At 37.4% G+C, this 72,089-nt stretch overlaps 1 protein-coding gene across 2 annotated transcripts; it reads right to left on the bottom strand.

Annotated features, from left to right (window-relative positions):
* Positions 1-50,288: 50,288 nt before the first annotated feature.
* LOC149230330 (protein DETOXIFICATION 40-like) lies at positions 50,289-71,603 on the bottom strand. 2 transcript variants are annotated; one of them, XM_089376041.1, is made up of 2 exons: positions 71,084-71,603; positions 50,289-50,602 (listed from the first exon to the last, which is right to left on the bottom strand). In XM_089376041.1, the coding sequence occupies exons 1-2, from the start codon at positions 71,399-71,401 to the stop codon at positions 50,552-50,554; spliced, it is 369 nt and encodes a 122-aa protein (XP_089232167.1). In that variant the 5' UTR covers positions 71,402-71,603; the 3' UTR covers positions 50,289-50,551. The 2 variants fall into 2 exon arrangements, with proteins under 2 accessions (XP_089232167.1, XP_089232168.1); XM_089376042.1 differs by lacking the exon at positions 50,289-50,602 and adding an exon at positions 52,965-53,175.
* Between the last annotated feature and the right edge of the window lie 486 nt (positions 71,604-72,089).

Below are 72,089 nucleotides of genomic sequence, written 5' to 3'. Positions count from 1 at the left end.
AAAGCAGGTTATCAATGTACAGAGAGCGTTAGTGTGGATTCTAGGTCTGCAATTGTGGTCATTCTTTCAGTCATCTTGTCTTTCTCCTCTGAGTTGATTAGGAGGTCAATTTATCCTATAACACCCCTTTCACCCTTGGTGAAGATAGCATTTACCTGTGATCTGATGAAGGAAACAAGACCCCTTCCACCCCAGGTGGAGATAGTGCTTGTTTTGCAGCTGCAAATAGCCTCCTTGTCCCATTTTCATAAGTGACATATACTGGCACCTCTGTAGCTTGAGCTATAGCTTGAGTCTCATGAACCTCTGGTTGATTTGAAGGCCCTCCTTCCTCTTGAAAAACTGATGGGGTCACTTGAAGGCTTTTGAAAACCTCATGTGAAATGTATCCCATGAAACATTCAACAAACTCAACTAATGCAAAACAAAAATCTTGGTCAATGAGAAATGATAAATGTTGTTGAACTGTTGATGAAGAGGTTTTCTTTGCACCAATGTAGCCATTTTCTCAATGTTTCTGCATATGAAATAGGGGAGGTTCATCATCCTCACTCTAGTGAAATGCATCAATAATCTAATATGATAAGTGTACAAGCGATAAAATCTTCCTTCACAGCTGAAGTATTTGATAATGAGCTTCATGAGTGGAGCATAAGTGTCCTGTAGGTATCTAAAAGGAAAGACCCTACTGATTTGCTTTTGATAACTAGCCTTGATATAAGGCTCATAATGCTCTTTACTCACATGCTGTCCTTTGTTCCACTATTCACCTACATTCGGAATCCCTATTGCTTCAGCTATAGTTTCAGGTGTTAAAGTGAAGGAAACACCTGCTAAGTTCACCTAGCCATTTTGAAGGTGAAGGAAAAATAATCTGGCAAGTTCATGGTGGTATTTCACCCTCTCCACCATCTCACAAAACTGGTAGCAACACTGATGATGGAAACATGTTACTGCAAGGGGATAAGCCAATAACTCTGTAAGTGTAGTGGGCTCCTCCTGGATGTGTTTTCCTCCCTTATGTGGATTTCTTGGTGCATGAATCTCTTGGGAGGAATCACTCACAGTTTCCTAATCCCTTTCATAAGCTGAATTTATTTCCATGTTTGCCATTGTATGGTGCAAAATGATGAGTATGAAGAGATTTTATTTCAAGAGTAGGTGATTGCTATTTTCTTCTTTGGGATTTGATGAATGGGAATGATGAGTGGAAGGTTTGGATGTTGACTGTAGGGTTATTATGGAGTGATAGGTTTTAGGGAATGAGGATTAGGGTTTGGGGAATAGTGGGAATCAGGTGTTAAGGTTTGGGAAAAAGGGAGTGTGATGAGTGTGAATGAGAGAGGCAAAGGGGAAGAAAAAGTAAGGAAATGTAGTGAAGGGAAAATTATGCAAAGGAGTGGACCAATAGCGAGAATGAAAAAAAACTGCAAACCCTAGCCAATTTTGCAATGTGACTGTGCAACAAATTAGGGTTTGAGTTTTCACCTATTCAAACACTATCAATGATGACCAAATCTCTTTCAATGGCAAAATGGGGGGTTTTACTTACTTGAGGAATGACATTTGCAAGATTTTGGAGCTTGAGCAAGTTGATTGGATGAAATTTTGGCTTGGCAGACTGGTGTGCCGCACCAACACCTAGGTGCACTATGCCAGTTCAAGTTCCTTTGTAAATTCTGCGCTCGGTGCGCTGCGCCGAGCAGATGCGCTGCGCCAAGACAAAACGTGAAAATTACTGCAAGTTTCCTCTATTCGCCTCAAAATGCGATATTCACCTTGTTATTTCTTACTTTGAGTACAAATGAAGTCTTTAACACCTATGACCACTTTATATACCTTGGCTTTTAATTTTTCATTTGAAAAAACCCATTTTTCTAAAGTTCCTTTTCTCTTTATTCTTTAAAAACTTTGTTTTGCAATTTGGCTCTCTTTTTTTTATTTGATGGACTAATGCTTGGAATTTATTGTCTCTTTTGTAGGATCTGGAGTGGAGGAGTTTGGCAAGGTGACCCAGGGCTGCATTTATGAACTTACTACATATAGGAAAATTAAAATTACATGAAATTTTTTACATAGAACATAAAAACTCTGTTTTTCCTCAAAATAGGGTTTTGAGGAAAAAATCAATTACTGAGTATATCATTACTGAAATTTTGATGCTGAGACCTTATTAGACCTCCTCATGTGCCCGCTAACCATTATTGAGCTTTTACAAGACTATGATGACAAACCCTAGACCTAATGAGACCTAAAACACTAAAAATGGCTTTTGCAAATGTAATGACAAAATATGACTGTAAATGACCTGAACTTGTAAAAATAGGCTAGCAGGTAAAGACCATGAGGTAAATTTGATAATGAGGCACTACCATCAGATGATCCATGATCCTAATGGAATGCAGCTGATTGGATGAGACACCTAAAATGCATGCAAAAAGAGAATTTTGATCACTGATGGGGGGATGAAGATACCGACACTAACAACATAACTGAATGATATCATGATTAGCAATTTTTGAGTTGAAATCTGAATTATCATTTTCAAGAATTCTCAATTGTTTCTGTTCTATTTTCATGAATATGTAGAACTGAAAATTCATCTATAACTCGTAGAAAAGATTTTAATTGTTCATCATATTAAAATATCTGCCAGTATTTTAGGTTATCTGGGATGGATGGCCTGTAATTTATAGAGCACATTAGTTTAATTAGGGATTTTAAATGAACTAGTAGAAACAACTAAAGAATCTACATGAATATTGTGATCCCTTGGTATATAAGTCAAATTAAAAGCATCGAAGAAATTTTCAATTGAATCCCAAACCTCATTTCGATAATATCTAAGCCTGGGATTTTTTTGTCTGGCAAAGAATTCTAACTTGTTTAACAATGAGCTCTGAGTCAGTAAAAACACTCAGGTTTTGTACTTTTAAGCTCTTGGCTAAGTGCAGTCCTAAAAGGAAATCTTCATATTCAGCTACATTATAAGTAACTTCAAAATCAAGTTTTCATGATTGTGTAATGTTTTCTTTTTCTGGAAAAATTAATACTACCCCAGCTCCTGCTCCATCCTTTGTACAAGAACCAACAAAGAACAACTTCCATACATCAGTTTGATTTGGTACAAGACTTTCAATTACATCTTCAATTTTTACTTGAGATTCATGTGTTTGGTTTGAAGAGAGTTGAAAACAACCAAAATATTGATCAATTGCATAAATGGGATGGTTCCTTAGTTGATCTGTTTTGCAAACATTGTGAACAAATCTTACCTCTCTGTACAACCTAAGTTTCTCTCCACCATAAACTGGTATAGTGGCATAAGACATGTCCATCTGAAGAGTTCCTCCTAATTTGGCACAACAAGAGCTTGAAAGGAGCATTCCAAATTTGGGAGGGATATCTTTGACAACTATATTTAACACTACACTTTTTACTGGGACTTGGGTGAGAGTGACTACTAAATCCTTAGTCAATACAAGACAAGGCACCCTTTTGGAATCAAAGGTGTACAAATCATGATAGGATCTAGCTATGTTGAGATTTAAATGATCCATGATAGTTTTTGGCATGAGATTATGTGATGCTCAAGAATCAAGCATACAATTGTATAGCATAGAATCATTTGTTTTGAGACTGACATAGAAAGGGGGTACTATTTCATCTACCATATCTGTGCTAGGACCAAAGACAACTGTTGGTTTTTCATCTTGAAGACTAATGATATCACTTTCAGCATCAACCAAGGTGTTTTCTACCCATTTGGAGACTTGATTTTTTATATCCAGGGTTTTTGGAAAGTTCTAAAAGTGGTATAGGGATCTTAGCTCTTTTGAACTCCTTTTCAACATTAAATGCAGTTAAAAATTTTTTTTTAATTTGAGTAGTATCAGTTGACTGATATAATGGTTGAATAATAGTTGTTTAAATTTCAATAGCTTTGGTACGAGGTTCAATTGTTGGAGGTTGCTTAGGAGGTCTTCTAGGACCAGGTCTAGGCCTAAGATCTTATCTTTTATTTAGTTCCCCAATTAGGAATTTATAGAAGGCATGGTATTTGGAAGATTGTGAGGAGTCTCGATCGTGTTGAACCTGCTTTTGTTGTGAAAGAGGAATAATAGTAGTCTGACAAAAAGAGGTATCCATATTATTAGTATCTTCAGTGATAGTCATAATATTGTCATCAGGTTGCTAATCATCTATCAATAAAGGAGTTGGAACTTGTTGATCATTACTAGGCCTTTGAAGAATTTGTATTGGTGGATTTCTTATGTATTGAACTTGATTATGATTTTGGGGCCGAATGACCGTTTGTTGAACTGTTCTAGGTTGAGTCTCAATCTTGGAAATTCTATTGGATAAATTTCTAAGAAGTGAAGTTATTTCATCTATTTTAGAATCTTCAGTTTTAGTTTTAGTAGATGTAGAGGCCTCTTGACTAGTTTTAAGTTTTCTTTGTGCCTTTTCCACTTTAGCTTTTAAAGTGGCTAAGCAAACCCTATTTGCTTCCACCTCTATAGCATTAGTTTTCATATATTCAAGAGTCCTTGAAGTTATTTCTCTTAACATTACAACAAAAATCATCTTCAAAAGCTTTTGAAAACCTAGATTTAGTTGTTGCTACAGGTGGTTTGCAATCAGGGGGCATCTTATGATAAAGTTTGTTGAACCTTTTGATAAAATCAGAGACATGTTCACCAAAGTTTCTTTTAAGTTATGCAAAATCAGTCAAAAAGTAAAGAGCATATTTTTTCACCCCCCATTTATTTTTAAATATATTTGTTAATTCTTCCCAATTTCTAATGGGATTTGGAGGTAACTGCCTAAACCAAGTTCTCACATTTCCCTCAAGAGACTGAATAAACAACCTCATGTAAACATTTTCTCGTTTTATTTTCATGTTATCTGCAAAGTCTAGAAATGCTTGAATATGACCCTCAGATGAGGCACCTGTTTCTCCATTATATCTAGGGAGGTGCTTTAAATATCCATTAGGGAAAGCATCAAGGGCTAGAGGTAAAAATAAAGCTGCATATCTTGCCTATACAATGGGTTGGAATTCCATAGTAGAAGATGATGTATGGGATGTTTGTGAAGATGATGATAGGGAAGAGGAATATGGTGATAGAAGGGGTGAATTATTATGTGGGGGTGAAGAAGGATGATATAAAGAAGGTGGAGACTTCCCGAATGATTTTAAAGGAGTTTTAATAATCAACTTGTGGACCTGAGAATGAATATATTCTTCAGTTTCGAAGAGTGGATTTGAATATATAGAAAAGGTCCCTTCAGGTTGTTTAGAAGTAGAATATTTTGGTGGTTCGGAGGTGGAATGAAATGAATAAGTTGTGGGGGATATAAATTCTGTAGGTTTGTATTCAGGTAAATGAACACCCAGGTCAGACTCAGATTTAGGTGATCCCCGTGGAAGTTGGGGTTCTGGATGATATTCAAGTGAATGAATAAGGAAAGCTGATCTGAAATTAACTCCCCTATCCAAGAGTTTAGCAACCCTTGGTGATAAGTGAGTGTACTCTGGATTGGATGGAATTTTACTATAGGGATCAAATTGTAATATATCTTCATACTACAAGGCTGAAGTATAAGAAGATGGTTGATGTATTCTTCTAGAATTGGCCTTTCTCACAAGTCTTTCTGGATCTAACAGAGGACTAACTGTGTCAGATTCAGAATGGGATGTAGTGTGCTTAAAAGGTGCCAATTTGGTACAATGGAGTTGTCAGGTGAAGGATTTTGACCTATCTAGACCTTTAATAACCTTAAAGGAAAAGGAATAATATTCCCAAAAACGGCGCTAGATTGATGTTGTATCTCTGAGATGATAATGGTCAGCTATCATGCCAGGCCATCTAAGGTTTTTTTTTTGGGGGTTTCATTTTAATTTGGAGGACCAATGTATGAAACAGTTTTAAAATAGTGATGCCTAACCTTTTGAATAGTATTAATATTTGAACAAAGGCCTGGTATTAAAATTCCTACAGTGATATAGCTTGTATGGTGGTGAGCAGAAATAGAGAGATGATATGACTATCACAATCTTAAAATTGAAAATTATATAATCATAAGTAAGAAAAGCTTTAAACTATGTTCAAAAGGTTTAACAAAATATACTTAAGCCTAGAAAAGATATTGATGATTTTGTGATTTAGAGGGAATTAATTAAACGAACAGTTTATATAATTCATTATCCTTATAGATGATCACTTTAGAAGCTTATAGGCATAAATTGAAACATAATTAGTCCTACTTGGTTATCTTTTTAAAACATAAGAATATGAAGAAAACACTTTGAAATAAAACTGGAAAAAATTACAGTAATAATGAAATTGTATGAATCAGAATTGAGAATCATTTGATTTTGTATTAATGATTCAGAAAAGTCAAGTACATTTAATGTTTAGAAATGATTATTCAAGGGTGAAACCCTTAATAGCTCATGGAAGAGAGTTATTTATACAATCTTAGAACTGAGAAAATATCTTAAACTATTTTACAAAAATAGATAAATACAAAATCAGGAATATAAACTATTAGTCGATCTGTCACTATTTTGGTGCTGAGCTGTTGATGATTGTTGCTGGAAAAATCAAGAACTGTTGAACTGGTGATGACTGTTCCTGAAAATACTGAATGTTGTTTGATCACCCTTTTAGTCAAGTAAATCAGTTAACTCTTCCCAACGTTTCTTATCTAGGATAGATAACTTAGTTACCCTTCTATAAACTTCATCCATCTCTTTATATTTAGTAAAAGTGGGTTTTACTAGAAATATATGTCTGATTTCATCCATAATGAAAAATGAATCTCTGAGTGCATTCAACACAACCCTTGGTGTTGCTGCACCTCTTATGTTTGAAACTGAAGCTGCATTGGTGCCTACCTCTGTAAGCTTTCAAACATAATCTTCAATAGGCATTAATTTTTCATTTATCACAAGCATAGAGGGAAAACCCTTGCTGGTCAAGGGTTCTAACTTGCTGAAAAATCGTTGAACTATGGTATTCACACTGCTGCACTTTTCCTCCAACTGAAGGATGAGGTTTTTCTTGGTAATGATCTTCTTTAATTCCAATATAGTTGTTGTCCTATCATTTATACCTAATTCTTCAAGCTCATAGCTATCTTTAGAATTTAGAAACTTGATTATTTCAGAAACAATTTCTGGCATGTCCTCAAGCTCTTTAGAAATAGTTTCAACAGCTTCTTGATCTTTTTCCAACAAGTCTTTTTGATCAAAGATTATCTTGATATAGGTTCAGATATCCTTGATTGATTCAGTAATTTCTTCCCATAGAATCTCCTTTGCCAAACCTAGTTTGTTTCAAGGGTAAGATTCTTTTTTTTCCTTCTACAAAACTTCAATTTGAATTTTTGTCCTCTGCAACTCAGCTGCATGTGAATTGTTTGCAACTGCCTTCATATATTTTAATTCCTTTAGTTCATCTTGCAACTTCTAAACTCTCTGAATAGACAGATTCTGAATAGGTTCTGCAAGTTGTTCAAATCCTTTTGTTGTACTTGTAGTTGGTGATGTGCATGAAGTAGAAACTTTGGTTATAGAGACCACTGAAAGAGGAACTACATCCATTGGAATTTCAGTCCTCTTCACAGCTTCCTCTTTCTCTTTGACCAATTTTTCCATTTTCTCCTCCATCTGTTTTATTTGCAGATTTTGTTCCATGATGAGCTTCATCATGTCAGATTTTTGAGTCTCGGTTTCTTCAATCTCCTTGGTCATTGGATCCTCAGAAGCTGGCAGTTTGAGCTGGTTCCTTAATCCAGAGAGCTCATCATTTTCCTTCTTGACAAGTTCTTCTACTGCATTTATGTTTAAGGGATCATATCCCATCTTCAACACCATATCTTCCAAAGATTTTATCTTGGTGTCCTTTTCCAGTGAGGAAACATTTTCTAACTTGAGCTGTGACTATATATTGGCCAGGGTGACCTACAACTTTGAAAAACTCATGGCAATATGAGTTAATGTGTAAGAAATCATCTAGCCAGTCTATTTGTGCATCTCAATTTGGTTAATTGGATGTACATCTTTTACATTAAACTCAAAAGGATTACTTTTGATTATGTGCAGGAGTCTTGGGCTATGGAATTTGAGCTTGCAGGAAAGCCATCTACAACTTTCCCTTCTCAGAGTCAAATACTGAAAGAAGTCTGGCTTGAGAGCTAGAGGAATGTTTCTAGAATTGGGTATAGGTGTTCAATTTCAATTCTTCATTATTATTTTTAATCTCACTAAAAACATGAAAGATGTCTTCCTCCTTATCCTTCAGAATGCTTCCACTAGTTTGAATTACCTGTTGTTCCTGAGAAGTAATGAAATGAGTTGGGGACTAGGTAGATTGTCCTCCAGACTGTGTATAGAGCAAATTCTCTCCAAGTCCATCAAATTTTGTTTTCTAAGACTTATCCGTTGCACCAAAAATCACAGAGATCCTAGGTCTCTTCTTTCTATGCACAATCCTAAAGCCCTAGCTTGATGCTTCAATTGTAGGGGATGAATGTTCTTCCCTTCCTCGTTTAGCTATCTTTTTCTGTGCAGGTGGAATTTGTACATTTGAAGTAGAAATTGCCCACTCTTCAGCTTCTTGAAGGGTGTTCTCTTTCCATTCCAACTGATTTTTGTACTGATCTATTTCAGGTCTGGCTATGTGGTGATATGCAGTAAATTTATTTTCAATCTTGAGTTTAAAAATCACTCCCATTGGGTCAAAATAACAAGTGACACTGAGACCAAAATTCATTTCCTTTAATAAAATATCCACTTCTTCTCCTGCTACTCTAGTGTTGCAAATGAAATGACTGACCTGAGCTTTTAGCTTGAATTGTGATTTCTTCTTTGCAGCCACAAAGTGTACTTCATCTGCTTTTAACCTCTGCCTAATATATTCCAATGAAAAGATTTTGATGAGAAGGTACTTGGGAGGTTTGTAGGGTGGAAGCTCACAACCATAAACCCTAATTTCTGTATAGTTTTGGTGAAGATACCAATCTCCTATTGTGGCTTGATCAACTAGCTGCAACACTTTCACAATTTCACCAATGATTCTTGGTATTGGAGTGCTGCTCATAAGACTAATAGCTCAATGAATAAAAAATTCTATGAATTTTTTATATGTAAATTATTCTTTCTCCTTCATTCCCATTGAAGTCCAAAAGATCACTGATTGTTGGTTGCCTTCCTCATCTAGCTTCTGTAAGGTGAATGGAAATTTGTCTCCCTAAAATATATATAAAAAGGTATACAAGTACTGAAGCATACTTGAATAGTTATTCAATGTTAAACTGGACAAATTTTTCATGTGGGGCTTTAGCTAGGAATTGGCTAAAGTTATAGAGAATAGTGGGTATGGAATCAACAGAAAAGATTGATAAGAAACCTAGGATGGCTTCATTAACATATTGATAAGAATTGTAACCAAGAAGATAGTACAAAATAGGGGTGATTTTCTTGATCCTGTCAGGGAACATGGGTGAATCATAGGGAGGGTTTCTTTTAGGTAGAGGACTATCTGTAGCTAGGAAAAATTCGAGAGTCTGGTATCTTTTAGTAAAATCTAGATTTTGATAAGCTATTATCAGGCTTTCATGAGAAGAATGATGGGTTGGTGCAATAGTTTGGGCTTGCAACATCTTTTCAATGGACTCAACATTGATGAAACAGAGGATTTTGGGTGAAATGATTGTTCTTTGAGTGGGATCATAGGATTCATGGAATTTCCTAACAAATTCAGGTTCTCTGTGTATCTGAGGGAAAATGTAGTGGGGAAACATGGAGTCCCAAAGTCTTATTTAATCTATCTGATCAATTAATTGATCCTCCATCGAGAAGTATATTTCATATAAATCAATTGGAGAGGAAGACTTAATGATTTTACAATCTTTGTCGGCCAGGGGAGTATAATGGAAGTCAACTTGTGGATAAATATGAGGATTTGAGATTTTTGCAATTTTTTTCCCTTAGGAGGCATCTTGTTAAGTGAACTATAGGTTGAAAATTACAAAAATGGAAGAAATTAGTTTGAAACATAGTGAAAAAAAAAAAAAAAAAAAACTGAAAGTAGATATATGGACTTGGATGTTGGCTTGCTTCTGAACAAAATGATGAATTTGGTTGAATGATGAGTCTATCATTTAGGCTCTAAGCATGAAATATCGAGTGATGAATTGCGTTTCAGAATTATACTGTGTGACAGTTTTGATGAAGGAACAAGGCTTATAATGAACAAAAATGGAGCGGGGTTGTTTAATGAATGGCTAAATCATCATTAATTATCCAACGACACTGATAAACGAGTCTATGGGGCACACATTCACGCAAGTTGTGAATTAAATGAATAATAGATAGGCGACAACTGATTGGATAGAGGAGGTGACATGGAGTAGCTGTGGACAGTAATGTTGGAGAGGTGGTAAACAGTCAAATGTAAACCACATTCGGGAGCAACTTCAGGTGGTATGTTTTTTTTGGGATTTTAAGTCCTGAAAGACCAGAATGAGGGAAAAGTAGTTTAAGAGGGCGGTTTCCAAAACTGCCACTTTAGACCCTCCTGCATGTTATTGGGAAAACTAGTGTCCATTCAGAGCTGCTAGTCCCACTAAGACGGGTAGTGATCTTAGAAACAAACAATTTAAAGTTACTTGTGTTTTCCTTTATGTGAGATGGATGAGAGAGAAGTAGAGAGTACCAACCTCAGTCTTTCGCTTGGCTCCTTGTTTCCTCTCTCCTTCGATAGAGCTCTTGCAACTCTTTTCTCACTTGTCCCGCTTCAAAGAACACCTATAGAGTCAAAGCAGCAAAATACCATCAAAGCATAGAGATCTATAACCATAAACAATATAGGATAAGATATATATTAACCATGCAAATGCATACACAAATACAAGATTCAGAGATATACAAGTATATGGAGGAAAACTCAAATAGCTTTATTGATAGAAGTAGTAGAAGAGAGGATTACAACCAAGCTATCTGATCCAGCACCATCCTCCCAGAATGAAAGCCCTCTTCACCTTATTAAAATCTTAGATCACCCAACAATATAATGTTTCACAGAGAAACCAACAACACTTCCTTAAAAAATACAAAATTCCAGCCTTTGGATCTCTAGGATGTGGGATCCATATATAGATATTTGCAGGTGGGTGAGTCAGCTTCTAGGATTTTCATTAGTGTCATTTCTCTGATAGTTCTTGGTTCCACTTGGAGATTTCATGATCTCTTACTCATCCCTGGGCGAATTCAGAGAGGAAAGTGTCAAATGGGAAATTTCTAGAAGATTCTCTGGGTTTTCACCTAGCCAACTGCCTCTGCCATTTGTCTGCTCTCACTCATCGTACCCTACAGAAGGGATTTTCAGTATGCATTGCACTTTTTTCATGTAGCAGGTGAGATGCATCGCACCCTTAGCACTGAGCAGTTTGTATGGTCCAGTTTTGACTAGTTCTGAGTAGTTTTTTAGGGAGAACTTCCGGGAGATGATGTAATCAGCTTACCATGTTCCTTTAGGGTATGAAACAACACTTTTAGGGGCTTAGAATCCCTTGGTTTATGGACATATGAGATTGGGGTTGTAGTGCCCAAATATGTCTATAACAATTGCCCCCTAAAGCATGAGGTCGTAAATCTTCTGATGTCGGGTGAAATGCTTTATCATGAGGATCCGAGGTTTTTCGAACTGGAAGGTGACCTATAATAAGATACAATACAATACATTATCTTCATAATATTTTCATGATCTAGCTGAGGCGGGCATTCCCATGCTCAGCTTTATAAATTCATTTTCATGTACATATGACAGACAACCATCTGTGTGACAGACTGATGATTCTGGTAGAGCCATCATCCTTTGGCTTGGATGATTATCTGTGCAGCTATGATGTACATTTGATGTCTTTATTTTCCTAAATATATCGCAGCCCGGATGGATGAAACTAGATCCGGGGTCTTCAAACTCATTCAATATTCGCCTGATGTACAAGTCGATCCATGTGAAAAGATGTTCTAATGTCGAACATGGAAAGACATTTCTTGATTACCAGCCAATGATGTAAGCTGTTAACAAGCGCGAGAGGAATCACCGATAATGATAATGACCATCAAGGTACTGTAGTACAATTCACGTGGTGCGAATACATGAGTCGATGTCGAACACCACGCAAAATCTTTCGGTCGAAGGCCATTGATGTAAACCTGTCGCCGGAAGTGAGAAACTTGCCATTGAGGCATGCAAGCTTCAAAGTACTAAAAGGGTTATTCCTAAGTCAACTTCTTGGATAATGAGCTGATGTAGACAAGAAGTGACCCGTCGTAGGAGGGCCTTAATGAATCCCACATCTACGACATGAAACGGATCAAATGATTTTGTGGAGGTGAAAACGATTTGATGATACAAGGTTTAGGGTGGTGGTCATGAAAGAATGAAGCGTGAAGGTATTGCAGTGGATGAGATGTTAGCTGGGTTGGTGAATTCTCTGACCGACGTCTCTTGAACATATCAGCGACACTGAAATGGATTGGTAGCGTTAACCCCAAAAATGGATGGTATGGAGGACCAATGGTGATATGACCGGTGAACGGAATAACCCAACCCGACTCAATCATGGTGATGGGGTGAAAGTGTCATGTTCAAGAGCGACTTGCTACCAATGAAGTTCTTCAAGTTTTCTTCCCAATTTTTCCCCAGTCAATTCTGACCAGTACCTATTTATTTTTGTCAAGCTTGAGGAGGATAACATATTTTTGTTCTATAATTTGCCCGACCGCTATGTTTTAGCAAGCCTAGCGACAATGAAACTCACTCTTGTCTATAATGGACAAGTTTTTCGCTATTGTTTTAACGAGTTTAACGACAAAGATAACTCGGTCCTTTTTAATTTTAGAGAGTCTGAAAAGAGACGGAAAGGAAACTCCAGTAATCTTTTTTCGTAGTATAATCCCTTAAGTTCGAAAAGGTATAAAATAATACGAAAGGGATGACTTTTCTGATCACTTTAACGAGCCGAAAAAAGACAAGTACTTGATCTTTTTGTGTAATGATCCCTCAGGTCCAAAAAGATTAAAATACAAGAGGGATGGCACTTCTAATCACTTTAATGAGCTAGAGAGGCCAATTTCTTGGAAAAAAATTTATATTTTACGAGTCTAAAAAGAGCTTAAAAGAGACTCGTCTTTGAGGAACGAGTGATATTTTCGGGTAGAAACTGGTTCCAAGTGAGGTTTGGAACTTTTCAATCATGACATTGTAAAGAAGATGGCTAATAGAATCACTCGTCGCAGCTATTCCTCAAAAGGGTAAATAATCAAGCGGAGGTGGATGATCAACTAAAAAGTGGAGGTGATGGTAAGAACATGACCAAGGCTCAAAAGCTGATAGTAATGCGATCACAAAGGTTTTTTGCTAGAAGTGGGTTCATTTTTTAATGAGCTTAAACTCTGGGGGAACATATGCTCATTACTAGGTTTATTTTTTAATGAGCTTGAACTTTGTGGAAACATTGCTCATGATAATAGTCAAAGATGTTTGATTCACCATTAACAGTATGTTCTCTTGACGATCACGATGGGTTTCATCCAATTGGATTTGTTCCAAGAAACGAGCCTCTTCCTCTGAAGTTTTGGGGAGAAGATTGACTGCGAGCTTGAGAGATGAAATCTCACACTGAATCGGTAAGACTGCTTCCAGGCCATACACCAACTAAAAGGGTGTAAATCCAGTTGTATTTCTTACTGATGTCCGGTATGCCCACAAGGCCGAGTACAGGATTAGGTGCCAACTCCATTTATGTACTCCAATCATCCTTTGCAGCATGCGCTTCAAGACTTTGTTGATCGCCTCAACTTGTCCGTTAGCTTGTGGATAATATGGAGTGGAACTATCATGGGATAGTCCTAATTTGGCAACCAATTCAACCATCATGCGATTGTGGAAATGCGATCCATGATCTATGACTATAGCTTGTGGAACATTGAATCTAAAGACCACATGATTAAAAAAGAAAAGAGCAGCTGTTTCACCACTATTGTTTAATGTAGGCATCGCCTCAGCCCATTTCCTAAAATAGTCAACTGCGACTATGATATACCCATGCCCCCCGGCTGAGGTGGGGTTACATGTCATGAAACCTATGCCCCATTTGGCAAATGTTCCAACCGAAACTACTAGATGCAGAGGTGTGGGTGGTATTCTGGTTTTGTGGTCGAAGATTTGACAAGGATGGCAACTTCTGACTGTGGTTATGCAATCTTTGAATATTTTTGGCCAGAAGTAACCTGCTCGTAAAATATTTTGTGCCATAGCATAACTAGATTGATGCCCCCCACACGCGTCTAAATGACAATCATTTAGGACTTTTTCGGCCTCCTCATGGGTGAGGCACCTTCATAGAATTGTATCGATACCACGATGGTTAATTCATTGGGATCAGTCTAGCTTGTCAGGTGATTTCTCTTTCGATGGGTATGTATTGTTGTGTCGGTGATAGGATGTATAGGTAGCTTGTAGGGCTAGATAGCTTGTATAGATTGGTTGTAGGTAGGATTAGTACCATTCAAAGTATCACTCGTAGTAAGTATCACAGTCTTACAAGCGCCGGCTCCCTTCGTCTCAATAAAGCGCTTGACGGAACGAGAAGAGCAAGCAAGAAAACGGCCCCCTATATATTCCCCACGCATCTCAATTCCTAGCTGGGATGGAAACAGTCATTGCTGGACTGGTGGGTTTATGGACTAGGCGGTTATTTGGTTTGGGATGGTCATACAAACAAATTGAACCTAGAACCTATTCTTCAAACCTCTACATTACATTGACGCAACCTCTCTCTCGACCTCTACAAAGAACCTACGGAAGGCCCTCTTACCTCTTACCCTTACCTCTTTCTATCATAGCCTTAGTCCCATAGCTCACAGAAACAGATAGCATACCAGGCATATATTGCTTATACATATTTCTGACAATCTACAGATCTGAATAGGAGCTATCTAGCTCTGACTATCAAGGTGGCTAGGCCTCCCGTCTCTAGACAATGACCGCACCTTGAAGCAATTACAACATATCACCGACGATCATGTAGTCTTTTGCTTGGTATCGAGTACGTCGTTGTTATGAGCGAGAGGTATTAGGCCTATATGTTTGGGTTTGGGGATAGATGATTATATCTCCATACCACAGATCGCTCAATGATATCAGAAACAAAGATTCATCCACGATTGATGTTTTGGATGTTGAATCGTTGAACGATGATGGGAAGTCGCATAGTAACTCCGCCAAAACTAGAGATTTCTTTGATTTGGATTTTATGAATTCCAGATCAAACTCTTGCGAAATAGCTATCCATTTTGAATATTTGCCCCCAAGTAACTGACATGACAAGATGTAAGTCATAGGGATGCAATCTGACAAAATGGTATTTTTGCGAAAGAGGATATAGTGTCGAAATCTCTGTACTGCTTGAACAGCTACAAGAGCCATCTTTTCAACATAGGAGTACTTTCTTTCTGTATCATTTAAGTTTCAACTTAAATAATAGACAGGATGTTTGATTCCATTGTCTTCTTGAACTAAAACCATTGCGATGGTCGTATCTGCCGCAGCTAGATACAGGTTAAAGTCTTTTTGATAGTCAGGAGCATACATTAATGATGCTTTTATTAGGGATTCCTTTATAGTATCAAAGGAAGCTTGTGCAACCTGATCCCAGTTGAAGGGAACTTCTTTTTTCAAAAGACGCATATAACCTTTAGAAAGTTCAGCGTAATTTGGAATGAACCTCCTTAGAAAGTTTGCTTTCCCTTGGATTTTCTGAATCTGAAGCAAATTTGAAGGTGGAGGTATATCGATGATCGCCTGAACCTTACATGGGTTGAGTCAAATCCCATCCTTAGAAACCACAAAGACAAGTAAACGACCAGAACTGACACAAAATGCACACTTGTGCGGATTGAGTCGTATCTTGTAGTGTCGGCAACATAGAAATATAGCTCTCAAATGCTGCGGATGATCAGTTCGCTTTCATGAATGAGCCTATAGATTTTCGAGATATGGTTGAACGATGTTCTTTATGTCATGGAAGGCATAATTCATAGCCCTCTGAAAAGTTTCCCCTGCTTTCTTTAAACTGAAAGGTAGTTTGCAGTACGCAAATGTGCCCCATAGACATATAAATGCAGTGTTAAATTGACAACTAGGGCCAAACTCCATGTGGGTCGGCTTATTTATGGTAGCTGACATTTTTATTGGATCCCTCTCGTCGAGAGGTGTAGGATTGATCCAAAGATCATCCGATTCCGATAAGTATTTATGGAGATATGAATTTATTTTGTTTATATAATTATTATCAAGCCGACCAGCTCTTATGTAGGCTCTAGAAGCCCAAACGTCATGTCTATTCAATCATCCACCTTTAGTATAAATAAGAGAGGATTTGGAGTCATTAGGGAAACGCATTCTTCAAGTGATCTCCTCCTCTCCACGTCTTGGGTTTTTGGAGAAGGAAAGAGACACCATAAGAATGTACGCTGGCTTACGATGCCCTAATTATACACACAACTATGAAACAGTTAAGTTACACACTGTCATAAAAGGGAAACGCAGTCAAGGCATGGACCACACAATTAATACGTTGTTCAGATATGCTGGATGTGATATGTTGTTCACGCTGGATACGCAGTTCATAATACGCTGTTCAGATATGCTGGATGTGATATGTTGTTCACGCTGGATACGCAGTTCATAATACGCTGTTCAGATATGCTGGATGTGATATGTTGTTCACGCTGGATACACAGTTCATATATATATGCACGCTATTCAAGTTATATATTTACACGCTGCTCATATGATATATATATATATATATATATATATATATATATATATATAGATATAGATATACATGTGCCGTCAGCTGCAGTAAGATAAGGAACACAGCGTGGAAGGAACGCAGTCATATACACAATATACATACGCTGTCCAGAAACCCTTACACGCAGTAATGAACGCAGTCAAGGGAGCACCGTTGTCTAAAGATCATAAACACGCAGTTAGATTATATACGGACGCAGCAAATATATGCTTTGGATGTAGATACGCAATACAACACAACAAGATTCATGGGCAATGACTCAACGTGGCAATATATATATACGCAGTATTGAAACGCAATTATTTATGAAACGTAGGTCATATATGGAACCTGCAGTTGGAACACACCCACAGTATTGTAACGCTGTTATTTATGGAACGCAGGTCATATACGGTACCTGCAGTTATGAAACGCTGTTAGCCATAGTCTCATATAGAGGAGTCGCAGTAGGGTCTGACTGCACCTAGGGTTTCGGTGCAGTCACAACCTTGATGCCAGAAGCAATAACGTCATCGCAGTGAAGACGAGTCTCAGCATTGGAGTAGATCCGCTCTACAGGATTTATCATATTGTTTGGTACAAATGACAAAGGAATGATGTAGTCTCAGCAGCATAAAGGTTACATAATAAAGCAGTAATGAGAATCATTGATGACAAGGTATATTGTAACAGTCCACATAATGATGACTTCAATGAAGAGCTCATTGACATAATGTAATGACTGTCTTAGTGCATCCATGAAAGTATAGAGATCATAGTGAGTGGATCATGTTGATATGAAGCAACAATAAAGATCTCCATGATGATGGCTTCAATGGTGCTGAAATGAGGAGGATCTGAAAAGAGGATTAGAGATCTGGTATATGGATCTCTGTGACATGCAGCAGTGACTTGGAGAACAACATGATGTATGGGTAGCATAGTGATGAGATCATAAGCAGCATGATGCTACATGATGCAGCATGATGGTGCTCCACGGTAAGGTGCAGCAAATGGACGAGATGTAGCATGATGATAGGTGAAGGAGTCACCTTGGAGAATCAGTTGAAGCAGAATGTCTTCAACTGATCTCATCGTTATACGAAATGATCTATGTTAGATCTAGATAAAGTCAAAGTGTTGACTTCTGTTGTAAATGTACTCTCTCTCTCTTTCTCTGCTGAACCTTGAAGATAAAAGAAGATTTGATCAAAGGGTTTCCCCACACATTGTGGGGTTTGTCCCTGGCTTGCACCACATCTTGTGTCCTCTTGTCTTGGCTTGTCTTCTGCGTTTTATATTTATGTTCTATCTGCAGTTTATCATAATGCTGATGTGATTGCTAACTGTGAAAATTTAAATAAATTGCTCTAGCATAGAACATACCTCAACTTAACATGCAGTCTTTGACTGGTCCTATGGGAGGATATTTATTTGATTATACTTGGAAAATCCATCCATAAACGAAAAGATTTCGCATCTGGCGCATTCATCAATTATCTGGTCGATGAAGGGTGTAGGGTAGTTGTCCTTTGGACAAGCTTGATTTACATCCCTATAATCGACGCACACTCTAATCTTTCCTTGCTTTTTCATCACAGGGACAATAGTCGATACCCAATTATTTAGAGGAACTGGGTAAATGAAACCAACATGTAAAATTTTTTCAACTTCTGCCTTGATGGTAGCGGCTTTCTTCGGGTGCACCTGCCAAAGCTGTTGTCGTACCGATTTGACATCTGGATACATCTTAATTTTGTGTTCAACTATGCATGAGTCAATGCGTGGCATTTCTTCATATGACCATGCAAAGACATCTCTAAACTCGCGAAAGAGAGTGCAATATATTTCCAGTTCTGAAGAAGAACAAGATTTGCCGACATGAATATTCTTTACAACATCTGGTTTGGTCAAGATATTTATGGCGATAGTTTCTTTAATATTGGACAGATTTCACTCAGAATCCACCGTATTTATAGTATTTGATAGAAAATCAAAAACTAAAGGATGATTAAGGTCGCTGGAATAATCTTCGTGGTAATCCAGAAGATGGGAATGATGGTGGTAATCTTTCTATGTTGCCTCTTCTATCATCATTGACTGAATGATTTCTTCGTCTGTAGAATGTACATGCGACCAAGGATCTGAAGAGGTGCCATATTCCTTAGACCTATCTATCCAAACACTCAATGAGCGTTGATTTGGGTTTGCCGCCCAGGTAGAGAAAACTAATTGCTACAATATTTCTATTGGGCTTGGAGGCAATAGCTCGCGATGATCCATGCTAACATCATGTTCAGAAATATTCTGAATCTTTGTAGATATAGAAGATACCATATTGTAGGTTTCTGTCATGACCACTTCTGCCAGATTATTTGGAGGCGGTAGGGAAAAAGTACCCATTAAGGTAGGGTCTTTTAGGAGGCCTACTCCGATATTTTGAAGCAATTGAGAGCTTCCATGGATCATTGGAATGCTTCTCGTAACTTGTGAACTATTGGGGAGGAAGGTTTATTAATCAACGATTGTAATTCCTCCTTGAAAAGGAAATGCAATCTTTCTAAAGTATGTTGACACAACTGCAGCCATAGCATAAATCTAGGGCCTTCCTAGTAGGATATTGTAATCGAGGTTTCCATCGATAACTTCGACGTCAATTTCTACTGTTTTGCCACCCAATTCAACTTGCAAGTTACTTAAAATCCCGTACAGGGTGTATGTTCGTCCATCGAATGATTTTAATGTTGTTGACGATCACGACAAGGGTGGTGAGCCTAAATTTTTCCAGCAACTCATTGACATAATGCATGTAGATGCCCCCTCATCAATAATTGTTCAATGAACAGTTTTGTTGAGGGCTTTCACTTGTATGAGGAAAGCAAGTTGAGCCAGTAACTAAGGTTCGTATCCTTTATGATTAAAGGCCACAAGATTGGAATCCGATGGGTCAATCCCACCTATTGCTGATAATAGAGCTTGCTTTTGGGAGGGGCAATTTTGCAGTACTTCAAGTGTCAACATAGCGGATGGCGATTGGGCCAGATCCTCTACATTATTATAATTCTGTGCTTCTCTAGCATGAGGATTAAATGTCAATTTGTGTACTACTCCCTTTGGTGGCTTTATTGTTAGCTCAGGAATGATGGGTGGCACAACTTCGGTTGAAGTTGTTGTCGAACTACTAGGTTGATCTGCAGCCTTGTTGTTCGACGGCTCTGGATTCTCGTAATCTTTATTCCTTGTCGATATCAAAGCATCATTTTGCTGCTTCAAAATAGACAACATAAGCACTTGGGATGGGGAAGCATTGTCGCTAGCAACCAGATTGGTTTCTGGGTTTGGAAACGGATCAGTCAATACCACTGAGGTTTTTGAGTTTTTGAAGAATTTCTTAATCTCAGCTTTATGCGGACAATCTTTCGTCCAATGGTCCTCATCACATATAAAACATGGATGAATAGGTTTCTTTTGCCCAGAAGGGTTTTCAGAAGATTTTTCAGGAGACGAATCATCCTGTTTCTTCTTTTTGCTTTTCCCTTTCTTCTTGCCCCCTGGTTGCTTCAGTTCTTTACCTTTGTCAGTCGACATGGCATTAACCTCGAAGGCAGGAAGTTTTTCATTTACCTTTTTACTAGAAACTACAAGGGCTTTACCAGATGAGGTCTTCGTAGTTTGCGTACTTGAGGTACCAATCACGTCGTCGCTGGCATGAGAGTCCATGTTCAATTTGAGAGGAGGAGGAACGAAAAACTCTGGTCTAGGAGCATCAGGAATTTTGTCATAGAGCGTGCCATACTGAGTATAGATCAAGTATAGATATTGAGCATGAGCAATGACTTGCTCTTCAGTGACAACTCCTCCCTTGGTAATATCTTCTATAATAGAAGGTAACAATGACTTAATAAACCATTCAGCTAACAGTTGATCAGGAACATATGTCTTTACCATTCTACGACGTCATCACCACTCATGTATATGATCAGATATGTGAGTGGCTGTCGTCTACTTAAAATTGGTAAGAAGCTCTGTTCCTGTATCGTTCCTTATGGGTAACTAAAAATGGGTTAAAAAGGTGGTGGCTAGGGCGCTGAAGTTATGGAATGAAGCTCTAGGAAATTCGATGTACCATTTTGCTGCCAGACCAGTTAACGTTCTCTGAAAAAGGTGAAGCCTAATCGAATCATCATTCAGAGTGTTGGACGAACACCACAGATGAAAGGTCATCACATGATTCGATGGATGTTTACCCAGAATTCCATTAAATTTGGGAATATCTGATGGAAGTTTATGAGGAATTGCTGGCCACCAAGGGACGTAAGCAATTGGATCATTTGTTAGCCGATTCAGATACGGTAATTCTAAAGTTGCTACGAAGGGAAACTGTTGATTCAGGTTTGGCGAAGCATAACCAGGATAAGATTGGATTGCCTAAGCAATGGGTCTTTGCATACTAGCACAATGTATTTGATGCTGATAACTTTGATAAGGTTGATGGGCATAACCATTATAATATGATTTTTGGTAACCATTCTGAATATACGGTTGCCCATTACCTGCAAATCTTTGTTGCTCAAGTTTTTGGTAAGCTTGCTGGAATTGCGGTTGTTGATATTGCACCAGCCATGGCTGTGAGACCATTTTCTATTGTCCAATACTGGATTTTTGACCAAGATGAGGGGTTATAGTACCTGTTTGAGCCTAAGTCACTTTAGTAAAGGAGCCGCTAATCGGTGGTTGTGATTGAGCCGTGGAGACAAGAGGTTGTTGTATTACGACCTAAGAGACTTGAGGTTGACTTACAATAGGTAGTGCTTGTACTTGTGACACCGTCACAATAGCCGGTCTAGTGGGAATGTTCGACATAGGTTGATTTTGTTGTATTGAATATACAACTCTTGGCTGTTGAGGTAGTATTGGTACCCAACCACTGGATGTGATTCCAGCTTGACCCAAATTCTGTTGTGAACTCTCATATGGTTGTTCTCCTAGAGGGAACAATGAAAAGGCATACTGCCCCCCATATGGCAGCAATCCAGTGTTCAAAGGGAAAATTGGCCTTTGCAGACTGGATTGCCCAAATTGATACTGTTGTGAAGAATCAATTTGTTGAGACTCAACATAAGAAATTCTAGATAAGGTTCTAGACGAACAAATAGGAACAGACCATACTATCGAGACAGTCCCTGGGTGGACTCCATCTAGCTGTTGAGAGCTAGTTGGGACAAATGGTACACCAGCGAACATTTTCAGAGTAGGAGCAGGAGGTTCTGCTACTGCTGTATCAAATGACACACTCCTAGATGTCAATGGTTTTTCAGACATATCGAGTCTATCCAAAAGATTTCCTAGCGATTCTATAGGGACTTGCAATGAAGAATGACTAACTTCTATAGTAGAAGGATATAGGTGGATCCCAGTTCCAAAATGCAATGGGGTACTAGATGGAAGATCCTCCACAATCTCTTCTATAACAATCAGTGCAGGTGGAAGAGGCAGACCGTCAGGCCCATAAAATATTTCCGGTGCTGGAGAAGGTATAAAATCTGTAGCAACAGATGTTGGAGGGGTAACACCTTCCGACTCGGCCCTAGATGGATCTGGTTCAAGAATAGGAGTGTTTGCTGTTACACTAAGATCAGTTCTAATGTCCTCTTGTAACTGTGAAACTTCTTCTGTAGAGGTGGGGATACCAGAAATAGTTGGAGTAACTGGAGTCTCTAAGGAAGTTGAAACACAAGTTTCAATTAAGCTAGGAGACTTTGACCCAGTTAAACAAGATCGCTTGGCCCGGAATGGTTTCATTTCCGGAGTCAAAGACGGTTAACTCATTAGTCTCCGTGAATGACGGGGTTTTGATTGAATTTCTTCCACGATTGCGGATTACTTGATTAAATCAAAATAAAAAGGGGAAAATGTGATTCTGAATTAAATGAATTTTATGACGCTTTTGACACAACTTGCTTTTTCAATTTTTAAGAGTTGAGAAAAAGCTAAAGATGACTCTAGTCGCCTTCGATTTTTAATGAGCCTGAAGTGAAAAGTGCTCAGATAGACCTTTTCTTTTAAGGAGTGTGGAAAGGAATGAAAGTGACTACTCTGGAAATCTATATAGAGGGATTTCCAAACCAATTGCAAAACTGCAGAATGCTTTTTAAGGTACGGTAGTCAATCTTCTCGAATGCTATGTTTAGTGCATTGTGATCGGTAGGGCGGCAGACACAGCTTCCTAAGGATAAATGATATAGCCTATTGTGGTCTCCCAATATATACTCGATGGTACATGGGAGCACAATTCCATACTGGCACTTGTCATATCAAAGAGGAGGAATAACCAAACCTACGATGAAAATGATAGTTACTAGGCTTTACGATGCTAGATTATGTCTCTAGCCTAGACTTCTAGATGTTGTGCATTAGGTTCCAAAGCATTTTTATGTTCATTGAGGTTTATTTTACCGTTGATCTTTCTTAAGAAGTTTTTCTTTAAGGTTCACCACGTGATGTAGATATACAATTCCTAAATATGCAATCTAAGATGATAAATAGTTGTTTACTTTCTTTTTTCAATGAAAATCCTAGCTACTAAGGAAAGAGAAGTAAAATTCTTTCAACATAGAGCAAAGAGCACACACTAAGATGAATTGTCCTAAATAAATTTCCGCATGCAGTCTAAATGCAAATGCACATGCATGTATTTGTTTTTTAGTTTCCTTAATGTGAGAATGACAAAAAGAGAACTAAGTACAAATCTGAACTATCTTTTCTCGAAGTGACACTTCAGCAATATCTTTTCAAAAAATGAAAGGAAGATTAAGACGACGCGTTCAATTTCGATTTGAAAACTTATTTCGACACTTCAAAGAATTGATGATTCAAATCAAATACAATGGCAAAAGTGTAATCAACTATCTAAAAGAAGAAGACTTTACGACACTCTTTTCTTTGACTGAAAACGACACTCGCGACACTTTCAAATCAAAAGATGACAGTTTGATTAAGCTACTGTTTGCAAAGGAGAACTGTAAATGATGAGAAACACATAAAAAAATTCACAATTATTTATCAATGGAGGCTGAATAATGCAAAGGAAGAGAGTTTCAACAGTGATATACTGATCATAGACAGAAAAACTACTGAATAAAGCTGAAGACAATGAAGAAAAAGCCAAAATCTGGAGGTAGAAACAGTCTCACTCAATTATCGCACCTGTAACACAGGGAAACAGGGATGCATCTCACCTGCAACACATGGGAGGTGTGATGAATCCAGATTGCCAGTGAGAGACAGTGTGATGGTCCAGGGATGAGACTGATCTTGGTTTTCACTCACAGTTTGCAGCTAAGTTGAGGGATTTAGGCTAAGCTAATGATAGACAGTAAACACAAATTACAAGGGCTAATCTAATGAGGTTACTTGAGCTACCACCAGGGCACTTAGGATGTTTACAAGTTAGATGTTCAGTTCATAAACTAACCCAGAGATTGACTGAAGCAGCATTGATCTAATTTGCAATTGCATAGCAAAAGCAGTTTGAAGGCTAGCTGGCTTAACTTCACGCTCCATTTGTAGTTTATAAAGCAGACAAATAGAAACAAACAAACTATTCACTCCCCAGTGGAGTCGCCATTTTTTTATCGGGAAAACTAGTGTCCATTCAGAGTTTCTAGTCCCACTAAGACGGGTAGCTATCTTAGAAACAAACAATTTAAAGTTACTTGTGTTTTCCTTTATGAGAGATAGATGAGAGAGAAGTAGAGAGTACCAACCTCAGTCTTTCGCTTGGTTCCCTACTTGTTTCCTCTTTCCTTTAATAGAGCTTTCACCACTATTTTCTCACTTGTCCCGCTTCAAAGAGCACCTATAGAGTCAAAGCAACAAAATACCATCAAAGCAGAGAGATCTATAACCATAAACAATATAGGATCAGATATATATTAACCATGCAAATGCATACACAAATACAAGATTCAGAGATATACAAGTATATGGAGGAAAACTCAAATAGCTTTATTGATAGAAGTAGTAGAAGAGAGGATTACAACCAAGCTGTCTGATCCAGCACCATCCTCCTAGCATGAAAGCCCTCTTCACCTCATGAAAAGCTTAGATCACCCAACAATACAATGTTTCATAGAGAAACCAATAGCACTTCCTTACAAAATACAAAATTCCAGCCCTTGGATCTCTAGGATGAGGGATCCATATATAGATATTTGCAGGTGGGTGAGTTAGCTTCTGGGATTTTGATTAGTGTCATTTCTCTGATAGTTCTTGGTTCCACTTGGAGATTTCATGATCTCTTACTCATCCCTGGGCAAATTCAGAGAGGTAAGTGTCAAATTGGCAGTTTCTAGTAGATTCTCTGGGTTTCCACCTAGCCAACTACCTCTGCCATTTGTCTACTCTCGCTCATCGCACCCTACAGAAGGGATTTTCAGTATGCATCGCACTTTTTGCATGTAGCAGGTGAGATGCATCGCACCCTTAGCACTGAGTAGTTTGTATGGTCTAGTTTTGACCAGTTCTGAGTAGTTTTTTAGGGAGAACTTTTGGGAGATGATGTAATCAGCTAACCTTGTCCTTTAGGGTATGAAACAACACTTTTAGGGGCTTAGAAGCCCTTGGTTTATGGACATATGAGATTGGGGTTGCAGTGCCAAAATATGTCTATAACACTGCCGATAAAGTTCAGATGGTAAATGAGGGCTGAGGAGCGATGTAGGCCATCAGGTCTCGATGGATTGTGTGGGATGTAAGTTAAGATGAAAGGGATTTAACAACATAATGTGGAAAGTGATAGTGGGGTCAAGATTTATGGTAGATGTGACAATTGTGGGTTATGGGCAAATAAATGGATGAATGAAGTTAGGATATTTAAAAAATAACATTGATGTTTAGAATTTATGGTTAATTAAAACCCATTACTGTATGCACACATTTCCAATGTTACAACTTTGGATAAAATCATTTCATGCTTCAATTATATCTCATATGTTTACCTACCCTTTACTCTCCTAACATTTTCACTTATTTCTCCGAGTGCATTTTGACTAGCAACTCAATATTTTCTTTTAATGACTAATCTACTTCTATCCCTTATTTCCTCCATTGACTCAGATTAGACTGTTGAGCCAATTTTATTTGCTATCTATTGACAAATAATTTAAATAAAATGCAATTATGATTAAACTGTACAATTGGATTGTATAAACTGTGTGGCATTTAAACAATCTTCTCACAACTTTTATTTGCAAAACTAAACTGGACTAAGAGTAGTGGAATTTGGATTTGTAACACTTTTAGAGTTTATTATTTTTTCTTTTCTTTCTAACCTAACATTTTATTTTTGCCTTCATTTTTTAGGGCATCTATTCTAACATTTTATTTGATATGGACTTATTCATTAAATATCCCTAACATTTTTTATTTAATATTCGTTATGTCCATATCCTAACTTAACATTTTCTAAAATATATTTTCATTTTTTTACTAATTGATACTAACTTACCAAAACCAGAAAATGCTACAACATCAGCTCCAACTAGCGACTTCTTTCTCCTGTACAATGCAGAGCACTTGCAGATCCATGTGCCTTTTCCTTGGGCTATGGAGTTTTTGCTGTGAAAATTCACACTCACAGTTTAAAAAATAAAATAAACCAGACATTTTACAATGGTAATAATGAAATCTACCTCAACTTCTCAGTACTGAATATAATGTTTGAGAAACCTTCCATTAACAGGATAAGTGGAATACAGTCCCTCAAGATTTTTTAGCTCAAAAGTATTGCTTCCCTTTACTTCAGCAATAGCTAAAGGTCCAAATCATAGGTTGTCAAGCTTTCCATGTTTTCCCTTGTCTTCTCTTTTGGAATCCCATATTAGAACTATATCACCCTCCTTGAAGTCCATTTCCCTTGCTCTTTTATCAAACAGGATGTTCATTTTATTCTGATATTTTTTCAATTTGTATTGAACTTCATCTCTATTTTCATTTAGTTCAATAATTTGATTTATTCTGTTTGAAAAATCATCAGATTCATTAGCTGAATCCTGTAGGAATTTTAAAATAGGGAAGGCCAAGTTCATAGCAAATATTGCATCTTTCCCATAGACTAACTGAAAAGGAGATTTTCCAGCAGATCTCTTTGGAGTAATTTTGTTTTCCCAGACTACATAAATTAGATGAGAATCCCAACTGTTTTTATGATCTGCTAAAGTATTTTTGATTACCTTTATTAGAATTTTATTTGATGATTCTACAAGACCATGACCTTGAGGATAATATGGAGTTGAACGATGTAACTGAACCTGATATTTATGGAAAAATTCAATCATTTTAACACTGGAAAATGTTGTGGCATTGTCAGTCACAATCTAGGTTGGGCAACCAAATCTAGACAAAATATTTTCTTCAATGAATTTGATTGCTACTGAATCAGTAGCATTTCTTACTAGAATTTCTTCCACCCATTTGGTAAATTAGTCTGTTGCGGTGAGACTCCATCTATGTTGATCGCTTGAAGGGGGATGAATTTCTCCAATAAAATCTAGTCCCCAATGGAGAAAAGGTGCTAAGACTATTGTTGGGATCAGTGGAAGAGCTTCTAGTTTTTGCTTACTAGCAAACATCTGACAAGGGACACAACTTCTAACCTTTGCTCCTACATGTAAAAACAATGTGGGCCAATAAAATCCTACCCTTAATATCTTATATGTTGTTTCTCTCCAAGCATAGTGTCCTCCCCAAAATCCTATATGAAACTGATTAATGATTCCTTCAATTTATGATTCTGTTAAACATAATAACAAGATATTTAGTGGGTACTTCAAGTATAGATTTTCATTTATGATACAATATTTGACTGCTTTCAATTTTAGAGATTTACATTGTCTTTTGGAAAATGATGCTGGACATTCAAAATGGTTCAAGAAATTTACAATATCTTGATACCAATTTGAAGAAAGAATTTTCTCATCAATGTGTAGAGAAATGGTCTGATCTGAAGTTAAAGGTTATTGTGGATTCTTTTCTTCAGGATGGTGAAGAGTTTCTTGTGAATTCTCCTCATTCAAATTTTGGGAAGGTTCTTGTGGATTCTCCCCTTCTACATGAACATAAGGTTCTTGTGGATTCTCCCATTGTATTTCCAAAACGGAGTTGATGCCCATCACTTTATAGTTGGATTCAACTAGAAGCTTAGCTAATCCTTGACCCTTAAATAGCTTTGTATTTTTGATAGTTAGATCAAACTCCAGTATTTGAGTGATCACTTTACCTTTGTTCCCATCTGTTTCTGGTTGTGTTAAAACAATTTTCAAAGCACTGTTAGGAACATAAGCAGTAATAGGTGAATGTAGGACATACATCCTGAATGATTTTAGGGATTCTATAAGGGCATATAATTGCTTCTAAATTATATCATACTTAAACTCGAAATCTCTCATAACCTTACTGGAAAGGGCTATAGGTTGGTCATGGGAATCTTCATTCTTTTGTAATAAAACAACGGTAAGGGTTGTTTCAGAGGCAAATGAAAATATACTGAATGGCTTGGTATAATCAGGACTAGCCAAGGTTGGTCAAATGCATACCTGGAAGAGACAGTCCATTTAACTTCATGACCTTTTTGGGGCATATCGTTTATGTCTTTCATAATTTCAGCATAATTTGGGATGAGCCTCCTTAAAAAATTAATATTTCCTAGAAAAGCTTAGATCTCCTTCTTATTTCTAGGTAATGACAATGTTTTTATTGCAGAAACACATTTGGGATCGATTAGCACTCATTCTTTTAAGATTATATGGCTTAGCAGCTTTCCTTCTTTGATAGAAAAAAGAGACTTTTTAGGATTGAGGGATATTCCAAATTTCCTACACCTATCAAAAACCTTCATCAAGTGCTTTAGATGTTTCTTATTAGAATTAGAAAAAACAGTTATGTCATCAAGATAAATGACTAAAAATTTGTTTACTTGTCCCAAAAAATCTATGTCCATAGCTTTTTGAAAAGTTTCTCCAGCATTGGACAAGCCAAAGGGAATTCTAGAGTACATAAATATACCCCATGGTGTAGTGAAATTTGTCTTCTCTCTGTCTGCTGGATCAACATTTATTTGATTGTAACCTGAAAAACTATCAAGCATGGGAAGTTATCTTTTAATGATGCATTATTAAAATTCCTAAAGTCCACACAAAGTCTGATTTCCCCATTCTTCTTTTTAACAGGAACTAAATTAACAACCCAATTAGAGTATCTAAGAGGGAGAATAATTTGGGCATCAAGAATTTTCTTAATTTCCTTTTCTACAGTTGGTAGAGGTGCTAGATTAATCCTTGTAAGTTTCTGTTGACACGATTTTCCTTCTGGTTTTAAAGGAATATTATGATGTATCAGTGATGTATCATAAGTTTTTGGATCAGCATAGGTCCATGCAAAAACATCCTTGTATTTTTCAAATAACTTAAGGTATTGAGCTTTAATTCTGGGATCTAAGGATGCACATATTTTGAGGCTCCTAATGTCATCATTTGTTCTAATGTTTACTTCCTCTATGTCATCTTGTGGAGAGATTGACTGTGGGTTTCTGAGGACGCCATTTGGATCAAACAATTTCTCTAAAGGAATGAGACCTTTGGGAATAAAATTGTTAGACAATTGAATGATATCATGATTAGCAATTTTTTAGTTGAAATGTGAATTATCATTTTCATTTGAATTTTCAATTGTTTCTATTCTAGTTTCGTCAATTTGTAGAATCGAAAATTCATCTATAACCTGCAAAAAATATTTTAAATGTTCATCATATTCAAATATTTTCCAGTATTTTAGGTTATCTGGGATGGATGGCCTATATTTGACTTGTATTTTATAGAGCACATTAGTTTGATTAGGGGTTTTAAATGATCTAGCAGAAACAACTAGGGAATTTGCATGAATATTTTGATCCCTTGGGATATAAGTCAAATTAAAAGCATTGAAGAAATTTTCAACTGAATCTCAAACCTCATTTCGATAATATCTAAGCCTAGGATGTTTTGTTTGGAAAGGATTTCTAATTTGTTTAGCAATGAGCTCTGAGTCGGTAAAAACACTCAGGTTTTGTACTTTTAAGCTCTTGGCTAACTGCAGTCCTAAAAGGAAAGATTCATATTCATCTACATTATTAGTGACTTCATAATCAAGTTTGCATGATCGTGTAACGCTTTCTTTTTCTAGTGAGATTAATACTACCCTAGCTTCTGCTCCATTCTTTGTACAAGAACCATCAAAGAATAACTTCCATAGATCAGTTTGATTTGGTATAGGACATTCAATCACATCTTCAATTTTTTCTTGACTTTCATGTGTTTGGTTTGAAGAGAGTTGAAAACAACCAAAATCTTGATCAATTTTTATAAATGGGATGGTTCCTTGGTTGATCTGTTTTGCAAACAGTGTGAAAAAATATTACCTCTTTGTACAACCTAAGTTGCTCCCCACCATAAACTGGTATATTGGCGTAAGACATGTCCATCTATAGAGTTCCTCCTAATTTGGCACAACAAGATCTTGAAAGGAGCATTCCAAATTTGGGAGGGATATTTGTGACAACTATGTCTAAGAATACACTATTCAGCGGGATTTTGGCGAGAGTGACTACTAAATCCTTAATCAATCCTAGCCAAGGCACCCTTTTGGAACAAAAGGTGTACAAATCATGATAGGAACTAGTTATGTCGATAATTAAATGATCCATGATAGTTTTTGGTATGAGATTATGTGATGCTCTAGAATCAAGCATACAATTGTATATCATAGAATCATTTTTTTAAAAGTGACTGTTGGGAACAGGATCCCCAAAGGGTAGTTTTGGGGCTAAAATCCCATGTTTTGAGTTAAGTTTTGTAATAAAATAGCAAAGTCTCAACATTTTGTGGTTGTGGAGTGTGAAGGTGTCATGAGTCATAAAGGGTTGTCTGCCCTTAGTTTTGTAAAGTCAAGTTGGCTGTAAAAGATCTACCCATGATCCGCAAACCATGGGATTGTATAAAAGGAGCTAAGTAAGTAAGCTCTAAGTAGTTCAGATAAGTCTAAAAGAGTCATAACTCTGAATTAAGAAGTCTAATTTTTGGGTTGTAGTGTAGGTAGAGGCTCTGCAGCTAAGTGCATAGAGGCCTAGGGTGGAAGTCTGTAGCTGAGTGCGCGGACCCCTGCAGTTGTGTGTGCAGGGTGGATAGAGTCTGTAATCGATTGAAGATATCAATAAAAAGAATTATTCTGCAAATTATGTGTCTTTGTTCTGATTAATGCATCTTGTCATCTTATATATGAATTTCCTTTATAATGCTTATATGATGCACAAATGACTTAAATTACATCGGGTAACTAAATGCAAGTAAGAACATTTGTTTACATGGTGCTAACTGTAATTATCTAATAAAATAAGTAAGATTCTTAAGGTAACTTGACAATATGTTCAATACGCTGCCTTAGCAACGTGAAAGTATCTGAATCAAAGGTTAGGTATGTGTGAAGGCCAGACGTACCCTTTCGTAGAGGTATCAAAAATAGGAATAAGGGGTTAGGAAGACAAAACCATAGAACTTAGTGACTTGTGCGGAAACATGAACAGAAGGAATAAACTGACATTGTGACCATCTTAGGGTGCAGAAACTTGGTTCTAGCATCCCGCCATACTGCTTTGGGTGAGACTTCAGTCCACACTCAGCTAGATAATGCCAAAAGGGCTAGTAGTGTAGGGGTTTGTTTGGCTAACTAACATTGAACCTAGGCCAGGCCCCCTCAAGCCAACAAATGGTTTCGTTGCCAGGCCAGAATCTGCATAAGAGGTGTGATGTCGTATCACTAGAATCCAACTAAGAAAGAGATTGGATACTGGATGGATAGGAAGATCCACGAATACACGACACAGAAGAACAGAAGTCTGTGACTAACAAAGGAATAGTGGCTGGACAGGTACCTATATACATAAATACACGAGATCTTTTTCTGTTCCTTTCCGGTTGAACTATATGAGTGGATCATGAAGCTAGCAGATAACCAAGGAAGGTGGAATCTTGACAGTGTTATTTTTTGGACCCTAGAGCTAGTACAGAAATTGGAAGCATCAGAGGATAAGATCGTCCGTGTTGTCGATCATTGGCTCAATCACGTCATATGAGGATTTGTAACTGAATTTTCAGTTGACACCTCAGTCAGTTATAGCGAGGTAGAGTGGCGCTTTTTCAAAGGATTGTGAGATAAGTACTTGAAATCTTTGAATACATGGATTAAAATGTTATTGTGTGAAAAGTGGGTTATGTAGCTACCTTGATGTTCGGAGCTACGCAAAGCTGAAAAACTGATAGGAATGAAGGAAAAAAGGGTCCTGAAAATATTCCATTGATTTCACCTCCGCAAGGTGTTGAAGAGGGGATAGCGCAGGCTTCTCCATGAAGTGCTATTCAATTGATAAGACAAGGATTCCTGTGACTGCCACCTCCACCCACACCACCTCCAACTTCACCACCCTCACTAGAAACTTAACCCGTACCACCTCCGCCTCCACCGCATTTCAGTATGGAAAATTAAGTGAAGTTTCCTTTGTTCAAAGGCTTTGGAAATGAGGACCCGAACTAGTTCTGGTTTGTCATGAAATCCATGTGGTAAGCTCAGGGCATTACAGATGATCACATGAAGAAGACGACATTGGTTAGTGCTTTGCAGGATCGCGTGTTAACATGGTATATCAAGTACTCTAATGATAACCTAAATGCTAGAGTGGCATACATCCAGACAACATTGAATGGGGAATTCAGTAGGCCTAAATCTAAAGCATAGTCTATTGTGGGGTTCAAAGAAATCATGATGGAGCTAGGCGAGACACCTTGGAAATTAGATCAGAGATTGAAGTGCAAAATCGCAAGGCTAACATGAACCTAATAGACATACAACATCTCAAATGGCTTGTGGCTTCTCTCCTGCCTCACCTAAGGGTTGCGTTGTCACAACAAAAGATAACGACTTAGGCAGAGGTCTTGGAGATTATAATGAGACTACATGAAACACCGCCGCAAGATCCAAACCTGGGGGTTTACTAGATGCATGCACATCTGAAAAATCTTTGCCTTGAGATGCAAAGTTTGAAGCAGGACAGAACAGTTCGACTAGAGGTGCGCGAAGAGGTATGGTGCCTAAAATGCAAGGGTTAGGGGCATGAAAAATACCATTTCCCAGTCTTTGCGAACTACCTGGCAGGAGGAGGGCCAATTACTTTAAGGCTGGAAGCTCAGGCAAGACCAAGTGTGAGGCCTACATTGTAGTTTGATATATGTCAGATAGCAGGAAAACATGCCATGGATAACTGTCATTTGTTGTAGAAGTTTGTACAGACACCGAAACAACTGTTCTATAACTTCTGTATCTTGGTAGGGCATGATGAGTGTAATTAAAGAAGCTATGAAGTAATGAAGGATAGAACTCCCACCTATAGGGTTCAGGTAGAAACACGACCCCTTGACCAAAGCATGGAGATGGCACGAACATGTTTTCAGGGGCGTAGACGAGTCCGAGGCAGAGGAGGACCTCACAGAGGTCAGGGATAGTTGATCTGCTACAATTGCAGAGGATTGGGACATTACGTTCGTGATTGTACTAACCCAACACATTTGTTGTGAAAGTATTTCACTCTATTTTATCATGAAATAGAAGAATATACTACGCTGATAGCAAGGATACGTGACAAAGGGGCACTACCACCTCAGCTGACTCAGAATCTGTAGTTGATGAGGTCTGAGCCATGCGAAGAGGATCTGAATGTGAATATAGTGCTCTGAAGTGGAATTGAAATAGGAGATGATAAGGGGAAACAACTTGAGGACAATACATGCGTTCACAAAGCTCCGACAAAGGAGGCTGAGTTCGATTCGGAGCACGAATGTGAAACATTCCTGGAGGAAAAGAAGAGCTTCGCTAAGGCCTCCACCTCAGGAAGCAAGGATAAGCTTGATCAGGAGATGGACCCTTCTATGCTTACAACCTTCCTGGAGACCTGTATGAAGTTAATACGCAATAGTAAGGTTGTGAAGGGGCTACAAGAACTTATAAACAGATGCACCAGAAACACCTCAAGTGAGCTGTGCATAGTACGAAAGATAGGTAAGCATAAAACAAGGACGGGACAGGAGATGAGATTGACCACATAGATAGGAGAGTATGAGATGGATTAGGTTATCTTGGACCTGGGGTCAGACGTGAATGTCCTACGAAAGTAGACATGGGAAAATATGGGGAGACCCATGCTACAGTGGTCTTCGATTCAACTAGGAATGGTGTATCAACAAAAGATCATCCCCATGGGATAACTGCAGGGGGTGACTATGACTGCAGGGGGTGACTATATATATTGAAGGTATGAGTGCGCTAGCTGACTTTGAAGTAGTGGAAAATGTGGATGAAAAAAACCCCTATCTTGCACTCCTTGGAATTGATTGGGCTACTGATATGAACAGGGTAATCAATTTAAAGAAGCGGAAGATGATATTTGAGAAGAAATCACTCTATGTAATAGTACTGCCAGATCCTGCTGAAGGATCACACTATATTGAACCAATCCGCGATTATGAGAGTGATGACGATCCGAACTGTATCTATAAGATAACAGCATGAGACCAAGATTGGGTAAATCCAACAGTGGATGAATGAATTACATGGGATCGTGAGAGTTCATGCACCTCAGACTCTGATGAAGAACTAGAGCACTGGAAAAATCGGTTACATGAGGTAACTACACTGAGCTGTAATATGATGACTTGGTTGTTGTGTTATGTGTCATCAGAGGTAAGAAATATGCCTACTTATGATGGCCTGAATGATGTAGATACCATTTTGTATACATTTGAAAGGGAGGTACCAGAAAAGCATCGCTTCCAACTGTTGGACTAGGCACTGCGTGCTACACCCGCAAGGTGGTGGGGTACGCACAAGGGAAGCTTTGATTATTGGTGTGAATGTAGGAGGATGATGAGAACATGCTTTGTGAAGCTGAATGTACAAATGATAGACAAGTATGATGGGTAGGATGACCTGTGCACGCACTTGGCCAAATGGGCTCAGGCTTATGGAGAGAAGCCCCAACCTAAATGGGTGCACTTGTTCAATCACACATTGGGTGTTGTCCCACTGAACTGATACATAGAAACAGAGCTCTGCCATGGTATGGGTGAATGGGATATGTCACGCGAAGGATTCATAATAACATTAATTTTTGAAGATGGGTTTGACTGTATTGATGAGGCACTACGGGAGGTGAAATAACAATCTTTAGGATACAACAAGATCCTTTGGACATAATTCAGCCTGAGTGGGCTACTCAGATGAGTCACATGCTAGAATGCTATAATGTAACCACTGAAGAAGAGGATGAGGATCTGCGAAATATTAACATCCCTGAAACAGAAGGCCACCGCAAGGTTGAAGGATCGTAGATTGAGAATCCTAATATAACCGCGTCGTTTAAAACAAAAAAAGTAAACATTGGTACGAAGGTAGAGCCCAAATTCGTGAAGATTGGACATTACTGGGATGACACGATGGTGGATAAGGTCACTAAATTGCTCCGTGAATACAAGGATATATTCCCTACCAAGTTTACAGATCTAAAAGGGATAATCAGAGACCTCGGTGTTATGAAGATCACATTGAAGCCTGATGCAAATCCGGTTAAGCAAATACCTTACCATCTCAATATGAAGTATCTCAATATGAAGTATAAAGAAAAGGTCCACTTAGAACTAGAGAAGATGCTTGTAGTAGGCATCATTGAGTCTATGGAAGAATCTAACTGGGTAAGCCCAATGGTGCTATAAGAGAAGAAGTAGAAGGATGAAATAAAGATAAGCGTGGATCTCATAAATTTAAATGACTCTTGCATACATGATCCTTTCCCAAATCCATTCACTGATGAAGTATTGGAAAATGTAGGAGGCCGTGAAGCATATTCCTTCACTGATGGGTTCTCTGGGTACCATCAAATCAAAATCGTGCCAAAGGATAAGAGCAAGATGACCTTTGCGACTGAGTGGGGGTGCTTTTAGTACACTGTAATGCTGTTTGGATTGAAAAGTGTGCCTGCAATATTCTCACATGTAGTCGTTGCTACATTCAAAGAATTTATCCATAAGTTCCTCAAAGTATACTTTGATGACTGGACTATGTTTGGGCTCATGAAATTCCATGTCGCCAGTTTAAACCTGATGCTAGATGCTTGTCGAAGATACCAAATCATGCTCAATCTGAAGAAGTGTATGTTTTGTGTTCCTTTTGGGACCCTATTGGGTCATGTGGTTTGTATACAGGGACTGATGGTAGATCCCGTGAAGATTGTGGTGATACTGAACTTGGAAGCGCCAAGGAGTGTGAAGTAGTTGCGCGCTACCCTAGGACATATAGGATATTACATAAATTTCATCAAAGGATATGCCCAGATCACTGCGCCTATGGAGAAATTGTTGAAAAAGGATGTCACATTATGGTGGAGTGAGGATTGTAAGAAGAGCCTAGATGTATTGAAAGAAAAGATGGTCACTGCGCTAATTTTAGTCTTCCTAGATTGGAAGGAGTTTCATGTACACGTTGACGTGTTATGTATAGCACTATGAGAATTACTGACATAGGCTGGTGGAGAAGGCTTGGACCATCCTATAACATTCGCAAGCAGAAGGTTATCTAAGGCAGAAAGGAACTATTCCACCACCAAGCGTGAAGGGTTAGCTATCGTATATGCACTTTAGAAGTTTAGGCACTACCTGCTAGGAGGCCACTTTAAGATGTATATAGATCACTTCGCGCTGAAGTAACTCGTCAATAAGCCTGTGTTGGGGAGGGGGGGGGGAATCTGCAGATGGTTTTTATTGTTCCAAGGATATGATTTTGAAGTTATTGTGAAGCCTATATGACTGAATGCGGGACCAGGCTAGCTGTCGTGCATCGAAATAGGGGAAGAGCCCACTAATTTGGAGGAAGGATTGCCTGATGTGCAACTATTTGCAGTGCACATCATGGATGGTCATTTTGAGGATATAATACACTTCCTAATGGCAAGAACTATCTCGGAGGGATACACTGTCTAGTAGAAGAAGGAGTTAGTGGTGCGTGCAACAAATTTTTGTCATTGTTGGGCATCTATATTAAATGGGGTTTGATGATATATTGCGACGATATGTACCCAATTTTGAAAGAAGAATCCTCCTCGCGGATGCTCATGGGGGCACTATGGAAGGACATTATGCAGGGAGAGCAATCGCACAGAAGATTCTACACACAGGGTTGTGGTGGCCAACCCTCCATCAGGATTCAAAAGTGTACTGCAAGGTGTGTGATGTGTGTCAAAGGACTGGCAGGCCATCATGGAGGGATGAGATGCCTTTGAATCCATAGATGACGTTGCAAACCTTTGAGAAATGGGCAATGGATTTTGTGGGACCCATTCAGCCCCAAGGAAAGACGGGATCAAGGTACATTATCACCGCAACAAATTATTTGACTCTTTGTGCGGAGGCATATCCTATGAAGGATTGCACAGGTGAAACTATTGCAAAGTTCCTCTTTGAGCATGTACTAATGCAATTTGGCTGTCCAAAGATCTTGATGAGCGATTGTAATACGCACTTTCTGAATAATATGATCAATGTGCTAACAGAGAAATTTCAGGAATATCACCAGAAGAGCATACCTTATCACCCTCAGGCTAATGGGACAATGGAAGCATTGAATAAAGTGCTAGAGAAGGCACTGACCAAAGTTTTGCAACACTCAGCGAAGTGATTGGGACCTATGCATACCTATAGTACTATGTGCTTATCGGATGACATGTAGGAAGTTGACTGGACAAACTCCCTTTAGGCTCTATGGTGTTGAAGAGGTAATACCTATGAAATATATTGTGCCTAGTCTACGCATAGCGGTGTTCACAGGTATAATGGATCACAGAGCACTAGAGGAAAGCCTCGCATAGCTGGATGAGCTTGAGGAAGAGAGATTTCTGGCTAGATTTCACCAACAGGTCCAAAGGTAGTACAAAAAAGCATGGCATGATCGACACATTAAGCTGCACACCTTTAAGGTAAATGACTTGGTTTTGTTATATGATAGTAAAATTGATAAATTTCCAGGGAAGTTCAGGATGCACTGGTTAGGTCCCTATGTCATTATGGGGATTACCGACGGAGGAGCATTACAGCTGGTCAAATTGAATAGAGATCCCTTCTTAGTAAAGGTGAATGGCAATCGATTCAAGCCATGCACCGGTGATTTGTCCATGTGACTAGATGAAGGTAGCACAGTCTTAGCGCTCTAGGCAGCTGAAAGGAGGCGCGAGACTATAAAATACACTGCCCAGGTTGGGGAGCTACGCGATTGGAGGATTGTGTGAAGCAAGGAAGTGTCACAGGGTTCACAGAAAAGCGAAGGGATCTACGCTATTTTTTCTGGGAAAATTAGTGTATTTTTGAATGACTAACCCTCTAGGTTTGGTAGCTAACCTAGAAACAACAGTTTAAAGAAATTCAATGATCTTTCCTATGTGTGATATATAAGAGAAAGATTGTAAAGGACCAACCTGGAACTTTCGCTTGATTCCTCACATGATGTCCCTCTCCTTTGGCTGATCCCGTAACTCCTCCCCGTATTTAACACGCTTGGAGAGTACTTGCACAGCTATAGAAACAAAGACCTATCAAAGCATCGTGATCTATCACAACATAAACATTATAGAATCAGATATATAATGAACAAATGAAAGCATTTATAGTTAACACAATCAATTGGGAAAAATCTCGAAGAACTTTATTAATAATAAGGAGAATTACAACCCAGTTGTCTGATCCAATGCCATCCTCCCAGCTTCAATCCTTCTTCACCTCATTAATTATTAATAACACACCAACATCAATACAATGCTTCCTCCTCAATACTAAAACTAGCAGCACTTCCTTACAATTCACAACAATTCAACCTACTAATCTCTTTGATGGGAGATCCTTTTATAGATGATTGCAAGAATATGAGTCATCAATGGGGATGATGAATGCCATTCCATTTTTTGAAATTAGTTCCACAAGAGAGGGGAATTGGAGATGGTTTCCTAGTTCCCTTAGTCATCCTTGGGCGAATTGAGAGAGGCAAGTGGCACAGGAGAAACTTCTAGAAGATTCCATGAGCAACCAACTAACAAACTGTCCCAGAAATATGTCCAACCGCGCCCATCGCACTTACTAAAGGGCCAAACTGCAATGCATATTGTTTTGACAGTGTAGCAGGTGAGATGCATCTCACCCTAACACAGGGATTTCAGATATGGTTCAGTTTAGGCACTTTCTGGATTATTTCTGAGATGAAATTTTTGGGAAATGAGGCATTTAGATGACTTAGTTCTTTTAGGGAATAAAGCAACCATTTTAGGGGTTGATGAACCCTAATACATCAACATGTAAGCTTGGGGTTGATCTGCCCAAATATGTCTATAATGGTTTCCCCCTAAAGCATGAGGTCATAAATGTTCATGTTGATCTCCTGTTCTAACAACTTTTTCTCCTCCGTCTCAGGTTATCACTGTATAATGTGGCTCACTGGTTTTTCTTTCTTCCCGTGCAGCTAAACCTCTAGGTAACTGTCCCTCACTATGTAAACAATTCTCCAAACTTCACTTGCTTTCCTCTGTTGACATTTGGGCTAACAGTGTTGCCCGATTTCGATTTTACAGGTTGGGATTTTGCTCTTTGGCGTGCTGGGTGTGAACACCACGGTCCTTTCTCAGTAGGCTTTGCCACTGTCTCAGATTGTTTTTATGGTTAGTCTCTATCGATTAGGAGGGATTGAGTCCCATTACTTGTTTTCTCATACGCCTCTGTCGTCGCTATGCCACCAAGGTTGTTTGGCACAAACCCTTGTTTGATTCCGCACAGTTTGTAATGATAAAATGATTTGAAAAGACTATTTGAAGACTGTCCGAAAGCCTCATCTAGGGTTTTATTGGTTCGTTTGGCTCTTTAGTTGTTTTTTGGGTTATACCTGGACTCTGTCATATGTATACAAACATTTTGTTTTTGGAATGAAAGGAATTACAATGGAATTCATTTGTATTTATTACCTCTGTCCTAAATGTGGTTACTCGGTGTTTGTTTTCTTGTTCTGGATTGAACTTGCTCGAAACGTGCCTGGTTCTTTCAGTCGTGGACTCTGTTTGTTGTTTGCCAGCCTTAGTGCTAGGAGTTCTTGTGCAATTTCCCTTGTCTACCTTCCATTATTTAGAAGAGAAAATAAAATGAAATAAATTTGCATGCACTGTATCTAGTTATTATGGGTTATTCAAATGACTAGAAAAATGTAGATAAACATGTTAACGACTATTACAGATGGATGGATTCGAAATGAAAGAAAATTTTTCTCTGTCTTCTATCACTGTACTCGTATGCTGAACTCCTCGGAATGATTTACATTTTGTACTTGTACTTGTTTGTCCAAAGTTATCTGAACTATATATAGTTACTTTTCAATTTTTATTCTATTAGTTACATAACTGTTAATGCATTCGGTTATGCTTGCACTGACAAATTTTACATTTGACATGATTGTCTTTTTTTGAAAATGAAAGAAAAAGTTAGAAGACCATTATCCACTAAAGACAGAAAATTGTGATAGCGACCCTAACTAACTGTACTATTTCCTAACTAACCATGAAATTAAAAAGAAAACAACAAGTTCCTACACTCTGCTTTGAATAATTAAACATAAAGAAACCGTTGGGAGGTACACAAGGAATTTCCAGTCATCATGGTCTATTCAATTATGACTTTGATCATAGCACTCATGGACCCTTGTCATCTGGGGCGCTTTCCAAATCAAACTCCCAAAATAATCCAACAAAGCAGCTCCAGGGGCAGATTGAAGGTTAAAGCCTAATACTTTTCCTCTGTATTCCTTAAAGAGAGTGCAGGTCTTACTGGTATGGCCATGAGCTCATTACAGTTCGAGGATGTAATGGATTTGTCACTGAGGTTGTATGCCCATTAAAACTCACAAGCTCTGATTGGTAAATTTCATTGCTACATCAATTTGGACACGTTTTGTCTAGCATTGTTGGGTTTCCTATCACAATTGTCCTTAGTTGAGGTTTTCTGAGAGTCAAGTTTATTCTGGGGGTAATCCAATGGCACTCCAGTTATATTGGGAGTAAATTTCTCTGTCATATTACTTCCACTGTGTGCTTCTTTGAGTAGATTGGTCTTTGGTATTGCCAGTTTCTTAAGAGAATGCTTGTGATTATAGGTCAAGTCATATACCTTTTTCTGCTCAAACACAGCATCACGAATATTTGAAACAGTGCTGGCACAGTTGTCACACTTTGGGTTATATTCGGCTTTACTAAACCTTTGCTTTACAGATGAGGGGAAACAACTGAAAAATAATAATAGATATACCTGTATTCTATCCTGATTTTATGCTTTTGGTTCGAATTGACTTGTGCCTTTGGGACTCAGATTCTTCATTCCACAATGACTGTTCTAACGGTTACCAGTTTGCAAATGCCACCTATAACCGGGTATGAAACTTAGGTTTATTTTTTATACAAGGATTGTGTTGCATATATATGAACCTCATGCTACTGGGTTATTTAAGTCTAGGACCCTTTATTCATATATTATAGCAGTATATTATTACTTCTCTGCCACATGTGAGATACACCGAACTTGTTATTGTATTTACAGATCATTTATGGAGGATGCAGTTGAACGCTTTACTTTTAGTTAAACTCAATTTTTATCTGAAGTTCTGTTTAATATGTTTTCCTTTTTGGACGTACTAGTTTTCTTTTTCCAGTTTCCTGCAGCACTTTTGATTATTGAGGTACTGGCATTTTCATGTCAAATTCACTTATATTATGCTTCTAGTTGGAGATGTCCAGTCCTCCTTTTGGAAAATCATATTTCATGGTAGCATTATAGTTCTAAAAAACTTGATTCCCAAGTGCCAGTGCTCTTTACAATGACATATTATTTATCTTTTAGAATGGAACTAACAGTTGACAGATGAGTGGTATAACGAAATAAGTTTCATCACCTGTTCTAGTTTGCACTTTGACCTTTAATGATTGTAAGAGATTTGCATAGTGTATATTATTGGTCAGTCAAAAAGTACCATCATTGTTTCCTTCCAAATGGAAGAGTATTTTTTATTTGACCTCGTACCATATATGCAAGAATGAAATTTCTTTCCATAAGTGATTTCTCCCCAAGGAACGTTCATAGTAAAATCCCTTTGCCTGCTATGTTGATCTATTTCTAGTATGTTTTATGCATACATGAAAATCAGGGAAAATATACCATACACCCTCATATTTACCAATATCTTAAAGTTACAAGGTTACATTTTATTTTTCCTATCTTTTGTGGGTAATCCTCCGCGGATCACAAGAAATGTTTCTTTTACTGCGCTTTCCTTTAGAGACATTTCTTTCTTCTTTCTGTGCATCCAAATGACTTCTCAACATTATTCTGCTATTTCAAAATACATATTTGTACCATACTCCGGGTAAACCCTGTAGTTGAGAAGGGGTCATTCCGCATAACCATTTTGTACTTTTATCATCCATGACAAAGTGGATGTATTGCGATGATGTTAATTGGGGTCAATACCGCAGACAGCTTGAATTAGCATATGTTTCAACTTTCCAGTTTCGGAGCACTTCATATAATTAATTAAGAAATTATTCTCGATTCTAATGATTTGTACTATCTTATGTTGGTAAAGTATATCTTAACTGGGAGTCTTGTTTGAGATGATCCCAACAAGTAGAAGTTGGGTAATGGATCCAACTAGCTGCGTATAATGATTTATGAAGAGATTCTGTCTATTTAACCCTTAGATTTAAATCTCATGTTAGGTAGTTATAACCAGATTGGTTCTGATATGATGTTAGGCTACCTTGTTTTCCTCAGGGAGAAAAAATAATTTTATTATGAAAACAAAACTACATTTACTATATGTGTTTCTGCATTTCAGAGATATCCTTAAGCATAGGAAGTGATAAAAGGATGGCTGAGAAGGTATCTTGCTTCATAAACAGTTTTCAAAAATGTCAATATGACAGCCCTATCATAGTCATTCTAACATATATCACAGGTTTGAAACCAGTTTTGTCTCATAAAAAATTAGCTCCTAGATATGTTCATAAATAGTCCCATAAAAAAATATACATATAGATATTCACATTTAAACAGTCCCATGATTATATGAAAGGTGTATGAAGATATTCCATGAGATGCCCTTCCACTTTCTTCTGAATGATCCAAGCTCGTGCTTCCAAGTGTAATCCAGCTTTTGAGAGTCCATCAGTTTCCATGTTCCTCTCTCTGTACACATGTTGAAAGATAATGTGTTAAATAGTCTGTTCAAGAAAGTTGAATCTCCTCAAATATAGGCTGAAATTTATAATTATCCAATGAATTTGTTCCATTCATCCAATTCACCACAATTTGTGAATCATCAAAGATCTATAATTTTTGGGCGTCTTTTTTCAGGTGCCAGAATCGGCAGCAGTCTTGGGGCAATTTGCTCAGTCAGGTTGTTGGTGTGTTTGCCAAAGCTGTCCTTTGAACATATTACATGTTGATGATTTATCTGAATCATACCTCCAGCATCACATAATGATGGATCTTCTTGACAAGCCTTATGGAAGTAGGCTTATGCACTACTCCTATCTGCTTCTCAATGCCCTGTTTGGGCTGCTTGATCCTTGAATTCTGTGTAGATCCATATAGTATAGCCATACTCTCATACTGAATAGGAGGAAACTTTTTTTCTTGAAATATTTTGGAGTTGCGACCTAGCAGCAATTGGAGGCAATACTTTGTATATTTTAACAGCTGAATTGCTGCACCACTTATGTAAAACTCTCTTCAATTATGATGCCTCCCCAAACCTCCCCTAATCCTGTCAATGTCTCCAATTCCCTCCAGACCTTCTTTGTATATGGACAATTCATTAGTAAATGATCAATAGATTCATTGCATTCTTTACAAAGTATACAACAGCCAGGACTTTGCATGCCTCTGTTTTGTAGCTTTTCCCAAGAGAGGGATTTATTATTCAATTCTGACCACATAAAGATCTGAGCCTTAAGGGGCTTTTAAACTTACATAACCCCTTCCACCATCAGACCCTATCCCTCTTTGTTTAGCTGCATATGTAGTGTGAGAACCTAGTTTAGGAGTGTATACCCCATTTGCAGGGCTTTTCTCCCCCAAATGAGTTCATCTTAATGTTCCCTGATGCTAGCATGACTAGGTCTAAGGGTGTGTATATATCTTCCCCATTCTTCAGCATCCCTCGCATCCAATCCTAAAAGCTGAACTTGTTTCCATTCTTGCCTCCAAATAATGGTTAAATATGAATGTGCCACCTGATGTAGAAAGAAAAAACCAGTCCTATGTAGAACCTCAATTAAGCCCTCAGATAGTTTGAAACCTTCTCCACATCCAACCCAAGCACCAATACCAATCCTTAGTTTCTACCCATTTCCTATCCTCCAGATAAGTCATTGACAGATTATTGGGAATGCTACATTCATTGTGAAAGCTATCGGTTATACCAAACATTCAATTTCTTCTTAACCTTGGCAATAAGCGATTGCCAATCCTTTTTACCATAATCTTTAGGCTTGAGATAAAAGCCCAAGGATTTCAGCCTCTCCTGAAATCCAACCTGTTGGTATGGGAATAACTGGGAAAGAAAGCTAACTTCATCGTCATTTAGTCTAGAGAAGGATATCGTCGACTAAATGATCAAAAGAAATCAATGTCACACAACTCATAAATAGCCTCAGAGTTATTTTATTTCACAAATGCAATCGACAATAATGTTAACTTTCAGAAATATTCTTAAATTTATGGTGCATTTTTTCATTTTGTCTTTCCACTGCTTCCTTTTGTTAACTTGCAGAAATATTCTTAAAGTTATGCTCCATTTTTTCATTATGTCTTTCCATTGTTTCCATTTCCAATTTCTTTGTTATTTATACATATGACTTGTTGCTAGAAATTTGATATTTGTTTGGCAACATAATGCAAGAGCCTATTTTTTTAATATATATATTTTGTTCGAAACAATCATCTTCACTTTTTGCTAACTTGATCAATATTTTTTGCAAAGTTGTAGAAGACAATTGCAAAAGGCAACTCTGGTAAGCAATTGCAAATGATGGAAGAAATAATAGATGTTGACAGTTACAAATTCAGATTGCAATGCATTTCTCCTGACAACATTGATAATGTATTAAAAAGAAATGGTCTTTTTAGACTAAATGCATTTTCATATACTATAGGAGATTGTCTGTTTGATTCATTCGAAATGCTTCTACATTTTCGTTATACTTCAAATGAACTGCGAAATGGGTTAATAGAACACTTTCTTTTTTGCTTAAACAACAATGATGTTGAAGTAATAGAGTCATATGAGTATGAACTAGCACCTGACTTCCTATACGAGTTACATGGTGTTAATGATATTGGTACATATCTTCATAAAATGCATTGTTCTGCATCTACAAATATAAAGGAGTCTGACCGAGGTTTATGGGGTGATACCTTTTGCATACGTTGGTTAGCTAAATGGCTAGATATATCAATTGCAGTTTGGTCATTGACAAGAAAAACAAGATATTTGCTTTTTAATCAACATGAAAATGAAATTCCATATTGCATTCTCTTTCATGATGCAAATCCTGTTAGTGGTCATTATGAACCATTAGTTTACCAAAAATTTCCAATATGCATTTGCAACCAATCTAATATCTACCTGTCACCTATTTGCAAAGATATTGAAAGCCACTGGATGCATATTGCAGATAATATGCTTTTAAATGAATTAACAATCGCAAAGCAAATGACATCTAATTGTGGTGACAGTCTCTTTAATGCAATTTGCTATTTAGTAGCAACAGAATTCGATGCAGAGTGTTTGCAACTTTACATTGTGCAATCTTTTTGCAATGCACTTATGTATACGAATCGATATGCATTGCATTGTTTAGAACAATACCTAGTAGTTGATGTGATACACTATACAATGAATAACAATTGGCAACAATATCTCATAAATATGGCAATGCCATATGAGAAAGGACAGGTAGAAGGCGGACCATTCTGTTTGCAATGGATATCTGTGATATTCAAAGTCAATATCCAGGTATGGTCCTCTGTTGCTAATAACTTTGTCAATTACAGTTCTGCTTATTCGACATGCAATCATATTGTTAACATCATGTCATTCAGGACAGATACATCACATATTCACTACCACGCAATGATACAAAAATATGTTCACAATTCTCAACAAGTGAACATGGAAGCAAATGAGGATTGTAATCAATTGCATCATAAGCATATACTAGAAAAACAACAATGTATATCTCAAGTACATTTTAGCAATAATATTGCATTTGAGATAGCATCTCATTTAGAACAAATGCAGCCAACTAAGCATCGTAGGCTGAATTATCACAAACTAAAGCAATTCATACGTACAAAATGCAAATGCAATGACATATGCAAAAAACCATTTTCTAATAAGAAGTCAAGAATTACAAGCAAGAAAAATGCAGTACAGATTTATATGGAAAAAGTCGAAGACACGCCTAGGAATACATGTGCAGTTTGTACCAGATTGCATTTTGCAAAAAATATTAGATTCTTCACTATAGATTTGCAAGAAAAGCATATGAATTTGACATTGAACAATAGGACCTTCAGCAATGAAAACATATGTGTTCCTTGCAAAAAAGCACTCAAGAATAGAAAGCTACCACAATTTGCAACACCTGAACAAATAAGACGTAACATTCCATTGCCAACTGTAAATACACTTTCAGATCTAGAAGAAAGACTTGTGTCATTGAGAATTGCATTTGCACAAATCAGACAATGGGAATATAGGCGATCACAAATTGGCTTAACAGGATCAATTATCAATGTACCAGTTCATATGGACGTTGTGCAAAAAGCATTGCCACAATATCTAAGTGATACAATGACAATTGCAGTTGCATTAAAAAGACGATTGCAATACAAAAATGCATACCAAACAGGTAAAGTACGTCCAATTATTGTCATGAAAGAATTGAACGAACTATGTTCTAGAAGTCTTTATAAAGCTGACAACATTTGTATAAATGAGAATTGGGCCCATGTTTTACAAGAGAATAATGAATACATTGTACAAAATTCAAACAGCGACAATGAAAGTGATACAGACAGTGATGCAAATAACAAAACACCTACTGAAACATTGGTGCATGGATTAATAGAGTCACAACGCATCTACGATTTGCAAGACAAGATTATTGAACTGGCACCTGCTGAAGGACAACGACCACTAGGCATTTTCAAGGACAAATATGCAGAAGAAATGAACTTTCCAACATTATTTTATGGCGACGCACGTGATCATGACATCACAAATAGGTTTAGTTACCAAAAAATTGTACAATGGGAATTGTTACAAGCAAGTGGTGACTTCTCATATCATACAACAAATTTGTTTTTCAAGACAATGCGAATAATAATTGATAAAGTGCTTTCTTGCATATGGGTACGAATAAGAAAAGGACAACTAAAAGGCAGGAAAATATTAGCAAAAGATGTCAAGTATCGAGCAAATTTGGAAAAGTTATTGAAATCTGATATTGGATACATAGATTTCAAAAACATTCGCATATCTTCTGATCATTTGGAACAAATTAAGAAAAACATATTTGCAATGATACGACAATTGGGGCCTCCAACTTTCTTTGTGACATTTACAAGTGCAGAACATCGATGGAAACCATTAGTAGATACACTCGTCACATTGTTTAGAAATAAGGCAAATAAAAATGCTATTGATATATTAGAAGATGATGACATTGACTACCTTATAAGAAAATATCCAGTCACATGTAGCCAGTACTATAAACATAGAATTAATGCTGTAAAGCAATTGATATGTCAAGATACTACATTCTTTGGAAAAATATCTGATTACTATTTCGTAACAGAATTCCAAAATAGAGGAACTGAACATGAACATGGACTGTTATGGATAGAGAATGCTCCAATATATGGAAAACAAAGCAATTCAGAAATTGAGAAGTTTCTTGACAATTACATAACTTGTAATACAGATCATTTGGACCCAGATGTTGCTAAATTGCATAAACATCACCATACAAAAAGTTGTAAGAAGCGAAAAAATTCAAATTGCAGATACAACTTCCCCATGCCACCAATGAAATCAACAATGATCATTGAGCCAACCAATGCACAAAATAAAAAAATCGTAGAGAAATCAATATCACTTTTCGCATTCTTGGAGCAAACAAACTACAATGATTCAATAACCCATGACAATTTCCTCCTAGAAATAGGACTACTAGAAAGTGAGTACATAGAACTATTACAACATACAATAAAGCAACCAACAATTTTCCTGAAACGAAAACCTTCTCACATTTGGAATAACAGTTTTGCGAAGGCTATGCCTACTTTATGGAATGCAAATACAGATGCACAATTTGTGCTAAATGCATATGTCGCAGCGTCATATTGTAGTTCATATATGACCAAAATTGACAAGTCTATGACAAATGCATTTAGAAGAATACGCAAAGAGCATCAGAAAGATGAAATTGATGCTATGCAAATGATTCATAAACTTGGAAATACATTACTCAATCTACAGCAAACGTCAGCTCAACAAGCAGTGCATATAGCACTTTCATTGCCATTGAGTTGTAGTTCAAGGGAATGTATATTTGTAAACACATCTCCAGTTGATGAACACACATTTATGCTTAAACCACCTATTCTTTTGAAACAAGAACCTGATGATTCAGAAGATGTTATGTGCCATTCCATTATTGACTACTACATTAGACGGCCAAGTTCCATTAGCAAAATCTGCCTTGCAGAATTTGTATCAAATTACAGGAAAGATGGCACACCCATATCTAAAAGGAAAAAACCAAATGTTATACGATTTTTCAAATATAACAAACACAATGATATTGAAAACTTCTGCCGAGAGAAATTATTATTATATATGCCATTTGAAAATTGTGAAAATACATTGAAACAAGAATTGCCTACATGGCTCTCTGCATATACATTACATGAAAAAACAATTCAAGCCAATGAAGCCAAATTTACATATAACATCAATCCAACATGGGGTGATTTAGAGACTGCAACAAATGAGCAAATTAGTTCTTTGAATACTAACCAAATGAATATGCGAAACCAAGAGAACAGTTCCCATTATGAGGAATATGATTTGCAATCGGACTTGCAATTTCCAAAACAATTTGAAATGAAGAAAAAAATCAATCTTGGATTTCAAATTACTGCCCATCCATTTTTAATGGAGAACAATGAGTATTACAAACTTAGAAGAATCTTGAACAAAGAGCAACAAGCAATTGTAAAAGACATTGCAATTAAAAAAAAAAACCCCAAGGAACCAATTTACCTTTTTATTACAGGTGGAGCAGGTGAGGTAAAACACTCACAGCAAAAGCAATTTTCCAAATGCTTATACGAATTTATGATTCACAAAACATAACTGATCCTATGAAACCAAAAGGTCTAATATTAGCATACACAGGAAAAGCTGCATATAATGCAGGTGGAACAACAATCCATTCTGCATTGTTAATGCCTTTTAACAAGTCTCAACTGTTCTCACTCATCAAAGAAGTATTGGACAACTTATCAAAGCTATATCAAGAATTGCAGCTAGCTTTCATAGATGAGATCTCAATGATTGGTAGTCGGTTCTTATATTCTATTGACAGTAGATTCAGAAACATAAAACATGTCCAAACCAAATACTTTGGGAACATTGACATCATATTTTGTGGCGATTTCTATCAAGCACAACCTATTCAAGACTCTCTTATTTTTGAACAACCAAGAATCAACAATCAAACAATAACACATGATTTCTAGAAGGATAATGTCAAGTGCTTCCAATTGCATATGACTATGCGACAAACAAATAAGAGCTTCATATCAGTGTTAAATAGAATGCGAACAAATTGTCAAACATCTGATGATATAACATATATGAATACAAGTTGCATGTGCCCTGTACCAAATGATCCGACATTTCCCTATTTATTTTACAAAAACAAAGATTTTGCAATGCATAACAAGAAAATGTTAATGCTGATGCCTCGCAAAGAAATTTTAATTAATTCAATTGATGAAAATGAGGAGCATAACGGCAATTTCCCAACCCATCAACATACAGCTATTTTGCCTTCACACCTTCTGATAAAGTTGAACATGTTAGTTGAAATGTATGCTTGCAATTATGATGCACCAGATGGGCTAGTGAATGGTGCAGATGGAATAGTTAAAGATATACCCATACAGATAAGGTCGATGTTCTATGGATTAAGTTCCATGACCCTAATATTGGTCACCGACAATCTAGAAAACTAGCTCATTTGTATACTTTAGACATAGCACATGATTGGACACCAATACTGTGAATATCAAAAGCAATGCCTATGACATCAAAGATGGCCCAATTGAAAATACGGAAACAATTTCCAATTCAACTTGCATGTGCACGCACAATACATAGATCACAAGGCTTAACCTTGGATAGGCTTGCATTCGACCCTACTGGAGTACAAGTGCATGGCCTAGTATACACACCACTATCACGTGTCAGAAACATAGAATCATTGTATTTGCTTAATCCTCTTAAACACAATAATTTTAAGGTTAAGAAAAAAGTAAATTGTGAAATGCAACGTTTGCAAACCACTGCAAAATGGCAATTAGAATATGACTCTTCATCAATACAATCATTGTGATCCATCTTTATTCTTTCATTGAACACTCGTAATCTTCATGCACATCTTACTGACGTATGCAATGATTATGACACAATGCAATCTGATATCTTATGCTTACAAGAAACACATATGTCATTGTGTATGGAAAATGAATATTTCAAAAATTTCAATTGCATCTCAAGTTGCATTAAGCATGGAGTAATGATATTGATAAAGAAAAATATCATTATCCTTGAACATACCCATTTTGAAGAGCGCTTTGTAGAAGCATTGCTCGCAAAAATAAAAGTTCACACATTACAAATTGCAATACTCAATATATATGCATTGCCACATGCAAATCTAAACAATATTCTCAATGTCATTGCAAAAGCTTTATGCCACTTAGATCTAAACAATATCATAGTTATATTAGGGGACTTCAATATTGATATGGTACATTGCAATCAAAAAACAAAGCAGCTAGAAACCTACATGGAAAACTATAATCTTCATTTCCTTATTGACAAAACTAATACCATGCATAAATCATTGATTGACCATGTTTGGGCAAATCTAGCTAATATAAAATATAGAATTTTCGTATTGGATACATATTGGTCTGACCATGATACAATATCTCTTGTCCTTCAGCTATGATATACACATGAAATAGTTTACAAAATTGCAAATTTTGACATTTTTGCAATACCTCATTGGTTTTACCATTTCTATTTTACTAAAGCATATTACAATATTCTTTTTGTAATAAACCAAATGATAACAGCATACATACTATGCATTCTATCGTACATTTACATATATGAGGTCGTGTATTCATCAATGCAAATTATGCCAAAGACACCCTTTTCAATTAACCAACACAAGCATCCTATCATAAATTTGCAGATATGACCTCATCTATTTATGAATGCAGATTCTGCCAGTAAAACCTTTTTCAATTGAACAGAACGACCAAGAAAAAAGAACAACAACATGGAACATAAACAAACAGAGTATATTCTTCTTGCCTTTCCTTTCCTATGGATCTTCTGTTCTTGTTCAACTTTTACTTTTATATGTTCTTTTAGCTTGCACTAAATATGTCTTACTATTCTATAACATAGCATAAATCTTGAAAGAGGAAAAGAAACAATTGAAGAAATAGAATGCATAAGCCAATTAGAAAGGGCAAGCCAACCGCTTGTTTTGCAAAGGTATGTCTATGAGAACTACACAAATATGCTAATTTGTATTTAGAATATTAATGTTTACTATATATGCATTCTATTTTTACATATGTATGGTTCTATGGTTTTAATGTTCTTGTTCACTTTTTACTTCTAATTTGCACTAAATATATGTTACTATTCTATAACATAACCTAAATCTTCAAAAAGGAAAAGAAACAATTGAAGAAATAGAATGCATAACCCAATTAGAAAGGGAAAGCCAACCACTTGTTTTGCAAAGGTATGTCTATGACAACTATACAAATATGCTAATTTGTATTTAGAATAATAATGTTTACTAAGGTATGTCTATGACAACTATACAAATATGCCAATTTGTATTTAGAATATTAATGTTTACTATATATGCATTCTATCTTTACATATGTATGGTTCTATGGTTTTAATGTTCTTGTTCACTCTTTACTTCTATATGCTCTTTCAAATTGAACTAAATATATGTTGCTATTCTATAACATAGCATAAATCCTAAAAAAGGAAAACAAACAATTGAAGAAATAGAGCGCATAACTCAATTATAAAAGGCAAGCCAACCACTTGTTTTGAAAAGTTATGTGTATGACAACTATACAAATATGCTATTTTCTATTTAAAATATTAATATTTATTATATATGCCTTCTCTTTTTACATATGTATATTTAAATGTATATAAATTAGAAAATCTTGGACGAGTGAAGAAAGCACTAGTAGTAAGTCCCCCCAAACAATGCAACAAGAAGACATGTACAGGTTACATGTCACAATTTATTTATTGATTGCTTATCACAAAATACATGTGATAATATCCACATCATATTGAAATGTGCATTTACTTGTGTTAGTCCAAGTGAAACAATCACAACAAAACTTGATTCAACAAATGTACAAAATGATACATCAAAAAGGTATGCATATTAAACACAACACTCTAATATATTTATAGTTATTCAGTTTTTAGGAGAAACATAGCATTGTAGAAATGTTTATAGCAATTTCTACCTAAGCAATTTTAATAGGCAAAAACAGATACTGCCAATTAAAGTATCAATTGAAGATCTCAATAGTCGTAAAATTAGGCAGCTATTTGTTGGAGACATAATGGTTGTCTATACTGCATTCCTTGATAAAGCAAACAAATCACGTCAAATATTACGAGCAGATTTGACAGATGCTCAAGGAATGATGACTATAACGTTAACTGTACCTGAACATTTAGTGGAGCGACATGAACAGAAAATTTTGCAAGGAAACAACATCTCAATTACAAATTTCAGGATATTGCCTAAAACTGTTTATGATCGTGGTGACTGTGACAAAATAATTTTGCTTAATGAATCAAGTATCATAGAAACTGTACCTGAAGTTTGCAAAGAATATTGCTTCATTCCCAATACAACCATTAGGCAATTTGCAAACAAAAAAGAAATGTACCCAATTGGCACAATCGCTGCAGCCGTTACACTTGCCAAACGGGTTGGATTGCATTACATATTCCATATCAAAGATGGAGATTCTGAAAATGACAATGCAACTGTATGTATTCACATGTTACTTATTCCTAATTTTCAGTAGATAGCATGCATCACTTCAATATATAGTTATTGTAATTTGTCTATAGTTTTTGTAATTTGTCTCTTGCACTTGCAATTTTTCAACACATACGAACAATGTATTTGCATATTACTTTTCGTATTTTTCAATAGATAACATTTTCTCTTTTGCAGTTGCAATTGTTTGACACATATGAACAATTTTTCCTTTCAATGGAAAAACAATTGCAGAAAGGACACTTCCCCCTCATCCTTTTCAAAAATTTAACAAAAAAGGTAAACACAAAAGAAACAATATTCAGAGCATCAAAGTCAACGTTCATCACTGAACTTAACACAGATGCACTGAACAATCTCAGAAAACTAACTACATCTACCTATGCTGTAAGTATAACAATAATAGTGTTTTTACTACCTTCGCATTTGCCATGTAATAATGTAAATTAACGTTTGAATACTTTATAAACAGGTCGAAGGTATTCTGATCGCAACAAATCCATATTCAACTCCTTTCGAACCTGTTTGTGCAATTTGTAACTCCCCAGTGAATTCATCCATAGTGATAGCCAATGGAACAATTTTTTGTTCACAATGCAATGATAATTGCCCTTTCATCTACAAGCATTGTATAAATTCTATAATAGAATCCATTACAAATAACTTTGTCCAGTGCATTATCAGGCAGCCCTTATTACATGACTTACTTCCTGATTTAAAAGCAATATCATATGAGAGATATTTGCAACAGAAAGCTACCATTGTTTACATGTTACATGACTTCAAAATTCAGAGCAAGTTCACACTCAATGAAGATAGTGAGCTATTACATGTCAACTAACAAATGGAAGGTACATCAACATATGACTTAACATCTTTTGTCTCAAATATGTCCTCTCTTCAATTCACAATGTTATCATTTTATTATAACTAACTATTTGTTATACAGATTACAAAATCCAGGAACATGGAGGCCTTCACGTACACAACAAATGCAAAAGTGATATGAATATGTTTCTTCATATTATGGTCTTACTATAATACAACTATTTAACTTGCAATTTCCACTCATTTACGAAGAAAATGTACTTTCAATATTTTAAATTCCATTGCTACTTCAAACCGAGAACAGAAGATTTTAAATTTCTGTTGTCGGTTCAAATTTTAGTCATAATGAGCTTGTTATAAGCCATCTTGTTTTGTTAGTTTTTGTTTCTTGGGTAATGTACACAACGGTTCAGGAAAGAAGGCTAGAAAGTCTTTATGCATGTGTGTTTGTACTGTTTCTGTTTCTGTTTCTGTTCTGTATCTCAAATGGAAGGCATTCTACAACATGCTTGAAGCTTGACAACCAGACATTGTCTTGCCACCTTTTGTATTTATATTTTTGCTCCATCTTAAAAAGTACCATGTTTGGTTTAAATTATATCGTTGAATACAGCAAATGCAACATCAGATGAGCAATAATTTTGTATCTACAGCTGTTGAATGCGAACACCAAAGGTTCCATAGATTGATTAAACATGGTGCTTATTATCCACTGAAGTTAAATGACAAATTGTATATTGAATCAGTTACTCATTTCTGTTTCTTCCTATGTTATGCCTGAAAGCTATGTTAGTTTTTGTTTCTTGGGTAATCTAGGTAACGGTTCAGGAAAGAAGGCTGGAAAGTCTTTATGCATGTGTGTTTGTACTGTTTCTGTTTCTGTCCTGTATTTCAGATGGAATGCATTCTGCAACATGCTTGAAGCTTGACAATCAAACATTGTCTTGCCACCTTTTGTATTTATATTTTTGCTCTATCTTAAAAAGTACCATGTTTGGTTTAAATTATATCGTTGAATACAGCAAATGCAACATCAGATGAGCAATAATTTTGTATCTACGGCTGCTGAATGCAAACACCAAAGGTTCCATAGATTGATTAAACATGGTGCTTATTATCCAGTGAAGTTAAATGACAAATTGTATATTGAATCGCTTACTCATTTCTGTTTCTTCCTATGTTATGCCTGAAAGCTATGAAGTTCTGGAGGTGGTATCTCTTATTTTTCTTTTTTCCCAATTTTCCCTAGTTTCAGATACATACACTGAAATGCTACATTGCAAAAATGAACTTCCATGGGCTTAACTGCCAGATTCCACCAAACTATTTAGCACTTTCGACCAAACCTGCTCTCTCTGTTGGAAATAATACTGAGAGGGGGGGGTGAATCAGTATTATCTAGCAATCTTCCTTATTTGATCTTTGAATTATTTTTGCATGTCAGTACCATAAAATAATGAGCATGAACAAAGAAAACAGATAGTCACACCAAAGAACACAAGATGTAAGGTGGAAACCCAATGTGGGTGAAAACCACCTTCTGCAATATGTCTCTATCTTCTTTCAAATTAGAAACTCCTTTTACAATGATTTTGTACTGGTGCAGTCCTTTACCAGTACGCAGGCTGCAACCTGCAGAGAGCTACAACTCTCTCTCTCGTTTTCCAGTCTTCTCCTGGAAGGGAGCTACAACCCCCTACTTCTTTTCATAAAGCATCAAATGATCATCAAGTACATCACAGTTACAGTCCACTACAGTTATCAGATCAGTAATAACAGAACTAACCCAGAACACCTTATCAACAGAGAAATTCAATCAACAGAACATCTTAAGACAGAGACACAGTTTTCCCTTCTGTGGCCTGCGACCAGACGCAGTTAACCTTCCGCTCCGCTGCGTCCACACGCATAGATCCTTCTGCGGCGCTGCGTGCCCACGCACTGTTCCTTGAACTGCACTGCGTCCTGTTGCTGCAGAGACGCACCCAGAAACACTATCGCGCTGCGTACTTTGCTGCAGAGACGCACCCAGAAATGCTATCGCACCGCGTCCTTTTGCTCCAGGGACGCACCTAAACCTTAGTCGCCCTGCGTCGCAACGCAGATCTCCTGTTACTGCACTGCGTCCCGAACGCACCTGAACCCTTCTGCGCCTGCGTCCCGCCGCACCTGAACCCTTCTGCGCTTGCGTCCCGGCACACCTGAACCCTTACTGCACCTGCGTAGCTCCGGGCATAGATGATTTCAAGACTTCAAGAGAAACCCAAATAGTCAGATCTACAGATCTGATCATGCGCCAAAGAGATCTCAGTCTTTCAGAAGATTCGCCTTTTTAGATCTAGACCAGATCTAGCCTCATAAGATATTCAACCAAAGACATACCCAAACCAAATGATCTCCTTTGCTTTATATAGGCAAGCTCCTCCTCAAAACATGGAACAATACCAAGAGTCGACACCATAGAAACACAATACCGTCGGCTAGATACCAAGAGTAAAACACAAGAAACCCCCACGTGTGCTTTTATCTGCCTTAAAATGTGTGCACTGGGTGGACGCACCTCCTGAACGGCTGGCCTGCGTCTCTGGACGCGGCTTCTACATGGTGTACCTGCGGGTACGCATCTTTTGAACTGATTTCCTGCGTCCTTCTTTGTTTTCAATAAAAAGAGAGCCTTGCCATGGGAGTTGCCATCAAGTACAACATCTATAACATATATAGCCATTCCTGAAACATAATGCCAACAATCTCCCCCTTTGGACTTGATGGCAACCTCACAAACTTTGCTTCATTCTCCCCCTTTGAAATCAAGGGCAAAGGGTATGCTCCCCCTAAGATCATGTTCCCCCTGAACCAGATCTGCAACAAAGAACCATAATCCTCAATGAAAGAGATAGAGACATATTGCAGCTATTTCCAAGATCTCCTTCTGACCATCCTCCATAATGCCAACAATGCATTATGTGCTCCCCCTGAACCTGTACCATCAATCAGAAAAGGTTCAACAAAAAGATGATGCATCAATAACCCCCAGCTTTTGCCTGAGGTATTCAAAAGTTTCCCTGGGCAAGGGTTTGGTGAGAATATCAGCAACTTGTTCCTTAGAAGGAACATACTCCAACTTGACCTTCTGTTCAAGCACTTGTTCCCGGAGAAAATGATACTTGATTGGTATGTGCTTGGTTTTTGAATGCATAACCGGATTCTTTGAGATGCTGATTGCACTTGTGTTATCACATAAGATGGGGATAGGTGGTGTACAAGTGATTTGAAAATCCTGCAAAGTCTGCATCATCCAAAGGAGTTGGGTGCAACAAGATGCAGCAGCAACATATTCCGCTTCAGCTGTAGACAAGGCAATCGAACTTTGTTTCTTGCTGAACCAAGATACCAGTCTGGAACCCATAAAGAATGCACCACCATTTGTGCTTTTCCTGTCATCCACGCTTCCGGCCCAATCTGCATCTGTATAAGCATGAAGTGTAAGATCTGTATCTCTAGGATACCATAAGCCATAATTTTGAGTCCCTTGAAGATATTTGAAAATTCTCTTCACTGCCTGTAGATGAGTCTCCTTCGGATTTGCCTGAAATCTTCCAACTATTCCAACTGCATGCATGATATCCGGTCGGGTACCTGTCAAATAAAGTAAACTTCCAATCATAGATCTGTAGGTTGGTTGATGTACTGCTGCAGATTCATCATTTGCACTGAGACTACATCCTGTGACCATGGGTGTACATACTGGTTTTGCATCTTCCATGCCATATTTCTTCAAAATCTGTTTGAGATACTTGGTTTGAGATAAAAAGATTCCTCCTTCTTTTTGTTGGATTTGCAAACCAAGGAAATATGTCAGTTCTCCTAGCAAAGACATTTCAAATTCTTTCTGCATGACCGAGGCAAAGTTTTTACTCATAGCTTCTTCATTGCTCCCAAAAATAATGTCATCTACATACACAACAAGTATTAGCAATTTGTCATTTTCAACTTTTATATAAAGATTGCTATCTGCTGATCCTTTTGAAAAACCTTGTTGATGAAGATATTTGTCCAAACGGTAGTACCAAGCCCTTGGAGCTTGTTTGAGACCATAGAGAGCCTTTTTCAATCTGCATACAAGATTTGGATCATTTCCAAGAATGAACCCATCTGGCTGTTCAATGTACACTTCTTCTTCCAAGTCTCCATTTAGAAAGGCTGATTTCACGTCCATTTGAAATACTTTGAAGTTTTGAAAACTTGAGAGAGCAAGAAACATTCGGATGGCCTCAAGTCTTGCAACAGGAGCTAAGGTTTCTTCAAAGTCTATCCCTTCTTGCTGCGCATATCCTTTACAAACAAGTCTGGCTTTGTTTCTAATTACTTCTCCATTTTCATTCAATTTGTTTTTGAAGACCCATTTAGTCCCGATAACATTCTTATCTTTTGGTCTAGGAACCAGCTCCCAAGTGTTGTTCTTTTCGATCTGCTCAAGTTCTTCATCCATTGCTTTCACCCAACATTCATCTTTGCATGCTTCTTTCACATTTTGTGGTTCAGTCGAGGAGAGTAATGCCAAATAGCTTGAAGCTTCTGCAACTGTTCTTCTAGTTTGTACACCTGCTTCTTTTTGTCCCATAATCTAAGATTCTGGATGGTTCTTCTGAACATATCTGGATGGAGTCTTTTCTTCTATTCTTGTTTGCTCCTCTGGTTCTTCTTGAGGTTCTTCTTGAGGTTCTTCTTCTTCATCATTCTGTTTTTGAGGGTAGCCTTCATCTTCTTCGATGTCTTCACGATGTACTTGCCTAGGAATGTATCCCTTCTCATCAACCACTACATCAATGCTGTCAACAATTCTGCCAAGTCTTTTATTGTAGCATTTGTATGCTTTGCTATATGGAGAGTAACCAAGAAGAATGCCTTCATCTGCTCTAGGTTCAAGTTTGCCAAGCTGCTCATCAGTATTCTTGATATAGCATTTGCTCCCAAAGATTTTGAAGTGCTTTACTGAAGGAGTTCTACCACTCCAGAGCTCATGAGGAGTTTGAGTGCTGTTCACCCGGACATTTGTTTTGTTGAGAATAACAACCGCAGCATGTGTAGCTTCACCCCAGAAAGTTGCGGGAGTTCCTGATTCATCAAGCATAGCACGAGCCATTTGTTGGATTGTTCTGTTCATTCTTTCAACAACTCCATTTTGCTGAGGAGTTCTAGCTGTAGAGAATTCTCTCCTTATCCCATGTTCATCACAGAAATCGAAAAATTCATTTGAAGTAAATTCCCCACCTCTGTCGGATCTGAGGCACTTAATTTTGTGACCTGATTCATTTTCAACCAAGGCTTTGAAAGATTTGAATTTTTCGAATGCTTCATCTTTGTGCTTCATAAGTCCTAACCAGACAAACCTAGAGAAATCGTCAATAAATAATATCAAGTATTCTTCTCCTCGAGGTGTCCTTTTTCTGAAGGGACCGCATGTATCTGTATGTACTAGCTCAAGAGGCATGCTAGCTGATCCTTCTTTCTCTGGAAAGTTAGTTCGGGTTTGTTTTCCAAACTGACATGATTTGCATATGGTGTTGTCAGGAATTTTGATATCTGGAAGATCGCGAACTGCCTGATATTTGCATGCTTTCCTTATTTGTGAGAAGCTTAGATGTCCCAACCTTCGATGCCATAACCAGTGCTCTTCATCCTTGCTCAGATAGCATTGTTGTTGTCCTTCTTCAAATATGTACAGATTATTTGGAGTTCTTTTGCCTTTGAGCACTGTTTTACCTGTATCAAGATCACGAACAAGACATCCATTTGATCTGAATATAACCTCGGTTCTTTGATCACACATCTGGCTGACACTTAGAAGATTATGCTTCAATCCATCAACATACAAAACATTTCCAGCCTTGACCTTTTCTTTTAACTGAGCAATGCCTTTTCCTTTTATAGTTGCAGGAGTATCATTTCCAAAAGAGACTTTCTTTCCCTTTTCTAAAGTAGAATAAGACTCAAGTTTTTCTTTATCACCTGTCATATGCTTCGAACATCCACTGTCAATATACCATAGATTTTCCTGTCCCTCTGCATAAAATGCTATCCCACATCTTTCCGTTTGAGGTTCCTTTATTCTCCATGTTTTGGTGCTTGAGGCTTGTTCCTTTTTCTGCTCTTGTTCCTTTTTCTGCTGAAACCTTCTCCTGCATTTAGAGTCTTCATGACCAAAATTATTGCAAATAGAACATTCAACTTCATTTTCAAGAACCGAAAAGTTGTTATAGGTCCCTTTTGTAATCCCTGTCATACTTCTTTGTTTTGAGCTTCCCTAGTCATGATTGTTTTATATGCAACACATTGAGCTGCTTTGTGACCAAAGTTATGGCAAGAAAAGCATTGTCCATTGAAGAAGCTTCTGCGGTTATTGAATCTACCAGCCAACTGATTGTAATTTCTATTTTCATCTATTCTTGAACCAAACTGAGAAGATTTTACCTATGGCTGGTTGTAGCTTTTGTTCACCCTTAAAATGGATTGCCCCTGATAGTTTCTATTTGTAATACGTCCCTGCTTTACCTGATGATCTTCATTGTTCTTTTGCTCATTTCTTCTTGCCGCATCAAGATAACTTTTTGAGGTGGATGCTTGAGAGGTTTCTCCATTATAACCCAGACCTGTCTTGTTTAGAGGGGACCGCTGCACATTGATAATCTCATCCAAAGTTTCAGATCCTTTGACAAACTTAAGATTAATAGCTTTTGTTTTCTCAATCTCTTTTCTAAGACCAACAATTTCACCTTCTAGTTTTTCAAGGTGTTTTTCCTTTTCATCAATTTGAAATTGTAGAGTATCAATGATCACATTCTTTTCTTCTATACATCTCTTGAGTCTAGTAATTTCATCATAAAGGTTATCCACATCTACAGCATCCATATAATCATCATCTTCAAATGCCATTAACAACTTATATTTATTACCTTGTTCATCTTCATCACTGTTTGATAAACCATCACTATCTTCATGGGTGTAGTAGCTTTTCTTATTTGCACCTTGTTTCTTGTTCCATCTAGCAGGTTCCTTTCCTTTATCCTTATAAGGACATTTTGCAGCATAATGACCTACTCTTCCACAAGCAAAGCATTTAAAAGGCAGCTTACCTCTGAACCTTCCAGAACCCCTTTGAAGATTTCTGACAAAATTTGATTCTTCTTCCTCTTCTTCTGGAACATGGCTTGCTTCATAATAATCTTCTTTGCCTGATGCCTTGAAAGCAGCTTCCCTTCTGTCTAATGGACCTCCCTTTCTCATTTCATAAGCAGTTAGAATTCCATGTAGCTGAGACATAGTGAGAATTCGTAGATTTTCCTTTTCTTCTATAGCAGATACTTTAGATTCAAATTTGGGGGACAATGATCTTAGAACCTTTTCAACCACTATAGCCTCTCTTATTTCTTCACCCAATTTTTTCATACAATTAACAATCTCATCTACCCAAAGAAAATAGTTAGCCACACTTTCATCATTATACATCTTGAGAGTCTCATACTGAATCCTGAGAGTTTGAAGTTTAGCACGCTTTACCTGTTCATCTCCTTCATAGCTTGTGACAATTTTGTCCCATATCTCTTTTGCGGATTTGTAGTGCATTACCTTCATGAATTCCGTTTGGGATATACATCCTAACAGAGTACTGACTGCTTTTGCATTTGTTTCATACTTCTTTTTCTCTGCTGGATCTGTAGGAGTAGCTGAAGGAAAAGCGTAGCCTGTTTCTACAATGTCCCAAACTTCTGTACCAAGAGATTGAAGATATGCAGTAACTCTTACCTTCCAATAATTGAAGTTTGTCCCATCAAAAACCGGTGGCCTGATTGATGCTTCTCTCTCGTAGTTGCTCATGGTGAACGATCTACCTTCAAGCGATCAAGCTTCTTTGAAGGACCTGCTCTGATACCAATTGTTGGAAATAATACTGAGAGGGGGGGTGAATCAGTATTATCTAGCAATCTTCCTTATTTGATCTTTGAATTATTTTTGCATGTCAGTACCATAAAATAATGAGCATGAACAAAGAAAACAGATAGTCACACCAAAGAACACAAGATGTAAGGTGGAAACCCAATGTGGGTGAAAACCACCTGCTGCAATATGTCTCTATCTTCTTTCAAATTAGAAACTCCTTTTACAATGATTTTGTACTAGTGCAGTCCTTTACCAGTACGCAGGCTGCAACCTGCAGAGAGCTACAACTCTCTCTCTCGTTTTCCAGTCTTCTCCTGGAAGGGAGCTGCAACCCCCTACTTCTTTTCATAAAGCATCAAATGATCATCAAGTACATCACAGTTACAGTCCACTACAGTTATCAGATCAGTAATAATAGAACTAACCCAGAACACCTTATCAACAGAGAAATTCAATCAACAGAACATCTTAAGACAGAGACGCAGTTAACCTTCCGCTCCGCTGCGTCCACACGCATAGATCCTTCTGCTGCGCTGCGTGCCCACGCACTGTTCCTTGAACTGCACTACGTCCTGTTGCTGCAGGGACGCACCCAGAAACACTATCGCGCCGCGTACTTTGCTGCAGAGACGCACCCAGAAATGCTATCGTGCCGCGTCCTTTTGCTCCAGGGACGCACCTGAACCTTAGTCGCCCTGCGTCGCAACGCAGATCTCCTGTTACTGCACTGCGTCCCGGACGCACCTGAACCCTTCTGCGCCTGCGTCCCGCCGCACCTGAACCCTTCTGTGCCTGCGTCCCGGTGCACCTGAACCCTTACTGCACCTGCGTACCTCCGGGCATAGATGATTTCAAGACTTCAAGAGTAACCCAAACAGTCAGATCTACAGATCTGATTATGCGCCAAAGAGATCTCAGTCTTTCAGAAGATTCGCCTTTTTAGATCTAGACCAGATCTAGCCTCATAAGATATTCAACCAAAGACATACCCAAACCAAATGATCTCCTTTGCTTTATATAGGCAAGCTCCTCCTCAAAACATGGAACAATACCACGAGCCGACACCATAGAAACACAATACCGTCGGCTAGATACCAAGAGTAAAACACAAGAAACCCCCACGTGTGCTTTTATCTGCCTTAAAATGTGTGCACTGGGTGGACGCACCTCCTGAACGGCTAGCCTACGTCTCTGGACGCGGCTTCTGCATGGTGTACCTGCGGGTACGCATCTTTTGAACTGATTTCCTGCGTCCTTCTTTGTTTTCAATAAAAAGAGAGCCTTGCCATGGGAGTTGCCATCAAGTACAACATCTGTAACATATATAGCCATTCCTGAAACATAATGCCAACACTCTCTTTGCTACTCTGCTATACACATTGGGTTGGATTATAGCCTGCTCTCTCTTTGCTACTCTGCTATACACATTGGGTTGGATTATAGGGAATTGGAACCCTGGTGAACAGTTGTAATGGTACGTTCATCTCACTACAAAATCGAAATGCATAGATGTCCCAAGTATCAATAGCTGATTTAGTAGCTAAATATATCAAAGTATCAATAGCTTAATATCTGCTTTAATAGCTAAACCTAAATAATCCATACCTAGGATAGATCTATTAAGTATTAATAATTTATTTTCCCTGTATAGATCTATTAATTATTAATAATTTATTTAATTTGTTGTACTATGGCACTTTCCTCTATTAAATTAAGTACTGCAAACTACTTAGAAGCAATATGTTAGCATACCGGGTAAACTTTATAAATAGCACCAAACTATATGGACTTTAAAATGAATATATGTTGTTTGAACATGGAATTATGGCATAGTGCTATACAAAATCTACTGATAACTAGCTATGATAAGAGAGCTTTGCTAATCAGCGGACAGCTCCGTACATTGCCCTCAAGGCACCACAGAGGTTTGTATTGCATTTGGTATTATTTTATTTTACCTATGTTTCTGTTTATTGTTAACTGTACAATTTGCTTAAATTTTTTGCATGTTACTAAACACATGTGATCCAAAGTCAAACGTAGAGTTATATTTTCGAAGCGAATGCTACAGGGTAACTGCTTTGCATAAAATCTGGTAGCACTACCAGGAAAGAATTTATCCCAGACACCATCTGAATATGCCATATATCTGAAGAGTGCTGACATGGTTTCCAATTTACAATCTGAAGAGTGGTCACATGGTTTCCAATCTACAAAGCACGAAGGAGAGAATGGCCGATATACATTTCTGGTAGCTTCCACAGAATTTGCAAACGTCCAGCTGAGTAGTAATGTAGATAATGACTGATATACATTTCTCTGGTTAACTCCAACAGATTTCTCAGATTCCTCTCACGCTGGTGCCCTACCTGCATTAACTACATTTGCACTAAATCTAGAGTGATCTGCCTAACTGCATCAAGTACAACGTGTTACATAATCCTAAATCCTTTTCTTGTGTGTTTAAACCTGAATATAAAGGAAAGGCCACAATGCTTTGATTTGCAACATTGCTATATAATCCTAAATCCTTTTCCTCTGTGTTGATTCAGGACTGAGATTTCACCTGGTCTTTTGGCTTGCAAATTTATTCACTGCAATAACCATTATGTCATAGAATGGTATAACAACCAGAAGCATGTCATCCTTTTTGAAGAGTATAGCTGCAGCGTAAGTAATCTAAATTCCTATATTCAATTTTCTAGTCTGATTGATTGAAAAATAGTTATAGAGTAGCTGCAACTAAGATCTTGTAATAGAATGCGCTGACTGGACCTTAAATATATTTGCAGATGGCTTTTCAAAACTTCAAGGGGCACAGAAAATTCAACACCTCCTGGAGGCAATATATCTCAAGCAGCAGGGGAAGAATCAATGGCAGCAGTGGCCTCTCCTGCCCTGTCAAGATCTGGAGGCACATCAGCAGAGGAGTGTTTTGCTTGCACCCAGATAGAAACTCCAGCTTTCCATTCCATTAGCTGTAATAAGAGCAACCATCTCCACTCGGAAGCCAATGCAGGTTCCTCTGTTTTTCCAACTGAATCCTAAGTTCATCAGCCATGCCTGCACTGAAGGAAGAGAGATAAACGGATATTTGGAATAGTATTGGACCCAAGAAGCAAAGCCATCCAGAGATGGAACAGGATTATTCTTCCTGTGTGTGCCATTGGATTGGCAATTGACCCCCTTTTCTTTTATGTTCTATCCATTAGTAAAGACCTAATGTGCATCTACCTAGATGGGAAGTTCGTTGTTCTCGTGACTGTTCTGCGTTCTACCAATGATGCCTTGCATTTATGGCATATTTGGTTGCAGCTCAGGCTTGCATATGTGTCAAAGGAATCACTTGTAGTGGGCTCTGGGAAACTTGTTTGGGATGCTCGTTTAATTGCTCTCCATTACTTGCGTTCTCTCAAAGGCTTTTGGTTTGATATATTTGTCATAGTGCCACTTCCACAGGTGGCTGTTGATTGACATTTTTCTAAATTCTTACACCAGCTGGGTGTTGATTGACATTTTACTAAAGTCCTAGAGCAGTTGCATGTTGAATGGCATTTTACTAAATTCTTAGAGCATTTGGATTGACAGTCTTTGTATTTACATATTTCTAGATTCTTAGATTCTCTGATTTTTATTTAAATATAGAGATCCAGATATCTTTTTAGGTGAAGGCAAAGATGAACTTATCTTGAAGTATAAAGAGTTTTTTTATTATAATTATTTAATATTTTCCATAAATCCTACATACACTTTATCACATTCTAATTCCTATTGCTACTGAATGCCTATTTATTTGTGCAGGTGGTCTTCTAGTTGATTGTGCTAGACCTTATAAAAAGGGCAGAAATCACTTTTATTATGACACTGCTGCTCCTAATATTCTTATTTCAATATCTACCCAAGGCTTATCATTCTGTTTGCCTCATGCACCGGATGCAAAGAGTAATAGGTTACATTTTTGGTACAGTTTGGTGGGAATTCGCCGTGAATTTGATAAGATATTTTATAGCGTCCCATGTAAGTTCAAGCTTCCAACCGTTCTAAGATCAGAAATTTCTCAAAATAACTTATATATAAACTATCTTATGGTATATTGTGATATTTTATAATATATGATGTAACTTTAGGCTTCAAACCATAATGAGATCACAAAAATTTTAGTAAGCGTTGTTTATTTCTTACAAATCTTGCAGTTGTTTTGAGTTGTATATTATGTTTTAGTGTTTTGACAAATTTTGATTATATGTAAGTCAAAACCTTGGAACAGTTAAATAACATCCATTTCAATAACTTATATTTGGATTTTTCATTGGATTTTGTCTAAGGGGAAGCTTTTTAATCTTTATGTATGGTTTAAATTTATGTCTGCTGCAAATTTCTCTTAGAGTTTACTGAATTAACGAGGCTGAGCAAGTGCGAGCTCTTCTGAGATTTTGATAGTACCGAAGCTGAAGTCATTTGCTGATTTGGTGATAAATCTCTGTTCAGCCACTAATAAGTTTGTGGGTATTGAACCTCCAGATCTGATGGTGCAAGCACGGAGGGCGTATAGCACCCGTTGATTAGCATTTTCTGCAGGAAATTATGTCTATGAAGAAGGGATGGAAGAGATATGGAATAGTGCTGTTTTTGGTGCTTCTATCCATGCTCATTCCATTGGTATTCTTGCTCGGACTCAATGTTGGATTTCACAGTAGTAAGTTTATCTGAACCCATTTCATTTTTTATATGATTTGAAGCCCCCTTCACACAGAATGTCGTGTATGGAGAAGCTGGCTTTGGAGTACTTGGGCAAGGGGACTTAAAGGTTTTTATGAAACCCGTTCCTGGAATTTGTAGTCGGTTGTTTGCATTTTTTTGCACCATTTTGCCCCTTTGTTGTATACTAAGACAATGGGCATTTGATGATTGCCTAGATCCTCAGCACTGTGGAATATTTTGGGCCAATGTTTGTATTAGATCTCATTGAAAAGCAGGCACTGCGAGGCTTATTTCAGAACTTTATGAGTTTGTAGGCTCAGGGTTTTGATCTCTCCTTCTGCATTGTCATGTTTAGCTACTTAGGGTGAGTGTGAGGTTTGAGGGCAGATACAGTTTAAGGCTGTCGCATTTGCGCACATTAGATGCCAAAGATTAGAGAACACAGGATTAGGGCTTCAAAACACCGAGGCCTTAAACCCTGATGTTTGGACACTGAAATGGAATGCATCTTCCTTGGAAAACCCACACGCAATCTTAAGACTATTTTCTTAGAGCTTAGACACAAATGCCAGTGGACTTCAATTCCTGTCGCGTGCATTCAAGGATTTCATCAATAGGTTTGTGGGTTTTTTTCATTATATTTACAAAAATGCCAAATGCAGCTTCTTGAGGAGCATACTAACTGAACAATTTCTTAGTTTTACAGTTATTCTTCTGAACTCTTAAAAGTTGCCCTTCTTTAAAGCTCCTAAAATTATTAAGTAGAACTGAGCCAGAGAGAAAGTAGCAGTCCCCAATCTGATGCCCATTGTGTCATTCCCATCTTGGTGCAACCTTGTGTCATTTGATAATGATAGATCTGTCTTGTGAGTCTGAAGGAGGATTCGTTTTTTTATGGAAGTATAGAGTAAGTTTGGTTTAGTGGTGACTAGGCGATGACAACTGCTAACCAGTAGTAGGATTGCTTAATTTGGCATCTTCAGTAGCCACTAGAAACGCTTTGCGATGAGGAACTTGCATGTGATAGAGTACCTTTGAGCAGCTTGATCTTATTTTGAAATTTTGAATCCTCTTTATCCCTTCAACATCAAAGAAGTCATTTGGTTGTTCTGTAACCTGTTGTATGTTTCTCTTGCAGGCTATATCAATGATGAAGTCCCTCCAACGCTGGTATACATTCTGTTAACTTGTGTAACATCAATATATTGTTAACTTCACATTAAGAATTTGAAGGAAAGACATCCAAAGTCAATAACTTAGTCAATTTTCCTTCTTCTTCTTCTGTGCAAGTCGTATATGTACTGAATTCTGTAATGATGTCATCAAAGTTTTCTAACGTTTTACTTGCTACATTTGGTGTGTTCAGAACCAAACAGATTTTACCAGGACTGTCAGTCTGTCTAAACACGATGATGCTTCACAACAAACAGAGGTAAGGTTTATTACATAAGATTTCACCAAGATCTAGTGGCTATGTATTAAATACAATTTTCTTTCGTGCCTTTTGCCAGTTGGTGGTAAGAAGATCAAATTCTAATGAATCCATGTTATACAATGTACTTGCACAATATGGCACTGACCCCATCAGAAATACAACCCATCTCATAACTACCATAGTTCTTTTGTAAAATTTTCACTGCTTTATTAAATAATATATCCTTGTTTCCATACTATGTTGGTTTGTTGACGTCGGTGATCTATGAAAGAAATGGATTTTGATATTACTGGGCTTTTAAATTATAAATTTTAAAATGAATTTTCTGATTAAAGCCAGCTTTTGTTGTCTCCATTTTGCAGAGAAATCTTTCTAGGCATCTCGATGATCTAAACAAATTGGGGTCTGAACTATCAAAGGTTTCCAAAGATGAAGTTGTAACAAAGACCTCAAATTTTTCTGCAACGAATGTATGCAAAAAAACTATCTTGCTTTACTTCTATTAATGTACCATCCTTTGTACTTTCCTTAATGATTGCCCACGGATATTTACATCATTCCAATGAATGGTTTTAGGTTATTATTTCCCAGACAAAGCCATATATAGTTGCCAAAGATACTGACTTCAACACTGGTTACAACTTCTCTGGCACGACTCATGGAAATCTGGATATATTATTAACCAAGCATTCACTCTCAGGAGCTACACACGTAAATACTTGTCTACCTTCAATCATCCTCACTTTTCGGTTTCTGAAATTTTTCCAAGACTGAACAAAGTGCTATTTCTAGATGATGATGTGGTCGTGCAAAGGGACCTGACACCTCTTTGGAGTATTAATTTGCATGGGAAGGTAAATGGTGCCATGGTGATTTGTGAAGTAAGGTTTCATCACTTGAGTAAGTACCTTAACTCTTCAAAGTTTTTCCCAAATGGTTTTGATAGAAATGCGTGTGCATGGATGTCTGGATTGAATATTATTGATCTTAATGTTGCTCTTTCCCTGTTCGACAGCAAAATAGGTATAATATTCCGTGGAGATTTGGGACATTGCCTGCAAGACTCTTGGCTTTCAGTTGGTTTAGGGCATGACTTTGGAATTGATCAGCTTGATATAGAAAAATCTCCTGTTTTGCATTTTAATGGCAACTTGAACCCGTGGTTACAGATAGGTATTAATAAATACAAGCCATATTGCGCTAAGTATTTAAAACAAGAGGGTCAATTCATGCTTGAATGCAATGTCAATGGATGATGCTCTGATATATTTATGTGGATCATATCTCAAAATGGCAAATTTGTGAAGGCATAGCGGTGTGTGATGCCATGGAATGGATCGACGTGGTTTTGCAAAAGCCTTATTGGAAGCAAGCATGGATGTGTATTGGCTCATGGGCTAAACCTTTGAAACAAAATTATTCTTTTATTCAAGATTGTAATATCATTTAGTAAGCGCTTCCAATTCTGGAAGCTATTCCAATTCATGAATCGTGTCCTTTTAGGCTCCTACGGTTTTGAATCTCATTGAATCTATGATTAGAATGCTATTAATTTTCTGATATTGGCCTAGTCATAGGTAACTTATAAAATATAGATGATAGAGGAGAATCATAATTTTAAGGACTCGAAACGTACTCTGATCAATTATTTGATTCTTTTTCTACTCAGAACAGTCTCAAAGAGTACAGGGAAACTAGCTTTCTGTATTTCGAGTTCATTCTTCCAGCAGGGCCTGCATTCCAATCAACTATAAAAAATGGTGTGAAAATTGCCTAAATGACAGAATTACTTGGCAAGAATATAAATATAGGGTTTTGAATATTTATCTATATTATGTTTCATTCCCATTTGGGGATTGAGCGAACGAGTTTTGGACACAGTTGAAGAGATCCCCCAAATTTTAGGGGATGGCACTCCAAAATATATAAAAAACTGCCAAGTTTTAACATTTTATATCCATTTTGACCTGCAAAAATCTGGTTTTCTCTGAAAAAAAACCCCTGTAAATTCAAATTGAGTACCTATCTACCCCGCTGGAAGAAAATGGGGGACTTCGCTCTCTTGCACTTGCATATCAGGTTAATAATATGGCTTCTTTTGCTTTATCCATGGGCTCAATCTTCCCAGCAAGTTCCAAAGGGCAGGAAGGAGAGTCCAGGAGGGCCCTGGCATTTTATTGATGTAAATGTCAAAACAGCAACTTATATTTATTATTTATCTGTGGTTCACTCCATTTATTCTTTCCAAGTTCTGCACTTCCCTGCAGACCCCGGCAGGGACTACCACCACAGCAGTGGCTCCTTGTTACTAATAGTACCGTTATTATACTTATTCAGATTCTTATTAAAGACTTGTATCCTCATCCTAATCCATTGGAGTATAAGTGACTCAACCTATACAAAATTCACAAATCAAAATTATAATTCCAATACAATTTTCCTGAATTTCAAACAAATTTATCTATAAAATATGAAAAAAACCTCCCAAGCAATTAGACTACCGCATTTCGACATACATACATTCAATGTATCCACTTCTAAGTCCACCAATACTAACTATTCAATTCTGCACAGAAGTAAATTGGAAATCCGTTGCCATTCAATACCAAACTGAAGTAGATACACATAGAGATGAATGAACAGGGTATTTAATGTATATATACCATGAGTCCATAAGCGAAGACTTGGATCCCAGTGTTCCCCAGAGAAGCAGCAGCAAGCTCCAGATTTCCTAGATGCCCACATAAGATCTGAGTAGCCATGCTTATTATATAGTTCACCATATACACCACCACTGCTGGCAGGGCAAGGCTAAACAGCAACTTGGATTCCCAGAGCACAGCAGCTCTCATCATCTGCATCCATGGCTTGTTGTCTGCATTGGTTAGGATGACCTCCAGACGCTTTTTATCATCAATATGGTTGCTGCTGCCATGATCGGCAGAGGCGAGTAGAGGTTTGTCCACTGCACCCGGCTCCATTGACAGAGGCTTGGGATCCGATGATTTCTGCTCACTACAGACGGCTATATAACCAGAGCGAGAGTCCTGGGAAGATCAAATTCGAGCAAATTAATATTGGAGTGACGTAGATGATGAGCATACGTAATTGAGAGAACCGAACTTTCATCTAACAAGGGGAGTGGAATCTGTAATTCGAAGAAAGTAGGAGTCTAAGAAACAGAGAAATTTTGGACTTTTATATTCCTCATATAATATATTAAGCTTAAGCTTTTTTTCTCTGAGAAAAAAAAGATGGAGGTAAAAGTGAGAAGTGAGAATAATATAGAATATTAAGCTTAACCTTTTTTCTCTGAAAAAAAAGAGATGGAGGTAAAAGTGAGAAGTGAGAATAATAAAGAATAAGAAGAGAAATTGGAATGCATGTCCCCCGATGTCCCTTCATAATCTCGATCATGTGCCTCAAAGTCATTATCTTCAATGGTAATGGCAGATGGCGGCTTTCACATCTATCAACCAGTCAAACCATTAATAAGTGAGGAAGTCAAACCATTAATAAGTCAGGAACACATTGTTACAATTGCTTAATAAAATAAAACATAGGAACACATTGTTACAATTGCTTAATAAAATAAAACATGGTAACTGTAGAAGGCTGAATTTATCTAAATTTCAGATTCTGTGAATATTTCAAAATCTAGAAATATTT

This window comes from Pinus tabuliformis, chromosome J, assembly GCF_031772625.1.
Source record: "Pinus tabuliformis cultivar Carrire ecotype Pingquan chromosome J, CPIR1, whole genome shotgun sequence".
NCBI classification, from domain to species: Eukaryota; Viridiplantae; Streptophyta; class Pinopsida; order Pinales; family Pinaceae; genus Pinus; species Pinus tabuliformis.
This window is presented reverse-complemented; position numbering and strand designations above follow the sequence as displayed.

Coding starts and splice junctions, on each gene's coding strand:
- LOC149230330 (XM_089376041.1), bottom strand. CDS start 71,401: ATGGAGCCGGGTGCAGTGGACAAACCTCTACTCGCCTCTGCCGATCAT. Junction 50,603..71,083: donor TCTTCGCTTATGGACTCATG/GTATATATACAT, acceptor TGTGTATACTAG/GCCATGCACTTGTACTCCAG.